At 39.1% G+C, this 72,089-nt stretch overlaps 2 protein-coding genes across 6 annotated transcripts; one reads left to right on the plus strand and one right to left on the minus strand.

Moving 5' to 3' along the window:
- Window positions 1-27,374: 27,374 nt before the first annotated feature.
- Window positions 27,375-34,882, plus strand: LECT2 (leukocyte cell derived chemotaxin 2). 2 transcript variants are annotated; one of them, XM_087430300.1, is made up of 4 exons: window positions 27,375-27,420; window positions 28,914-29,010; window positions 30,483-30,628; window positions 34,716-34,882. In XM_087430300.1, the coding sequence occupies exons 1-4, from the start codon at window positions 27,375-27,377 to the stop codon at window positions 34,880-34,882; spliced, it is 456 nt and encodes a 151-aa protein (XP_087286426.1). The 2 variants fall into 2 exon arrangements, with proteins under 2 accessions (XP_087286426.1, XP_014651326.1); XM_014795840.2 differs by having other exon boundaries at window positions 30,486-30,628.
- A 5,290-nt stretch (window positions 34,883-40,172) lies between these two features.
- Window positions 40,173-51,704, minus strand: LOC101390619 (Putative F-box/LRR-repeat protein 21). 4 transcript variants are annotated; one of them, XM_087429768.1, is made up of 8 exons: window positions 51,602-51,704; window positions 51,235-51,289; window positions 49,345-49,451; window positions 47,970-48,065; window positions 45,445-45,811; window positions 44,866-44,988; window positions 41,706-41,877; window positions 40,173-41,349 (listed from the first exon to the last, which is right to left on the minus strand). In XM_087429768.1, the coding sequence occupies exons 5-8, from the start codon at window positions 45,808-45,810 to the stop codon at window positions 40,706-40,708; spliced, it is 1,305 nt and encodes a 434-aa protein (XP_087285894.1). In that variant the 5' UTR covers window position 45,811; window positions 47,970-48,065; window positions 49,345-49,451; window positions 51,235-51,289; window positions 51,602-51,704; the 3' UTR covers window positions 40,173-40,705. The 4 variants fall into 4 exon arrangements, with proteins under 4 accessions (XP_087285894.1, XP_087285890.1, XP_087285891.1 ...); XM_087429764.1 differs by having other exon boundaries at window positions 51,235-51,689; XM_087429765.1 differs by having other exon boundaries at window positions 47,970-48,069; window positions 51,235-51,689.
- Window positions 51,705-72,089: the final 20,385 nt, after the last annotated feature.

Here is a 72,089-nt window from a genome sequence, read left to right on the forward strand (position 1 = left end):
GCTGGGCACCCACGAAGTCTCCCCATGCCATTCGGTGGGCTGGGCTCTTGCAGAGACCTCACCATAGCCTGAAGGAGAGCTTCTGGGATCAGCCACCCCACCTTGCTCTGAATTCACATGCCCCAACCACCAGCCTGAGTATAGTCTGATCTCTAAGGGAGCCCGGTCCTGAAAAGGGGTCATGGGGTTTCCCACCAATGAAAGGCATCCTGGTCTGGATTAAGTGCCAGAGGGCCACTGCCCAGGTCACGCTGCCCTGTGTGGCCTCTGGGTAGCCAGCCACGACTCCTTCCTGCTGTCACTCAGGACACTGCCTGAAGGAGGAGGCTCAGCAAGGGCAGCAGCTGGAATGCAGGAGAAAACAGCAGGGCTCCAGACCTGGAGGGAGCCAGATAAAAGGCAACATTTCCTCTTTGGTAGGAGAGATCATACCTGAGCATTAGCAACCCTCTCTGTGAAGAGGCAGAGGCCAAGTTCTGAGGTAGGAAAAGAGAGTGTGCCCCAGGGTTGGTGCTGTGTGAAAAGCGGAGAGGAGAGGTGTGGGAGCTGGTGAGCAAGGAGGCAGGAGGAAGCAGGAAGAGGCAGGAAGCTCAGCTGTGGCCTGAGCAGCAGCAGAGACTGAAAGGGGAAGAGAGGGCGCTAGGGAGGATAAGGCAGGGAGAAGAGCTCTGCAGTTTCTTGGGGACACAGCCTGTTTATACAAGTGGGTGCCGGGTGGCCCCTCCCCCTGACCAAACCCCAAATGCTCCTCTTTCCCCTTGAATTCCTGAACACGATCAACTGTACTACCTTCCTTTGGAGCCCAAGCCCCACATTTGTCAGCACTGCCCTGACCCAGCACCCCGTAACCCAGCAGTCGGGACTCCGCTCTCCTCTGCCATAGGTCAGGGCTTGCCCACCCCTCCCGGGGAGATTGCTGGAATCAGCCTCCTGCTGCCCGGCTTGCTCAACTGCATCAACAGGTGCTGGGTCATGGAGAAGGGAGCCAATGTGTGTTAGGTATTTATTATCCTAGATGTTTTAATTACAATTCTCATAACAACCCTGTAAGGAATGCAGCGTTATCTCCATTTTGCTGACCAAGAACCTGGGCTCAGAGGATTTAGTTAATTTGCCCAAATCCAAACAGCTGGTAAGGGGTCAGCCCCAATTCAAACCTCCTTCCATCTCCTCTCTGCTGCTCCCAAGTGGATTTAAATACAAAGTCATTCAACTCATCTCCCTGACTAAAATCCTTCAGCGACTCCCCATTGCTTACAGCAGTGTTTTTCAATACTTTTTGTAGTCATAGACTATTTTCTCCAAAAACTGTTTACCTGGAACACTAACCTACCCCACAGATGACAGAAGGGCTGACTTAGTGTGAGTGGTGGGTGAGGCCTGGCACTCTGCCTGCTTTCCTAGTTGACATCTCTACCTGAAGTCTCAACGTCATGTCAGTTTAAGACTGAACCCTTGGGGGCCAGTCCCATGGCGCAACAGTTAAGTGCGTGAGCTCCACTGCTGGCGGCCTGGGTTCAGATCCCAGTGCACCGATGCACCACTTGTCAGGCCATGCTGTGGCGGCGTCCCACATGAAGTGGAGGAAGATGGGCACGGATGTTAGCCCAGGGCCAGTCTTCCTCAGCAAAAAAAGAGGAGAATTCGCGTGGATGTTAGCTCAGGGCTGATCTTCCTCACAAAAGAAAAATAAGACTGCACCCTTGATCTGACCCCTGGCCTCTTCTTGAATTTTCTATCTTAATGAATGGTCAGACCATCCACTCAGGAACCTGAGAGCCACCCTTCTTACCATCTTCTCCCTCATCTTCCATAAGTAATACATGAGCAAGTCCATTTGATTTGCCTTCTACATCTCTCTTTAACTAGCCTCCTGATCTTCATTTGCATTGCCAAAACCCAAGCACCCAAGTCCAAGCTATTACAGTCTCTTACTTGGAACAGTGGCACAGCCTCCCCACTTCCACCCCTGCACCCCGACAAGTCTATTCCACACCTGCAGCCAGAGTGAGCTAACACAAAATTCCTAACCAAAGAGAGCCACTCTGACATGAGAACTTCCTGACATTTGAGCAGCATTGTCACTCCCCTCTGCCCTCGATCAAATATGGCTGTATGTTCCCTTCTTTTTATTTTATTAAAAATTTTCTTAAATAAACTTCAGATAAGACTATCAACCAAAAAGTAAGCTGAGAGTCAAAAGAATGGGGTGCTGGTTACCTGATTTGTTATGTGACCACTGAGTTTCCCCAGCCATAGAGCAGAGTGAATAGAATCTGCTCTTTCTCTCTGCCTGCAGCTGTGATGGAAATAACTTATGTAAAATATTCAGAACTAATTACAAGGAACATATACATCTAAAGCACTCTTATGTTTCGCTGACCTGAAACAATAAATGTGGATATATGGACATCTGGTTGACAATGTGATGTTCTAAGGTCGAATACAAATTCGATGATGTAATTAAATACCCATCTTCCCACTTTTACTTGTACTTTGAACAAGATCCCTCTCAGAATCTATCTATATTTATACATGGAGTTGGCCACATGGTCCTATAAATCATGTGAAAATTTGGAGCAGATGTTATTGGGTAGCTGGAATTCTGTTAGGACTGCATTTCAATGGAAAAACAACATAGAGCAGATTTCCTACATGCTTCACAGATAGAGTAATATAGCTACTTGAAAGGAACATTTACAGTCTAGATAGGCTGATTTTTAATCAACAAATGTGATTGCTAATTGTCTGGTCTTGGGTAGTCAGACAGTGGCGTGTGTAGGCATTTCCGGACGGGAGGGGAGTGGGCCAGTGGGAGAAGCCTTTACAGTATCTTCTCTGTCCGTGTGGTTCTGTGCTTTCTCCTCATGCTGGCTGATGGAGATCTCTCCCAGGGCCTCTTCACAGCAGCCTCCCATGGGCTTGCAGCTTCAGAAACTTTTGTTCAAGAGGGAAGTGGTAAATGTGAGCTAAACCCGAAACCCCACCAATTATAGAAAACAACTCTTTGGCCGTGTACATTTCAAAGATTTTTGAAATGCTGTTTTGCTGTGTTTACTCCTTTGAATCCGTTTCATCTGAAGTCTTTGTTTTGAACCTTGTTTGGAATAAATTTTCCAGACGTGATTTTCGAAGGAGGCAGAATGTCCTTCTGAAGACAAACGCCTGTGCTTCTTCAGAGATAAAGTAGGTGATGTTCTGCTTCATGTGGCCTCTAGCTCCCCTGCTTTTATTTCTCCCTTTCATGTTACTGAGTGGAGCATCACAGAGCCAAAATCAAGATTTTCTTCCTCTTCTCCTTTTTCTGTAACTTGGAAAATGAAGAAGTAAAGCTATAATGTTCAATGTGGGAGGTCTGGTGAATAAATGGATTGGAAAATGACTTAACCCAAACAATGACGAATTAGATTTTCTCACACAGAATAAGGCTGTTTAACTCGGCTCATCTCAAATTAGGTTAGGTGTTCAGAATAACTGAACACACTATCCTCAGTTGGGCAACTATCAGTGACTCCAGGGGAGAGTTGGAGTGGCTGAGCAGAAGAGGGACTGTACCAAGTACCCCCTGAGTGCATCCTGAGGTTTGAGGATGGGGGATGCTGAGCATGCGTCTTTCCCTGCACTGAGCACCGAGGCTCAGAAGGCCCCACCATTAGTGCGTTTCTGCAGGAAATCCCTAGGATTAGAAAGGCAGCCACAGACCCAGCACCTGGCTTGCGCCACCTCAGAGTAGCCTGGGTTCAGTCTGGCAGAGTGAATGATAGACAAAGAAGAATGACAAGAATGCCATAAATTTGAAAATCACTTTTCTGGTTGAGGTAATTACAAGGATCACCAAAAACAGAGTAGATGTTATTAATCTGTTTGGAGACACTTGTGTATGCCTGTTAAGATTCAGTGCCAAAGCTAGACCACGCTGCCCTTATCATTTTATTATTTCAAACATTTACTGAGTGCTGACTATGTACTAAGCACTATGTACCTACTATATACCAAGCTCGGTGATCACGCGACATCCCCACGAAGCAGATTGCACGTTGTTTTCATCAGCATGGTGTATTATTCGTAATATATTGCTAGATAAAAAAAGCAGTTTGAACCACAAAAAGACACAAATACTGTAAGAATGTACAACAAAATATTAGCTATGGCTCTTTGGGGAATTGGAAAAGGGGTAATTTTTATGTTTATACAGCATTTTAAAAATATATATACCACTACCCAGGATATGTCTAACTCAGGCCACCAGGAAAAAGTCCTCCCAACAATGAATCATCTACAATTAGCAAGGGCAGCATGTTATTTGTTGCCGTAACTACACAAAGCTTCACCGACTGGTCACTTACCACATTTGCCATTGCAAGCTGGCTGATCTAGATTTCTACTTAGGAAGCCCCCACACTTAGATCCTCTTAGATTTCTTCATAGCTTTGTAGTACATAGCTCCTAGGTGGACAAGTTTGGTTCAAGTCCCAGGGAATCCATATGTCAACACCTAATTTGCTTTGACATGTTTAATGTGTAAGAAAATGGAATCCACGTCAACTTCAAAGCCAACACGAAAACCAGACCCTCCGTTTTCCACCAGAAAACTGCATCACGCTATTGCATTTAATCTTTTTTCCTGGGTCAAGTTTAGACAGGAGGCATAAACTTTAGGTAATTCTGGATGCACCGAGGTATGCAGAGAGACCTGCTGCTGGAACACTGAGGACTTGAACGAGCAGCACTGGGGATGCACCACCAGTGAGTGATGGCCAAGGAATTAACTCTTTATCAATACTGATTGCACTGAGTAAGCATTTTTGGATTTCATATAAATGTTTCTTTCTTATTTGCAGAATTTGCAAGAAAAACAACAACAATGAAATATTTGGCGAATTAGGGATGACCAAAGGTCATCGTACTGCAGGGAAAAGGTGTGTGGACTTGATCTAAATGAAATTTGATGTTGGTCTGAGTCATGGATACACCCCAAAGTCACATGACACTTCGATTATTATCCATAGCTTGAGAAACGCTGCCTCACTATTGCTATAAAGTTCAAGGCACAAAGTGTATGAATATTATTTTTGCTTTGCAGTCAACCAGTGGAAAATACCAGTTTTGAATTTGGACCTGCCAAAGTATACCTCTACGTTATGCTTTGATTATCTCAGCACAAATTTTCTTAATATGTTTGCTAAACAGAGTAACATTGCCATGGATACTTTCCACTGCTGTATAACTTCCCTTACACATTCTAGCACTTTCTCTCAAAGCTACCCCATACGATACCAATTGAACACATTAGCATACCATTTGTTCTCAGCACGGATGGGAAGTCCAGAGAAAAAGCTGCATAAAAATATGACAAAGAGGTGTGGTCCAGTGGTGTAGCAGTTAAGTTCGTGCATTCCGCTTTGGTGGCCCGGGGTTCGCAGGTTTGGATCCCAGGCATGGACCTACACACCGCTTATCAAGCCATGCTGTGGGATGTGTCCCACATATAAAGTAGAGGAAGATGGGCATGGATCTTAGCCCAGGGCCAATCTTCCTCAGCAAAAAGAGGAGGATTGGCAATAGATATTATCTCAGGTCTAATCTTCCTCACCAAGAAAAAGAAAAAATGACAAAGAGAGAGGAAACATAAAATAGAGGAGAATGACCCACAACCTGACTCAGACAATGTACTGGGGTGACTTTACCCTTTCCTGGCTTATATAACCTCCATGTTTAGGCTAGTCAAAATCACTCCCTGTGTGAAGGGACGGAATAGGGGAAGCAACACGTTTAACTGAGATAGCTGACAACAGGGGACAGAGACGGAGGAGAGGTGTGGCTCACAGAGAAGGTGGGAGATAGCTTTCTCTCCACACACAGATGTGGGAGCTGAGAGTCAGCAACCCCTTGTTACCCTAAGGTGCCACAGGCAGAGGACCTGTGCTCAGCCTTCAGCTTCTTCACACACCTGAGCTGTGTCAAATGGAAAGGCCTTCCCTGCAGGCATGTTGGAGGGTCTGTCTGGAAACTGACCATTCTGAATCACATGTTGGGCTAATCAGAAAGGCCATCAGGACTATTGATATCCACCCAGATACTTTCTGTTGGACTGTAACAAAGAGATTGTAAGTGAGCCCAGCACAATAAAGATAAGTGTTCCTATTATTTTGCTGCTTGTGTTCCCTCCTAAATGTCTCTGAAATCTGTCCACTTCTCTCCACCTCCACTGCCAGGGAAGGCCCAGCCACTAACACTGTGATGTCCTCCTCACTGCTCTGCCTCGGTCCTTGTTCACCATTATTCCATCGATTCTCCTCACTGCAGCCAGAGTCTTCTCAAAACACAAATATGATCATGGTTTTACTCTGCTTAAACACCTTCAGTGGTTTCCCGTTTTATCCTAAGACAGAATCCAAAGTCTCTCACGTGGTCTGTGAAGTCTACGTGGTGGGCTTCTCCACTCCTCCCCACCACCCTACCCGCAGTCTCCTCTCACACCACATTCTCCTTCTCTCCTCCTCCTTCAGGACACACCGGTTGTCTTCATGCAGGGCCATGGCATGTACTCTGCCCTGCCCCTGGAGTGCCCTCCTCTCCTCTCCCCTTTGGCATCACCCAGCACCAGCCCTGTCCCATCCCCTGCCCTTCTTGCAGATCTTGGCTCACACATTGCTTCCTCAGAGAAGGCTTCCCTGACCCAGGCCTCCTTGTTACTCACTGTAATAGAACCAGGTGCTTTTCCTTCATGGCACTTCCTAAAGTTTGGAATGAGACATGAAGCAAATAACCACACTGCTGGGGCTATGGCTCTTCCTCTGCAATATAAGCTCCATAAAGGCAGGGACTGCTTTTGATTCACCACTTTATCTTTAGCTCCAAGGACAGGGCCTGGCACCCAGTAGGTGCTTGATAAATATTTGTATTATCTCACCTTACGCCCACTAAGCGAGCCATACACCAGCTTCCCACCCCACAACCAGCAGTGATGAGCATGCCTTCTACCTTTGCTAGCCTTTTCTTTCTCCTTTTGCATTTCGCCTCCAAAGAGGTGACTTCATAAAAAACTAAGATAAATGTTTTCTTTTAGAGATGACTCTCTTTAATGATAAATTATGCTTAGAACATAGAATAGGAAGAAGTAACATGGTTTTATTTCTTTATCTCTATCTGCCATCTTGAAATGACAACAATTTCTGGCTGACCTTTAACTGTTCTGTAGGCAGGCTGAGACTACTTGATTGTACCAGCTCATAGGAAGTTCAAAATGGACCCAGGTCAGAATCCAGAACCGAGTCAGCTAAGCTCATTCTTCCAGTAAAGCCACCCAGAGCTGACTATCCTGTCTCCCTGGACAGCCAGAGGCATTCACACAGCTCCAAACCAAGTTCAAGCGAATGGGTCCTGCGGTGCTGCTCCTCAGGAATCCTCTTCTCAGGAGCTGTGCTGCTGGGACAGTGCAGAGCCTCCTAATAATGGTGAGCAACCCTAAGGCTTAAAGTCATACTTGGCCACAAAGAATATTATTGTAAACGGCCTTAATTAATATTAATGCACAAGGAGGAATCCCAGAGGATCTCAGCTTAGAACCTGCCTAGCAGACAAGCACATTAAAAGAACAAATATTTCTGTGCTAGAATTGGTTATAGTGAGCATAGTTGACTTCATAGACTCATTCACAGAGCATTTGGAGAAGTGGGAGTGAGTCAGGAACCCATCTTTCTATTAATTAATTTGGAAACTCAGAGACATGCAACGAACTGTCCAAGTCCTCAGAGGAAGTCAGTGGCAGAACCAAGCCAAAGAACTCACTCTGATCACAGCCAGTTCAGGGTCCTTTAGTTCAGTCCACAATTACAAAAGAGTTTTACAAGGTGTAGTCCAGGGGCTACCTGCATCAAAACCACTCCAGAGAGTTTGTGGGAAACACTGACTCAAAAACCTCTGGAGACACAACCATGTTCAACAACCTCACCAAGGATTCTGATGGGCACTAACATTTGAGAACCACAGAGCTGAACTTAAATTTCGGCCTCAAAAGCTCACATCTTTTCCAATTTTATTCTTCACACTGATTTTGTACCTTTTTAGGATAGGGAGAAAGAAAGATGAAGAATAAAGCCCATGATCTTCTTGAATCTCCCATTTGAAGTCACTGGTACTTGGGCTGAGTAAAGGGACTTCTACATTATGAGGACTTGGGAGAGAAGGAGTGTGTTGCTAAAACTAGAGGAATCATTTTGAATGAGGGAAGGGCGTTCCTCTCAGTGGCTTTTGGTAGAAGCGATCCAATCCATTGCTTAGACTTAGAGTCTGAACAGACTTTTTACAGCCTAGGGGATCAAGCAGTGGAATCCAGGGCCTGTCAACTGAAGGAAGGCAGAAGTGATTCCCCTTGCTCTGGGTGGAGACACTCAAGATCCACACCCCAGGAGTAGGGGAGACAGAAGGAGGTAGGCATTTGTAAGGACTATAGCTCATCTCCATCTTGAAAGTTCTTCTGAGCTCATCCTGGCTCGGTGGGATGCTTTGGGATCTGGCAAAAGCAAACATAATTCCTCTCTAGAATTATAACTTCACCTTAGTCCTGTAGTTATTTCTACAAAAAATCTTGTAAATATAATGTCCAACACAAGATTAAAAATAACCATAGCTACTCAAAGACAAGACAACATGAGAGAAAAAGAAGAAAAACAATAGAGAAAAGAAACAGACCCACAAGAGCTTCAGATGTTAGAGTTACTGTACAGACTTTAAAGTAACTATGCTATTTATATTCAAAAGCTCTTTGAATAAGGCAAGCTTGAGAATTTTTGTCGGAGAACTAACAGTTATAAAAAAGAATCAAATTAAAGTTTTGGAAACTAAAAATACAATAACTGAAATTAAGAACTCAATGGATGGGTTTAATAGTAGATCAGATATAACTGAAGAGAACAGTGGTAAGATAGGTTAGAATATTATACTTAAACTGTGATTTGTAGACCAGAAGCACTGACATAATCTGGGGGTGTTTGTTTTTTTTGCGAGGAAGATTAGCCCTGAGCTAACATCTGATGCCAATCCTCCTCTTTTTGCTGAGGAAGACTTGCCCTGGGCTAACATCCGTGCCCATCTCCTTCTACTTTATACGGCCGCCGCCACAGCATGGCTTGACAAGCGGTGCGTCAGTGCGCGCCTGGGATCTGAACCTGAGAACCCTGGGCCGCTGAGGTGGAGCACTGGCACTTAACCGCTACACCACCGGGCTGGCCCCCTGGGAGTGTTTTTTTTTTTAAATAGATTTTTTATTTTATAATAGTTTTAGATTTACAGAAACGTTGCCAAGATAGTACTCATATAACCCACACCCATTTCCCTGTTATTGACACCTTACATTAATATGGTATATTTGTCACGATTAATGAACCAATATTGATACATTATTATTAACTAAGTCCATGCTTTATTCATACTTCCTTAGTTTTTACTTAATGTCCTTTTTATGTCTGGGAGCTTTTAGAAATGCAGAATCTTAGGTCCTACTACAGACCTAGTGAATCAGAATCTATATTTTAATAAGCTCTCCAGGCGATGTTAAAGATATTAAAATTTGAGAAGTGTTGAAGAGAAAAAGGAAATTTCTCAGAATGAAGCATAGGGAGAAAAAAATAATGAAAAATATAGAAGAGAAAGTAAGAGGCAGAGTGAAGACAATGAGATGCATGTCTTATGTAAGCATAATTGCAGTCTCCAAAGGAGATTACAGAGAATGGCTCAGAAGCAGTATTTTAAGAGAGTGGCTGAGAGCCTTCTAAAATGGATAAAAGATATCAAGCTTCAAATTCTAGAAGCTCTAGGAACCCTAAACAGGAATAAAAGGAAATCCACATCTAGGTACATCACAGTAAGTCTGTTGAAAACCAAAGACAAAAACAAACGAGCAAAAACAGATTTCCTTCAAAGCAGTGACTATTGGACTCACAGCTGACTTCTACCCAGGAATGGAGCCAAAAGACACTGCAGTGAGATCTCCAGGGTGCTGGAAAACGTAACTGCCAACCTGGAATTCTATACCCACACAAAAAAATTCTTTAGAAATGGTGACATGAAGAAATGCAGACAAATAGAAAATGAGAATTTTTCTCCAGTAGGCTTGCACTAAAAGAAATATTAAAATGTATCTTTCAGGTAGAAGGAAAATGATTCCAGACAGAAGTTTGGAGATGCAGAAAGAAACAACAATGAAAATGGAAAATATGTGGGTATATATAAATGACTTTCAACTACATAAAATAATAATTATTATGGGTTTAAAAGATATAAAAATTAAAATACAAACACTAGCAGAGAGTTAAAGTATTAAATAAAATCATTACATTGTCCAGAAAGAAAGAGAAACACCAGTTAACATGGATTTTGATTAAGTCGAAATGTATGCTATAATCTCTAGAAAAAATATTAAAAGAATGATTGAAAATCCTATAAAACTCAAATTAATAGAGGTATGAATGTAAATATAAACAATTAGTTAAAAGGAAGGCAAGAATGGAGAAAAAAGGGAATACAGAACAGGCAAGAAAAATAGAAAGCACTGAGTAAGATGGTGGGTTTAAAGGAAATCAGTTTTTACATTGAATGAATAGGTCTAGCTAAGAAAGGGTCCGATTCCATTTGGGGATGTTTGACTGCTAACAGTTCTTAAGTCTCACCCCTCTGTCTTGCCTTCTGCCCCACATCTGGGAAAGCTGCTAAGAAAACCTGGGTGCTCCCTCCTTTTGCACCAGTGGGAGATTCAAACCACACAAGCCTCTTCCTGTGTGAGGGAATCATCACCCCAACCCAGCTCCCTAACCGCAGTCTCCTTTCCTTGCTCTCTCAAGCCATTTCCGGCCTGCTTGAAAGCCTGACCTGTTTTCCCAGACAGCTTCAATTACGGAAGTAATAAACCTTTTCATATTCTCTGGGTGTGTATGTGTGGTGTCATCAGCCTAGACATCCAACCAAATTTTAGGTAGGGGTCTATCCTGCTTCTTTAGGGTGGCCAAAACAGTTTACATGTTCTGATTAAAAAAAAACAAGATTATGAGGCCTGATTTAAAAATATAAGACCCAACTATATACTGTACTATTTACAGGAGATGTATCTCAAACATAGAGATACAAAAAGGTTGAAAGTAAAGGATTGAAAAAGACAACACGGAAATCACTAAATATATTTGGTTTTGCTCTATTGATGTCCAAAGATAAAGTAGGTTTTCAGGTAAAGTGCATTACCAGAGATAAACACTTTTTAAAAATAAATAGTTCAGTTCAGAGGATGATATAACTATTCTAAAACTGTATGCATGTAATAAGAGAGTCTCAAAATATTAATTCACAAACCAAGTTTCAAATGCTAGAGAAATAGAAATGTGTAATCACAATGGGAGACTGTTGCAAACCTATTTCAATAAGCGAAATAACAAGCAGACAAAAAGCCAGTAGAAATACAGAAAATGTAAACACCATGATTAGCAAACTGACAGAAGGCTGGACACATTTTCTACACTTCAAACTGCAAAAGATGCATTTTTTCTCAAGTGTTCATAGAATATTTACAAAATTTGACCAAGTGGTAGTTACATGCGCTTTCTTTTTTGATAAATCATTGTAATGTATATTTTTATTTTATTTGTATTACTGCTTTTGTACTATTTTTCCACACTAATCTGGAGGTTCTCTGTCTAGGATTATTAAGACCCTCCATAGTGTCAGACTGAGGCTTTTTCTATCTCATTGTTTCACTATACATATCTTCCATTTTTAAGGCCACCCTTGGTCCAAAACGGCTGCTGAAACTCCAGCCATTGGAACCACATTCTAAACACCAGAAGACGATAACAAGAGGAATTTCACAGCCTCCTTTTAAAAACATTTTCTAGAATTTGCAAGTACTCTTTATGCTTGTATCTCCTTGGGCAGAACTTAGTTACTTTCACATCTAGCTCCACAGAAGGCTGGGAATGGAGTCTTTATTTTGGTTGGCCATGTACCCAGCAAAAAAAGAGTTGAGGATTTCATTGGTACACAGGGAAAACTAAAATGATATCCAGATACTGAAATAAAAAGAGAGAAAGTAAATGATTCACATTTTGATCTTATCTTATTTAAGGGACATTTTCTCTAGCCCCAGCCTATTACCACCACCGCCAACAAAAAAGACAAACTTTGCTCCCTAGGGCCCTCTTTGCCTACCTTCCTTTCGTGTGGTATGAGGTGGGGATGGATGGGCCAGGGAGGAACAGGCAAGCAAGCAATTATTAAGTCAAGTCAGCTTTGCGTTCATACCCTAAACATAGTAGCTTTAATGAATAGGCTGCGGAGGTCTTGCTTTTCAACTTAAAAAGAGCGAATTGCATGGAAACTGAAGTCATTAATAAATACAGCCTCTATTTCACGTAGGATGTCCAAGTCTAAATCAAATGCAACTGTTGAAAGGCCAGATGTTATTCCCATTGCTACATGTCAGTGTTTTCCTGGAAGTGATCTCACCCTGATGGCAATGCCGTTGTCCAACTGCACGTACTATTTATATCTAGAACCCCGGCTTTCAGGTTTCAAACGCACCAAACTGCAAACAGCTATTGCTTTGAATGCTGAGCCTGTCACAGAGAATTCAAGCAGAATCCTCGCACTGTGATGTGTTAACTTTGACGGCTGTCAAAAAGGCAAGAACTTATGTAACTTGTAACTTATGCAACTTGTAAACATGTGGGTATACTGTTATGGGGCTCTAAAGCACGGTTCGGACCACACCTCCACATTGATGGACGTGTGCTGTCCTCTTCTATGAAGAAAAAAGTTAATCATCTCCTACAGATTAAAAAGTGTATAATCCCAAAGCTGAAAGGGACTTTGGTCAGAGCCATAAATGGAGTGCCAATCCTTAAAAGAGAAAAAAAAAAAAAAAGAGAGGGACACTCAGGAAGAAGGGTGATGATGCCTTTTATCTGAAGTGTTTTCTTGTTTTTGTTTTGATCATTTTAAATATGAGGGTAAAGAGAGGCATTATGAGAAAATAAACTGTTTTTGAAGAATAGCATAGATTTTTTTTTAGGATAATTATACCATTTGGGTTTTATGCATTCATTTCACAAAAACATTATTTGTATGATGAAGTGAAAACAATACAGTTATTAACACATCGATAGCTATATACACATTTAATATTTCATTCACATTATAAATGTGAAATAGAACATTTAGATGGTCCTTACATTGAATCTCAATACGAAGAAAACTAACCCTAAGACATAAAAACAACAGCTAATGTTTCTGGAGTGCTTCCTATGAGCCAGGTCCTCTGCTAAGTGGCTTGTATGCTTTATCTCCCTGAATAGGAGGTTCTATTATTATCCTGAGATTCGGCAGAGGAAAGGGAGGTGCGGGGAGGGTATACCACTTGCCCCAGCCCACATGGCTCTTGAGAAGTGGAGCTGGGACTTGAGCCCAGGGCACTGGCTGCACAGCCCTCCTCCCAAGCGCGGACTGCATGGCCTGGGATTAAATGAGACATAATGCATTATGGGAGTTTAGCCCAGTGCTTAGCACCTAATGAGCTGCCAACAGAGGCAAAATGAAGGGTGTTTACACAAAAACAGGCTAATGCAAGCGGCAGCTCACATACTTTCCGCATCACTGAAGGTGTCGGAGAGGACAGTTAGGTAATGAAACATAACAGGAACTGCGCGGTTGAGGGTCCCTTTTTGTTTCTACCTCGGCCTCACAATTCTCCCTGGGTTCCCGCCCGGCCTCACTCTCTGAGGGGCTGGGTGGCTTTGAACCAATCACTTCTCTCTGCACCTGACTTTCTTCTGTAAAACAAGAGGATTTGCCTAGAATGATTCCTAAGCTTTCCCTCTGCTCTGAACTTCTACAACTTAAGTCATCTCTGCGATTCTGCCTGTGAGAATCAGCCCAGGAGCCCAGGGAGGTGGATACCTGCCTTCAGTATGTAGAAAGAGAGTAACCGCCCTATGAAGAAAGACCACAACGCACTTAGTGAGGATGAGCATTTTCCACAAAGGATGAACTCTGTTTCAATGGCAACAGGCTGTGGTGGCAAAACCGCAAGCTCCCCGTGTGGTCATGACTCAAAACCGGAGGGCCAGGGAAGACCTTTGGAAGAGCTGATGGAACCGAATTCTGCCAACGGCTTTCATAATCCTGTGCCATTTCAGACCCAAATGCGTCAGTCAGGATGCGAAATGCACGCAGGCTGCTCTGGGGTGCAGGGGCAGAGGCAGAGGCTCTGAAGTCTGCTCAATGGCGCCCACTAGTGGAAGGCCACGATGCGGCCATGCAGACTTGCTGGTCGCAAGAGTTCCAAGAACTCTGCTCGGCCTCAAGTCCACTCACGCAGCTCGTGGACAGGGAAACTGACTGAGAAAGAGAAAGTGCCTTGTCCAAGGCTACCAGCTCGTTAGAGGAGAGTTGACCTGTTGGCAGCCATTTTGGTCCATACAGGGAAGTTATCTTCTGTACAATACACTAATTTTTCTCGGTCATAACCTAACATTTAACATTTATTTGTTGCTAGGTGCTGGTCATCTTATTAATAGAAAGTGCAAACTTGCTCTATGCTTAATCCAAGGAAATATAAAGTGTCTGGAGAGAGTCTTAGTTCTTTGGATTCTATCATAATTTAATAACTGTGCAAATAAATGCTTGGGATGCCTTCTCCCATGAATATTTTATTGGAATGAAATGGTTCATAGAGACAAATACTATTAGAAATAAGTATTATTTGACAGATATTTTGAATTTCTCAGGAATGACTAGGACAAATATTGCAAATTCTCAAATATCATAAATCTGACAAAATCCACCACATAGTCTCCAAACAAGTGGTGGTAGTAATGCCATTTACTGGATAATCAACCAGTGCTATTTTTATTGAGTATATTTGTGTTCAAATAGCATTTAACCATGTTAGGGAAATAAAAGCAGCATATGACTCAGTTCTTATCCCAAGAGAGGTTGCACATCTTCACAAGGCAATGAGATGTATACAACTGATACCATATATGACTACAATTCTGAAATAACTTATATGTCCAAGAAAAAAGTTCTGAGGGAGTTTTGAGAAGAGATGCTGACAAATCTAGAAACAGCCAGGAGAACTTCATGGAGCAGGTGGGACTTGACCTGAACCTCAAGGATGGGAAGGGCATTTGAGTAGAAGGAAAGGAAGAAAAATATTCAGGGAAAGCAAACTCACAAGGATGCATGGTGGTGGCTGATGCAGGAAGGAGCTCCATGGAGAGAAAAAGAGTCTTCAGAGTCGTCCTGCCATGGGCCATCTCATTATGACTTGAGCTTCTCAAACCTCTCCCACATCCTCAGCTGGCTTCTTTCTTGCCTCTCTGTCTAGCCTAGAACTCACAGCCAGCCCTTCCAATCAATCTTGTCAACCCTGGGCTTTAGCTACCTTGTAATCTCTGTCTGCTTGTCACATCCTCTGCTTCTACTCCTGGGCAGCCAGACACCGCTGGAGAGTCACAGAGCCTGGCTTCCTGGACCCCAGCTGCTTGGCAATCCTTTTCTTCATTTCCCATTTCTCAGCTATAGTGGCCAATCCGAACCGTGCTTAGTCTCAAGCTCATGGTCATTTCCTCACCACCTTCATATTTTCTACTTATCCTATCTCAGAAGGCTGATGCTATTCTACATGAGCTCCCCAACTTACCTTGTCCCCACTTTAAAATGTTTATTGTCACTTATTCTCCATCCATGTTCCAGACCACCCCTCACCTTCATATATCACCTCCTCAGGTAAGACTCTATATTAGGTCCCCTGACTCTCACATTTTCAGTCTCTTGCAGAAGAGAGCACTAATTGCTTTTGGGCATTCTGTGCTTTAGGTGAATGTGAGACATACAAGGGAAAATCTCTATCCTACATATTCAGGCCTGGAGCTCCTGTGGTTCTGAGAGGCCAGTGATAAGTAGTCAGCTCAGAGAGACCGTCCTTGGAGGCAGGACAATGGACATAGAAGAGAGCTTCCCGGGACTCAAGGCCAGACAGTCATCATTTAACTTGTCTGAGCTTCAGTTTTGGCACAAACGACAAGCAGGAACAAATGAGGTAGTAAACGCAACAACAAAAAGGCACTTTGTTCTCTTTAAAAGAAACACCCCAAGGAATGAGGTCCCCTGAATTGTTAAATGGAGGATTTATGTGTAGCCCTTCTAATTTTGGCAAAGCAACATTTGTGATTTTTTTTTTTTACAACAAGGTTTTGGGAAAAGAAAGGGACAAACTCTAACTTTTGATAATGAAAAGATGTTTCAAAATATTTGATAATGATCAATAAAAACACTAAGTCATTTAGTGGGTGATTTTTGTTTCAAAAACCATGGGCCAGAAATCCCTTTTTCAACTAACATTGCTCTTAAATGATAAGTTGAACAGCCTGTGCTATTTGCTATTGAAAATATGGGACCTCTGGCCAACCTGAAGGCATATTCCCCGTGGGGTTCTCCGTCTGCTCTAGCACACCACCCACTCTCTCTCTGCTCTGATAGCCTTTCTGTTCTACGTAGTTTGGCACTGGTAAAATACAAAGAGATGTGCAGAGTGCTCACAAAATGCAAAGCATGCTAATAAGATATGAGAATTAGGGATGTTTCCTGGCTCAGTCATTTTCATTATGTCTTATTTCTCCTCTAACTCCTCATCAAAAGTTTTAAATTAGACAGACCATAAGGCAGGTTTTCAGTGAGATGTAATTAGGTGTATAAAGCTTCCATAAATTAAACCAACAAAATGAAATTTCCTGAAGTCTCATCAAGGCTGCCACAGCCATAGGCTCCCAGAGCATGCCAAGCTTTGCTTCTATTCCAGTTCAACTCTTGAAGTCAAAACACATAGTCAAATTCTTATTCCTGAAACAAAGGTGCTAGGATGGTGTGATGGTTAATTTTACATATCAACTTGGCTAGGCCATGGTACCCAGATATTTGGTCAAACGTTTAAATGTCTCTGTGAAGATATATTTTAGATGAACATTTAAATCAGTAGACTTTGAGTAAAGCAAATTACTCTCCATAATGTGGGTGGGCCTCATTCAATCAGTTGAAGGTCTTAAGGGGAAAAAAGATGGCAGTCCTCCAAGGAGGAGGGAATTCTGCTTCCGGACTGCCTTTGGACTCCAAGCTCCAACAACAACTCTTCCCTGGGTCTTCATCCTGCCCACATGCCCTGCAGATTTTGGACTTGCCAGCTTCTACAATCGCATGAGCCAATTCCTTAAAATAATTCTCTCTCTTTAGAATATAGTATATAGAGGGTTATTTTGTGTATATATATTCTGTATATAGAAAATATATATATTGCTATTTTGTATACACACACACACATATACACACAACCTTTTGGTTCTGTTTCTCTGGAGAACCCTAATACATATGGATATTCTTTTGTTAAATTCAGAGAGAAAACATCTCCAGCAGAAAGAAATTATCTGAATTTGGAATTACAAAAGATATTTCCAGGCTAGGACTGTTATATTTTCCCTGAAAACTTCTATTTACCCTGTTGTCTGACTAAGGTTCAGTTTAGCTAGGGTGATTACTCTGAAGGTCACATTCTCTGTCTTTTATGTCCAACAGGTCCAATCAAGTTCCTTTTCTTGACAGCGTCTATTTAGCAATAACAGAAAAAATTGTTTTATATCTCTGATACACCTTCTTATAAAACAATTTAAAAGTAAACTTTGAAAACAGATAAAAATACAAATGTGTCTAGTCCTTGCACAAATGTATTTAAATATCCAATAATTATTTCCCTATCCTCTCTCATAGCATCCAACACAAATATTCCTGGAGCAGTTCCCGATCTCCCTAGAGTCAAATGAAATTCAAAAATTCCATCTTTATTGTTGGAAACAAGCAAACAGTGAGATTAGGCTTGAATTACAAGTCCCTCTGAAATGCTTCCTGGGCTCAGCCAGCTACAGGACAACCAACACTCCCTCCACCTGTTTCACTCCTCCTGGCCCACTCACTCTCATTCTCACATCCAAGGTTGACCCATCCCAGATTTTCAGTCTTTCCTGGCTTGCTCACCTCCCTACTCATCTTCATGTCTCACAGCAATTCAGTCCCTTGCACACACTGCCCACCAAATGTGTGATGGCTTGAGTTGTTGAACAGCAAAGTAGTATTATAACTTGGAAAGTCATTCATGTTGGCAGTTTCTTTTTTAGGACGTGTCAGTAGCTAGAGAGACATTGTAATCCCTGAATAGAAAAGCATCATTTATTCCACTGTGATAATTCATTTATCACTCAGTTTAAGATGTTCAGCTGGTCTGAGTCAATCAGAACAATGGTGCCAAGAATGTGTGTTGTAACCTCTGGCAATGCTCTGACCATGTCTGTGTGTGGTGCAATTTCAGAGTTCAAAGCTCATTGGGCCAGTCACATCTGTTTACCGTGGCTTGGGGTGATCTAAGTCTGTGTTTCACTAGGTGGCCCTGAGCTGTTTGCTTTCTGTTGGTCAAAGTACTAGCAGATGGTGAAACTGGGTGAGGAAATATGCCTACTGTTGGTCTGTAAGTATTTGATAGGGTGAGGGTTGTCTATTGACTGAGGCTTAGTGCACTCTGGAATCTTGATAATCAAATGGTCAGTCCTTAGACAAAATTCTCAGGCAGGATTTTGAAACCAAGAGATTCTCATTTGAAAAGAATGGATTTAAATAAAGTGTAGTTGTAGAGTCTTCTTGATTGCATATTTGTACCCAATGGGATAAAGAAAACCTTCACTGGGAAAAGTTCATGTCTAATTTAAATCTCACAGACTAGAGTGATCTTATTTCATTTCATGTAGATGACCACCAATGTCTTTTAGCTATAAAGGCATGCCAGAGACAGAGAATCAATCAGTTCACAAGAGTTCTTGAAAGCAACCTTAGGTAAAATATTAATCGTTGTAAGATGTGAGGGCAGATACCGTAATTTAATGAGTTGCAAGGAGTAGCCTCCTTTCTGATCCTTTGTCCTTAGCACACAGTAGGTAGAAAGAGAGAGAACATTTACATTCTACATAGGTACAAGCACTTCCCATGGGGTTATGCCTCTGATGGCCAGATATAGCCACACAACTTCATGTAAGGACTGAACAGAGAGTAGCCAATAGATGCTATCATTAGGAAAACCAGATGTTGCACGTACTAGACAAAGACTATAAATCAGCTACTTTAAATATGTTCAAAGAACTATAAGAAATCAGTTATAAAGAACTAAAGGAAAGTATGAGAATGATGTCTCACCAAATAGAGAATTTCAATAAAGAGATAGAAATTATATATATGTGTGTGTGTGTGTGTGTGTGTGTGAATTCATACATATATATATGAATTTTAGAGTTAGAAAACACAATAACTGAAATAAAAAATTCTCTAGAGGGGCTCAACATCAGATTTGAGCAGGCAGAGAAAAGAATCAGCAAACTTGAAGATACGTCAATTGAAACAAGGGCTCAGAGACCTGTGGGGCATCCTAAAGAATACCAATATATGCATAATGGGAGTCCCAGAAGGAAAGGAGAGAGAGAAAAAGGAGCAGAAAGAATATTTAAAGAAATAGTGGCTGAAAGATTCTCAAATTTGATGAAAAACATTAATCTACACAATCAAGAAGCTCAATAAAACCCAGGTAATATAAACTCAAAAACTCAAAGATTAGACACACCATAATCAAACTATCAAAAGATAAAGACAAAAACAGATTCTTGAAAGCAACAAGAGAAAAGGAATTCTTCACATACAAGGAGTTCTCGTGAAGTTAACAGTTGCTTTATCATCAGAAATCATGGAGGCCAGAGGCAGTGGGATGACATAGTACTGAAAGAAAAATACTGAAAGCACTGAAAGAAAAAACCTGCTAACCAAGAATTCTAGATATGGCAAAATTATTCTTCAAAAATGAAGAAGTTAAGACAATCTCAGATAATCAAAAACTGAGGGAATTGTTGCTAACAGATCTGCTCCACAAGAAATGCTAAGGAAGTCCTTCAGGCTGAAATGAAAGGACACTGCACAGTAACTTGAATCCATATAAAAAATAAAGAGCACCGGTAAAGGTAACTACGTGGGTAAATAAAGCAAGAATTATAAATCTGTGTGTTGATGGGCCCGCAACGTATAAAGGTGTAATTTGTATGACGAAGCACAAAAGAGGAAAGGAAGAATGGAGCTATACAGGGGCAAAGTTTTTGTGTACTACTGAAATTAAGTTGGTATTAATCTGAACCAGATTGTTATAAGTTAAGTTATAATCACCAAAGCAACCACTAAGTCAATAACTAAAAAAATATAGTAAAAGAAATGACAAGGAAATTAAAAAGTACACTAGAAAATATCTATTGAACACAAAAGAAGGCAGTAATAGAGAAATGAAAAAGCATATATGCAGATGACACGACCTTGTTATATAAAAAATTCTAAGGAATCCATCAAAAAATAAAAACTGTTAGAGCTAATAAACTAATTCAGCAAGATTGCAGGATACAAGATATATATATACAAAAAGCAGTTCTGTTTCTATACACCAGGAATGAACAATCTGAAAATTAAATTAAGAAAACAATTCCATTTATAATAGCATCAAAAAGAATAAAATACTTAGTAATACATTTAACAAATGAAGTGCAAGATTTGCACCTTAAAAACTACAACGCTTATTGAAAGAAAGTAAAGAGGACCTAAATAAATGAAAGACAGCCTATGTTCAAGGATTGGAAGAGTTAATATTGCTAAGATGGCAATACTCCCCAAATTGACCTATGGATTTAACTCAATCTCTACCAAAATTTCAGCTGCCTTTCAGTTTTTTCCAGAAACTGACAAACTGACTCTAAAATTCATATGGAAATGCAAGGGAACCAGAATAACCAAAACAATTTTGAAAAAGAAGAAAAAGTTTGAAGACTCAAACTTCCTGACTTCAAAATTTACTATAAAGCTACAGTAATCAAGTCTGTGTGATACTGGCATAGATTAGACATATAGATCAATGAAATAGAATTGAGAGTCCAAAATGGCCAATTGAATTTTGACAAGGCTGTCAAGAAAATCAAATGGGGGAAATAATAAGTCTTCTTACAAATGGTGCTGGGAAAACTGGATATCTACATACAAAAAAGCAAATTTGGACCCCCTACTTCACACCATATACTAAAATTAACTCAAAATAGATCAAAGACCTAAATGCAAGAGATAAAATTATACCACTCAGAATAAAACATAGGCACAAATCTTCATGACATTGGATTAGACGACAGTTTTTTAGATATGACACCTAAGCACAAGCAGCCAAAGTGAAGAAATTGATACCTTAAACGTCATTAAAATTAACAACTTCTGTGCTTCAAAGGACACTATCAAGAAAGTGAAAAGACAACCCACATAATGGAACAAAATATTTGCAAATCATATGTCTGACAAAGATCTAATATCCAGAATATATAAAGAACTCTTACAACTTAACAATAAAAAGATAAACAATCCAATTCAAAACTGGTCAAAGGATTTAAACTGACTTTTCTCCAAACAAGATATACAAATGGGCAATAAGCACATGAAAAGATGTTCAACCTCATTGGTTATCAGAGAAATTCAAATTAAAACCACAATGAGATATCACTTCACACCTACTAGGATAGCTATCATTAAAAAGACAGATAACAACAAGTGTTGGTGAGAATGTGGAGAAATTGGAACTTTCATACATTACTGCTGGGAATGTAAATTGATGTAGCCACTTTGGAAAACAGTTTAACAGTTCCTCAAAAAGTTAAACACAGAGTTACCACATGACCCAGCAATTCCACTGCTAGGTACATAGTCAAGAGAACTGAAAACACGTCTACACAAAAACTTGTGGATGAATGTTCATAGCAGCGTTATTCATAATAGCCCAAAATGGAGACAATCCAAATGTCCAACAACTAATGAATGGATAAACAAAATATAGTATGTTTATTCGAGTGACAATTATCTAGTCCTAAAAAGGGATAAAGTACTGATACATGTTACAACATGGATGAACTTTGAAAATATTATGCTCAGTGAAAGAAGTCAGAAAAGGCCATATATTGTATGATTCCTTTTATATGAAATGTCCAGAATAGGCAAATCCATAGAGAGAAAAAGTAGATTAATAATTGCCAGGAGTTGCGGATAGTAGGGAATGGGGAATGATTGCTAACATGTATGGTTTTTCATTTTGGGGTGAGGAAAGTGTTTTGGAATTAGATAGTAGTAATGACTGCATGATTTTGTGAATATACTAAAAATCATTGAATCAAATACTTTAAAAGGATGAATTTTATGGTATGTGAATTAAATCTCAATTAAAAAAAGATTTAATATGTTAGCAGATATAAAAAAACACACACATTTACTATATATAATTGTTATTATTCTTCCTCTTGCCCCATTCCCAATGCTAAAGAAAACCTGACACCATGTCACCATGTTTATCCTGTGGCTTCTTGTATTGCCTGGCCCACCTCCAGGTACTCCCAGTTGAAAAACATGGGCCTAGGGAGCCAGAAAGGGAATCAAGATGCCAGAGGTACATGGGCCCATTTGGTGTCACCTAAGGGAGAAACATTTTCTAGTCCATTTATCATGGGAAAGAAAGAGATTTCAGACTGGACCACACAGTTGGTTGGAAAAGCCCTTAAAATTCTTCATCTCTTTTTGCTTTCGTTCCACTTTCTTTTTTTTATTTTATTTTATTTATTCATTTATTTTTTCCCCCAAAGTCCCAGTAGATAGTTGTATGTCATAGCTGCACATCCTTCTAGTTGCTGTATGTGGGACGCGGCCTCAGCATGGCCGGAGAAGTGGTGCGTCCGTGTGCACCCGGGATCCGAACCCGGGCCACCAGCAGCGGAGCGCGTGCACTTAACCACTAAGCCATGGGGCCGGCCCTCATTCCACTTTCATCAAACAACTTTCCCAAGGGTTCTAACAGCAAGAAGGGAGCACATTCTCCCAGTACAGAGAAATCATCTCCATTGAAAATCACCTCGAGGCTGGCCCCATGGCGTAGCGGTTATGTGTGTGTGCTCTGCTGCTGGCGACCCTGGTTCGGATCCCAGCGAGCACCAATGCACCGCTTGTCAGGCCGTGCTGTGGCAGCGTCCCACATAAAGTGGAGGAAGATCCGCACGGATGTTAGCTCAGGGCCAGTCTTCCTCACAAAATAAGAAAAAGAAAAGAAAATCACCTCTATCTATCTGTCATCATCTACCTATCTCTGTATTCATTTATTTGGCTTCCAGTAATGAACTTGAATCACTCTCCCTGAGTCAGAGTCTGGGAATCTGAAAAAACTAAGGGCCAGACTCCAGGTTAAGGTAAAGTCACCTCAGTAAAGAATGATAGGAATATTTTACTCCATATGCTAACTTCAACACATTAATAGTTGGGAAAGATTCTGTGATCATGAGGACAGGCAAGACCATGAGGACATGTCTGAGTGTAGTTGGACAGACTATCATGCTTGATCTTAATGTCTGCCTTGGCCATAGCCAGGAAAGTAATGGTACAGTAGTCCCCCTTATCCACAGAGGATACGTTCCAAGACCCCCAGTAGATGCCTGAAACTGTAGATAGTACCGAACCCTATACATACTGCTTTTTCCTGTACATACATACCTATGATAAAGTTTAACTTATAAGTTAGGCACAGTAAGAGATTAACAACAATAACTAATAATAAAAATAGAACAATTATAACAATATACTATAATAAAAGTTGTGTGAATGTGGTCTCTCTCTCTCAAAATATCTTATTGAACTGTACTCACTCTTCTTCTTCTTGATGTGATGCTGTGAGATGATACAATGTCCATGTGATGAAGTGAAGTAAGGTGAATGACATAGGCATTGTGACATAGTGTTAGGCTACTATTGACCTTCTGACGATACCTCAGAAGGATCATTGAACCATGACAACATCTATGGTTGGATGTCAGGAGCAGATGATGTTGATGGTTAGGGATCTAACAAAAGGATGATTCACGTCCCAGGCGGGACAGAACAGGATGGCATGAGATTTCACCATGCTACTCAGAAGAGCCCACAATTTAAAACTTATGATTTCTAGAATTTTCCGTTTAATATTTTTAGCCCATGGTTGACCGGGGGTAACCAAAACCACAGAAAGCAAAACCTCGGAAGGGGGGGACTACTATATATGTACTGCATATTTGCCACTCTGACTTAGATAATGCTCCCTCAGGGGCTTCTAGACAGAAAACCTCCTGGCCATATGCCTCTAACCTTGAGGTATTGCATTAGACATGATACGAAATTTTGTATTGTTTGTCTACTTTTCATAAACGAAGCTTTTCACCTTCAGTAGTTTACAATTTAATCTAAAGTAAATCAAACCTAATGTTCCATTGTAAGCATCTGTCCCCTCCATTATTCTATCAATGAAAAAGAAATGGATTATTAGAAAATGCTTCTTTAGGTTCCTGTCTTCTAGGATAAGTCAACCATTCCATACATTAGAAAACTTAGAAACAATTCTCCATATTAAAATTATTTTTGTAATCAAATCCCACCCCCTTGCTTATTTCACCCCAAAAGCAGTGGTGACTATTGTCTCATACTTGTAAGCATGTCCATTCTCTCTGTCAGCACAGAGGATTTGGGGATGTGGGGAGGGGGAGGGGAGTTGGGGCAGGTAGAATGGATGATTTAAATGTTTACTTAGCATTTTCAAATCAGAGATGGAAAATACCAAGTGGGACCTCATCATTATGCTAAGGCTTCCACAAGCCAAATTGTGTGTATTTAATGCCTTCTTCACTCTAATCGTGACTAGGTAGACTTCAGTAGAGCAGTTCTGGATGTATGTCAGGTTTCTGAATTCATTTGGTTAATAAATCAGTAGCTTAACACAGCCTGCCCTTTCTAGGTATGTTCAGGGGGGAGGAGAGAGGGAGGGAGCCAGTGTGTTTAGTCAGGTCACCCAGGCCAACAACTCTTTGCAAAGCACATTGGCCTCACCCCTTTCACAAAGGCCTCCAAACTGCAGATCAAATCAAAGATCAAAGATACTGAAGAAATGATTTCCACACCCTCTCACCCATTATTCTCATAGCTAAGGAAAACCAAAAAAGGTTTCACATAAATTTTACCCAAATGGAAGCACTCGGACATACCCAACACTTTAACTCTTCTGTTATTTAGTGTTCCATTAAAATCCTTAGCCTTTTCTTGCATTTAACTTTTAGTGCTAGGCTCAGGTGAAGACAGTCCCTATTGAACAAAACAAGGATATTTTCCTGATGAGAGACTAGATAAAAATAAAAAGAGAACCACATACACCCAAAATGTTAGTGAGGAATTTTTTATACTTTTTGAAATTTTGGAGTAATTTTTGCAGTAAGAATGTATTACTTACATAATCAGAACAATAATTATAGCTACTTCTTAAAAATAAAGAAAGAAATTATTCAGCAAAAGACACAATTAGCCTTAAGAGAAGAAAACCAAGTATCTTCTTTGGCTAATCAGAGAGAAGTACACAATTCAGTGGTTTTTATCGGAATCAATTTGTTCATAAACTCCTGGAATACGGCCAGTCCTCTCACTTTGGTATTTCAACATGCGCTCACTACCTACTCCATAGGAAGCAGAAGACATAATGACAGAGAAGCAGGTGTAAGATAGGAGGAAACGACTGAGACTTGCAGTGGGGCGAACTCTTACACTATTTTATCTCAAGATTTTCTAGAGATGAGAATAATGTGCTGAAAGAGGCAAGTAACTTTTAGTTAGCCCCAATATAGGAAAAGTAGTTTTCGTCACCACTGCTCTCAAAGTTGAATTATAGCCAGTTTGAATTTCTCCTCCTCCTCCTGGCCCTCTTTATGTCTGGGGAAAGTGCTAAGAAAAATAAAATGGCCGAGGCATGAGGCATGGGGGAGAAATGAGAGGTCAGCTTATAATGCTGACAGTAGACTACGTCTTGCAAAAGTTAAATGCCCTTCTGTAATTGTAGCCCAACAAGTAACCGTACTTCCACATATATTTCTTTATGAGGAAGTACAGCACAGAAAGGAAAAAGATCTCATTAAAAGCTGTCTATTAACAGATCAGTGTTTCTAATCAAAAGATCTCTAACGTGTAGCTAACGTCTGAACATTCCTTACAATAACTGATTATATGCAAAGAATGATGACAGTGCCTTCTGGCCCTGGGATAAGGACAAATGTTCAGTTAGCTAGCTTATATTTGTTTTAATTTGCTTGATATTTCCTTAAAAACAATGGAGTGTAATTATTGTGTTCAATAAATCTGAGAGCTGGTGATTTTCTAATGTGAATTAAGGGGTATGCTAGGGTGGCTTCAGCTGGGGTGGCTTGGCTAGGGTGACTGCTCCATGTGACTGTCATTCTCTTCCTAGGGCCAGCAGGCTACTCTGGGAATGCTCTCCTGGCAGCAATGGCAGAAGACAAGAAAGCGAATGGAAATACACAGGGCCCTGTAGGGCTCAGCTCTGCTGACACACTGTCACTTCTGCCTGGTTTTATTGGTCAGAGCACGTCATATAGCTGAACCGCAGATGAAAGGTTGGGAAAGCGCCTCTGCCCCCGATGAGACATGGCAAGAGTATGGATGCAGGCAGGGTGGAAGAACTGGGGCCAAATCTCAGTCTCCTGCAGCCACTGATAAACTTCTTAAATGGAGATGTTTCCATAGAAAATTCATCTCAGATGAGGGGCTCATCTAAAACTAAGCATAAAAAGAAGGAGGTGCCGCTACATGTTTGAAATATACAGAAAAGAACAGAGAATAATATAACAAATACTCATGTATCTCACCAATAATTAACAAATCAATGTTTTTACATATTTGCTTCTGATATTTTTATTTTTTATAAAGTATTTTAGAGTTTAAGCACTCTGTATTCCCCTCAATTCTATTTCCCTCTCTCCTCAGAGGTAACTATTATCCTATAGCCTGTGCAAATTTTTGTATTTTTGCTATATGCAGCTATTCATGAAGCCACAGCCCCTGAGACAGTCACTCTTCACTTAGCCTTATCACTTTCTGTTAATATGTAGCCAGCATTTCCAATAAAATTAGCTTCCTCTTCAGATCAAAAGCCTTTGCATAAGTCCTACATGTGAACCAAATAGCTATCGATGGAATATTAGAATCTGACTTGCTCCATTCTCATATTTTTTGTCTCTCATACTAAATTAAAGAAATGAGAGACGCAGAATTCTAAGGCTAATTAGCTAGAAAATACTAATTCAAACTTGAACATTCTTCAAAAAGAGTGTGGGGGCAATTACAATTATCAGAGGAAGAAACGTCATAAGCAAAATAAAAGCCAAATGTTTTCCACAGGAGTCCTCCTTTTGGCTGTTTTGACTTCGAATGGTAAGTCAAAAATATAATTTTAGAATCTTGGCTAATTTTTAAAAACTGATTTCAAGGATAGCTTTAAAAGTCATTAATAGTTCAGTCACAACAGAAACTTATATATTTGATTATTAAAAATGGAATAGAAAGGATACATGGGGGAGTTTCTCAATGATTTCCACGTGAATGTTCTGGGTCTTTAATGAGGGAAACATACAAGTGGAATGGGAGGACTTTAAGTGAAGTCTTTCAAGCTTGGTCTAGGACTTAATTGGAACATAATTAGAAAATAAAGTTTGTGTAAGAATTTGATTTAGAAAATTCCTGATAAAGAGATTGGTGTGGATTAGGACAAGGGGAATGCTCCCTTAAGATTCACAGCAGGAGAGAAAAATGAAAAAATTAATTGTGTAGTATATGCCTCAATTCCCAAGGATAAACATTAGTTGCCAATGTGATGGTATTGTAGCTTGATCAAGGTATTGACTTGAAGCTTGGCTCCAAGGTATAAGACTTTTGAAATCCATCTTTTAAAATTATATTAAAGAATATGCTTAATGGCCATATACTGTAGCTTCTCGTCATAGCACATATATTAATGAATAGCAAATATCGTTAAATAAAATCAACAAATTATCAACCTCTTGTTTTTGCTTCTGTTTTTGTTAGTTTGTTTTGAAGTGAAAGGATGAGTTTGCTAATTGCATCTCTCTGTGAATGTTAACAATGCAAATCCAGGAAATTTAATCAAATTGAACATTTATCAAGTACTTACTATATATTAAAGAGTTGCACTTAAAACAAAGTTTGCACAAAATACACTGAAAGCGCCAGCCCCCTCCTGCATGTTTCACTGCTTCATAATTTTTGACATAATTATTTCTATTCCCTGCCCCACTTTCTCTTCTCACTCTACTCCAGGCTGCATTGGTTTGAAATGTTTTTATTTCTAAGAATCTCTCTCTTCCATGTTTGCAAATATGAAAGAGATTTATTTAGTGTTAAATAAACTTTGCTAGTTGAGAGTTTGTTTCTCCTTTAATTCGTACATTTTCTTGGTTTTGATTATCAGAACTAACAACAAAGGAACATTTCAAAGTTAATTTAGAATTTCTAGAATTATTTACTTGAGCCATGTTATTTAATTATTTTGTTTAACCTAAACATAGTGGTCCCCATGCCAATCCATGAGTAAAGAAAATTTGAAAAGCACAGTTTATACCATTTATTAGTGGATAATCTGAAACAAACTATGATGGAGGTTAATGCTTATAAGTAAACACATTTACAAATACTCTGTATGTCATAAAACAGACTTCTGTGGCCAGGGAAAAAGCCAATTTTATATCTGAATCAGGAGTTAAAGGAAGACCTCCGTATAAACTACAGAAAGTTAGGAAAAAACTATAGTGAAGACATAATTTTTGAATCCACTGGGAGACTTGTAAGGCAAATGGAGATTGGAAATACGTGAGGTCAGGAAATCTGCTTCTCATGTTTCCCCTTTTTAGCACTGGCTGGACCATGGGCTAATATATGTGCTGGCAAGTCTTCCAATGAGATCAGGACGTGTGACAGCCATGGCTGTGGCCAGTACACTCCTCAAAGGTACGAGGTTTCACAAATAACCATGAACTCCCCTGGCTCTTAACCTCTTTGCTTAGTGTCCTTGCCCTGCATTCCCCCAAGTGCTCACAATCTTCTCCCTCTGACAGCAGCAAAACTCAGAGATGAAACCAGTTACATTCCTACCTTTGGAGCGACTTCCAAGAACTCTGCTTCACATATGGGCTCTGAATTGGGAACAGAGCATTGAATAAGGAAACGAGAGAGAAGAGCAAACACAGTGTTTTCCCTCTTAGTATTTTCACACATTGATTTATCTCACCTGGTTTTTCCAAGGTGAAAATCAAACATTACTATCCAATTTTACAGAAGAGGAACTTGAACTGAGATAGCAAAGGGTTAAGGGACCCACCAAACACAGTTGGAAGTGGTGAAGGCTGGACTAGGATTCAGGCTTTTGGATCCTCTTCTCATCAAATGGTGTTACTGACTCAGCCTCTGGGAGCTGAATACCAGCGCCTGACCCTAAGCAGACAATTTCTCCCACGCAATGAAAGATACACTTGTGAATTTTCAATGATGCACAGTACCAGCTAGGGAGTACCACTCTGACAAAATAGCCACATGTCCAACTGCATTATTATCTCCATGCTAATTATAGTGGAACTCTCACAGAGATACTACTTACAAAGCAACCTCAAATACCCGGAACAGGGCTAAGAGACGGAAAATATGGAAAAATGGCCTCTGAGTTGCCGAAATTAAGACTCAATTAGTTCATATCCTAAAGTTTATGCACTTGACACATACAATGACTTATTGGCTCTTCACTTGGAACCTGTTCAGTGTTGCTTTACACATAATTCTAACACTCCTGGTGAATCTGATTTTTCAGGTAGCATATTAGAAGGGAGAAGAGGCTGGTAAGAGCTGGCATAGTGACAACAGTGAGAACTGTTAGCAACAACCTCAAGAAATCTCAAAATCTGGGATCATTTTGTGTTCATGCTCCATGCACTTTAAGAAACCCAGGAGGTATCACTCACTGTATTAAAACACCATATACAGAAAATGATGTTTATAATGACTTCTGGATCACTGAGAGAAAAATAAGACTAGAATAACATAGGATTCTTTTATGATAGGTTCCCATAAAAAGACACCTCTTTTCTAAGCGGTCTTGAAGGGGTCAAGATACAGATATTTACTTATGTGGATTGCCTCATTTCCCCAAAGTGCCATATAATAATAATACCTAATATTTTTTTAAAGGCTTCCTATGTATCAGATACTATCTTAAATGCTTTAATCTTTACAACATAGTTATTACTGCCTGCAGAGAGGGAGGTTAAAATTGGGCTAAACAGAGTGAGAAAACCCAGGACATCTCTGCATGTTCTGGCAGCTTCAATTTTTGATACCCTTGTCTGGGAACAGTGGGCTAACACCACGTTCCTGGGCAATAAAGTTCCAAGGGGAGTTCCTCAGTCTGTTCATTCTTATTTACATCCTAGAAGTCCCAGGCCTCACCAGGGTGTGGATGTCTTGTGCTCTGATGGATCTACTGTATATGCCCCTTTCACTGGAATGATTGTGGGCCAGGCGAAATCGCATAAAGACAAAAATGCCATCAATAATGGTGTTCGGATATCTGGAAGCGGTAAGAGATGGTGTATATACCTGAACACATACTGGAGATATTTGGTGCTTATTTATTTATTGCATGTTCCATACATAGAAGTTTAAGATTTTCTTCAAAATGATAAGACCTAGAACATAAAGGGCCTTGGGTACCAAACTAAAACAGTTTGCATTTATCAAAGATTCATTTTTCAATGATGTTCCGCCACTTTCCCTGAAATCATCTTCTTTATGCACACACTCCACCTAACTCTATAGCTGACTGAACGGCTTTCTTCCTGTGGCCAATGTGGTTTTGCTTAACATAATCTATAAATAAAATCACTTTCAGCAATATTAACTATAATGAATAGTTACTTTCATTTGCCAAAATCCCACAATTCAGAAATGTTGGCATTTCTGTAAGAGTTGACTGTGAAATATTTTCAAAGCTCTCTATGTTCTAGGTTAAGCTGAGTCTCCTGGGACTCCAGGTACTGGGCTTGTTGCTGGTTTTTTTAATTCTATTGAAGTATAATATACACACAGAAAAGTACACAAAGTATAAGTGTACAGCTCCACGAATTTTCACGAAATGAATACACCTATGTAACCAGCACCCAGATCAAGAAAAAGAACATTGGTAGCATCCCAGAGACCCCTTGTGCTACCTTTTAGTCATTATTCCCAGTGAGAGTAATCACTATTCCACCATATATTAGTTTTGCCTGTTTTTGAAAATGATATAAATAGAATTAAACAGCATGCAGTATTTTGTGGAGCTTCTTTCACTCCACACCATGTTTGTGAGATTCACCCACGTTTTTGCATGTAATTTTAGTTCCTTCATTCTTATTGATGTACAGTGCTCCATCATACGCCTATATCTTCATCTACCTAATCATTCTTCTCTAGACGGACATTTGGGTAGTACCCAGTTTTAGGTGATTATGAAAATGCTATGAACTTTCTTGCACATTCCTTTTAATGAACATAAATATGTATTCCTGTTGGGAGTGGGTCCAGAGGACACTCCCCTCACTGAGGCTGTGATAAACCTTTGTGAGGAAGGCTACATCCTTGAGGAGCTATATGATGGCTATCCTCCGTAGACATGAAATGACAAGAGAAACTGCTGCTATTGAATGGGGTCTACTTGGAAGCCAAGGTCAGGGTTGGCATGGTGATCTAACAGGCAGAAGAGCTGAAGCAGTCATCAGATTCATCACAAGCACAGAGATCTGTAGCATTGTCTAGTTAATCATAGTGACCCTAGAACTGAATAGATAGGCAGCTTACTAAAGCCTTATTTGATTTGTATAAATGGAAATGCTCTACGTCTGATGAACAAAATTCTGACTTCAATCATCACAATAATGGGTCACAAAACCCGCCCCCTGCCAACCAATTCTCAGACTTGAGCCAGTTCACAGTCCTATAGCTCCTTGAGTGAAAGGGAGGCTGAGTCCTTTTGAGGAACAACTCCGTCACACAGCCAAAAATTTATACTGTAAACCTTACTTTTACCTATCCCCAAAGGGATGACACTAATTCCTGGAGCCCCAAAGGCCAATGTGGTCCACCAGTCAGACTAGGGGCTTCCAGGGTCAGGTGATCAATGCAGTTTTTCACTAGAGTCCATCTTACAGTGAGCCCAGTGTGTCCACAAATCCACCCTGTGGTAACTTCCCCATTCCAGAATGCCTGATTGGAATCAACATATTTAGCAACTGGCAGAATGCTGCAGACGTGGAATTGCTGGGTAACTTGGTCTATGTGTATCTTCAGTTTTAGTAGATACTTCCACACAGTTTCCCAAAGTAGGAGTACCAACTTATACTCCTACCAGGAGTATATGAAAGTTCCACTTGCTCCATACACAATACTTGGTGTTGTCTACCTTTTTCATTTCAGTCATTCTGATGAGTATGTAGTGGTATCTCATTTGGCTTCAATTTGCATTTCCCTGATGGCTAATGAAACTGAGCACCCTTTCATATTTATTGATAACATGCATATTGTCTTTCGCAAAGCGCCTATTCAAGTATTTTGCCCTTTTTTGCTTGTCTTTTCCTTATTGGTATGTAGGAGCTTTTCGTATATTTTGCATACGAGTCCTTTTTCAGATAGATGTATTGTAAATATCTTCTCTCACTTTATGGGTTGCCTTTTCACTTTCTTAATATTGTCTTTTAATAAACAAAAGTTCTTATTTTTAATGGAATCCAAATATTTTCCCTCATTGTTAACACATTTTTTTACCTGTTTAAGACACACTGGCCCACCCAGAAGTCAAAAAGATATTCTCCCTATGTTTTCATCTACAAGCTTTATTACTTCACCTTTCATGTGTAGATTTATAATCCATCTGGAATTGGTTTTGTGTAAGGAATGAGATAGAGATCAAGATTTTTTTCCCCATACTGATATCTAATTGACTCAGTACCATTAACTTGACTAGACCATTCTTTCCCTACTGCACTGCAGTATCTTCTGTCATAAAGCAGGGTCTGAATATATGTGGGTCTGTTTCTGGTCTTTCTACTGTGTTTCATTGGTCAGTTTGTCAATCTTCCACAAATAACACACTTTTAATTACTATAAATTTAAAGTACATCTTGATAATTGATAGTATAAATCTTCCAACTTTTTGTTCTTTCAGATTGCCTTGGCAATTCTTGGTCATTTACATTTCCAAATAAATTATAGAATCAGTTTGTCAATTTATATCAAAAATCCTGCCGGGACTTTGATTGAGTCTGCATTGATTATATAGATCAAATTGAGAACTGATATCTTAAAAGTAATGAGTCCTCCAATCAATAACCATATTATATCTTCCATTTATTTAGGTCTTCTTGCATTGTTATATTAGTAGTTGTTGTATTAATTTTCAGGATAGAGGTCTTGCACATATTCTGTTTAATATAAGTACATAAGACATCTTTATTGATTTTGTTTAGATCTTCTATAGCAGTACTAACAGAAATATAATAAAAGCTACATATGTAATTTTAAAGTTTCTAGTAATCACATTAAGAAAGCAAAAAGAAACAGGTAAAATTAATTTTAATAATATATTTTATTTAACCCAATATCTCAAAAATATCATTTCAAAATGCAATTAATATAAAAATTACTAATATTTTACTTTTCTGGGTACTGTCTTCAAAATCCAGTGTCTATCTTATACTTAAAGCACATCTAATTCAGACTAGCTACATTTCAAGTGCTGACTGGCCACATGTGGCAGGTGGCTACCATGTTGGACAGCACAGTAAGCCTTACTTATGTTTTCTGTCCACTTGACTCATTTTCATTGACCTAAGTGTGCTAAAATCTTTATTACTAGTGGGTTCCTCTCTATTTCCCCTTGTATCTCCTGTAGTCTCTGCTTTGTATAGATGGTTTCTCTGTTATTTGTCTTGTTTCAACGCTCTTTGGCCTAATTCCACTCTCTGCTAACAGGATCATAACTCTTGCTTTCCTTTTTGCTTCCATTTGCTTGGAATATCTTTGTCCAGGCCTTAATTTTTAGCCTTTTTCAATTACTGTGTTTTCTTGTACATAGCATAGAGTTGGGTTTTGCTTTTCAAGACAATAGGAAAACCTTTTTAATATAAGAGTTACCATTTATAGATATAACTTACATATTTGGTCCCAACATTGTCATATTATTTTGTTATCATTATGGTATTATATTAACTCTCCATTTCTCTATTTGGTAGGTCTTCTGTTTTTTAAAAAATTTTCTTTCGGTATTTAGGTAGATTTGTACCCTTGTGCCAGTTATTTCCATTTTTCTTTGTCTTTAAAGTCTAATAGTTTTATTAGAATATGTCTTGGAGTTGACATTGTTCTGGGTCAGTTTTCTCAGTTACCTAGTGTTTTTCTGCTATTCTTCAATGCGTTTATTAAATTTTAATTTGAATCCATTCTTCCTTGGGCATCTTGTAATTTTAGTCTTCTTTCTGATGATTTTGCTGTTTTCTTCTATTCCCTCATTGACTTCAATCAACTCTCCTTTCTTTTTGTCTTTTTTCCCATTTCTATTCTTATTTTTTTAAATTTCTGATTCAAGGCTACTAAAACCCAGATAATGAATACTTTTACTTCTTTTCTTCCAGGTTTCTGTATTAAAATGCTCCACATTAAGCCAATTAAGTATAAAGGTTCTATCAAGAAGGGAGAAAAACTGGGAACAGTACTGCCCTTGCAGAAAGTTTATCCTGGCATACAATCCCACGTACATATTGAAAACTGTGACTCGAGCGATCCTACTGTGTACTTATAAATGGAAGACAAAGGACGAGATCTTCTAAACAGAAAGCCATCTTCTTAAAACCTCGATGCATACCCTGTTTTCAAGAAATTTGTGTTCAAATAGAAACATGATGAATTCAAGAAAGAAAATAGCATTTTGATTTCAACTCATTGCCGCTTTGATGTTTTTGAGTGTCAACTAATTTCTCAGGACTCTCTGATCTTTCTGTAACCTATGGGATCTGGAGTGTTTTTTTTTTTTAAAGATTTATCAGTCCTGAATACTTAGGATAAATAAACATACGAATTCAAGCTGGTCCAGACTGCACTGTTGACACTTTTAAAACTAGCTTTCTGCTTGAAAATAAGAAAAAGCCTAAAGCTGTTTTTATGGTACAACAATAGAGTGTTGTACCATGCTAGACACACTACACATTTAATAAATATTACTTGAAAAAACTGGAGGCTTCTTTTGAGTTAAGGTAGTGAAGAATTTCAGCAATATCCTTAGGTTTGTCAAATTAGTTGGAGGGTGAGCTGCTTGCATGAACAAGACAGAATTTGCTGGTCTTTACATCCACACATTCCTAGACTCTACACAAGTGGTAGATCTTTTAGGTAATGAACGATGGCAATTGGAGAAAATACGTAATATTTTGGGTTTCAGTAAGATTGCATTATAGGGAGCACTAGAAAGAGAAGAGGTCTATCCTGTCCTGAAGTTATCTCATGGAACCAAGCCAGTCAGCCTCATCTAACCACACACGTACCATAGCCACTTGTTTCTACACATCACTCCATATCTATATTATTCTTTCCTGGTTATGTTGACAATAGGTACTAAGGGGAAATAAGACCGGGCAAATGTTCAAAGGACCAGAAATAATTATGGCTCCCTAGGTTTTAGTCAGTCAGTAAGAAATGAATAAGTTGACTTCATCATTCTAGAAACTTTCTTCATGAATTTTTGCTTAAATCCTTTGGAATGTAGAAAACTTAAGCAGAACGATTCCATTCCTAGTGTAGATATGTTGGAGGAAAACATAATTAATTGAACTTCATTACTGAAGAGAAGTGGCTGCATTTGTATACAGGGACATGTGTATAAGAATGTTCATGACATCACTATTAGTCATAGCAAAACCTGGAACAACTCAAATGCCCATCACAGTGAGATGAACAAATAAATTGTGGTTTAGTTACAGAATGGAATATTATACAGCAATCACAACAAATGAACCTCAGCTAAACATAACAAAATGGATGAATCATAGCAATATAATTTTGAGGAAAAAAAAAAGTCCGCAAGATTGCATATAGCATGATACTCTTTTTATAAAGTCAAAACAATGAAAACAATTTTTAGGAACACATATATATATGATAAAATATATAAAAAGGAAATGAAGCAAATAATGAACACCAGTTATTTCAGGACTAGATAGGGAAGGACCACACAGAAAAATTTAAGTTACTATCAGTGCTGGGATGTGATTTCATGAGTACTTATTATTATGAATAATATATTAAAGAGGCAACAGGACTTGAAGGTGAGTGGCCAGGAAGAAGAAAGAGTTAATTATGACTCTCAGATAGTTAAGAGTCTATACAACACAATTAGTAATTTCTCATATCCAGTTAGATACTATTCTCTACTGTGTCGTAATCTTATACAAGGCTAGCAAATTAAGAATTTAACTTTTGGTTAAAGAAAGGAAACCTATAACACTGTCTGGTTTGATCATCTACCTTATTCATCTCCTTAGTGTCAAATAACTTTAGTTTGTTTCCAGAAATTACATTTGTTTTCAAAGGACAAAGGCTGTGCTCCCAGTGAGAACACAAAAAAGGAAACAGCACACAGACCTTAAAGGTAATTTATAAGGCACTCTAAAATGTGTGAACAATGAAATATCTGCTTAGCCTTCTAAATAATCTACTGTCTGAAAGGATTGTTTTAAAAACCAGATTCATTACCTGGAGTGGAGAGCTTCCCCAAAGTAGAGCAAGAACGCTGCCTTCTGCCTAGCATTCCACGAGCACTCTCATATCTATTGAATGGAAATGCTAACTTTAGACTAAATGACATCTTTTTTAGCATACAGCGCCCTCTGGTGCCTTAGAGGTTTTTTTTTTTCTGTGAGGAAGATCAGCCCTGAGCTAACATCCATGCCAATCCTCCTCTTTTTGCTGAGGAAGACCGGCCCTGAGCTAACACCTATTGCCAATCCTCCTCCTTTTTTCCTTCTTATCCCTAAAGCCCCAGTAGATAGTTACATGGTGTAGTCGCACATCCTGCTAGTTGCTGTATGTGGGACGCTGCCTCAGCATGGCTGGACAAGCGGTGCGTCAGTGCACACCCAGGATCGAACCGGGGCCGCCAGTAGCGGGGCGTGCGCACTCAACCGCCAAGCCAAGCAGCCGGTCCCCTGTTTTTAAATTTTTTTGTGTGTGAGGAAGATCAGCCCTGAGCTAACATCCATGCCAATCCTCCTCTTTTTGCTGAGGAAGACTGGCCCTGAGCTAACATCCGTGCTGATCTTCCTCCACTTTATATGGGAGACTGCCACAGCATGGCCTGACATGCAGCGCGTCAGTGCGCGCCCAGGATCCGAACCCGCGCCGCCAGCAGCAGAGCGCACGCACTTAACCGCTATGCCACGGAGGCCCCCTGTTTTATTTTTAATTTCCTTTTCTTTTAGGTTTGAGTGTCAAAACATTTAGCTTAAAGTACTATAAAGGTTCAAATGACAGAGAAGTAATAGTACTGAGTAACTTATTTTTCCTTAGTGAAAGTGATTATAATATACACTCAAAAAATTGTGGTGTCAGGTATTAAGTTCAATGACTATAAATTAATAATGTGAACCAAATCAATTTTTATTTAGAAAAGATATTTTGAGTTTTCAGCAGGAAAGTAATTTAATGGAAGAACAGGATAAGGGGCTAATTTAAGAGGCCAGGCCTAAAGAGGGAAGAATTCTTACATCCTGTGACATTTCCCATATTTAGTGTTACATTAACAGCAATACCTATAACTGTAAAATCTACCCATCTCCCCAGTATTTAGTACCATACAAATGAGGCCAGCAAGGCTTATAAGGAAGGAAAAACAAAAATCTGAGAATCCTATTTTTGTGTCTCTTCGGTACAACCTACAATAAAGCCTTTTCTCCCATTCTCTCCGTTTACATTTTGCCCACAAAATTATCTTAACTTTTCCAGAACTCTCTAACACATACAAGGAAATATTTTTAACATGAACAAGTTTGCTGACAGAATTAAAATATTTTTCAAAGCCTAAAGCTTGAAATTCATCTAATATCAAACTCATTCATTTATCTAGAATCCTCTAATTTTGCAACTTTCCATCGACTTCCAAAGTAAATGGAGACATTTTCATTAGATGAAACATCAAAAACACTCTATATTGGGGCTGGCCCTGTGGCCTAGTGGCTAAGTTCAGCATGCTCCGCTTCGGCGGCCCGGGATTGGTTACCGGGCCCGGACCTACACCACTCTGTGGCGGCCATGCTGTGACCCACATACAAGAAGAGGAAGATTGGCACAGATGTTAGCTCAGGGCGAATCTTCCTCAGCAAAAAAAAAAAAAACCTCTGTATTTCCTCATCTTGTTTTTGGCTGTTATAAAAATGTTTGCTCTTCAATTTATCAACCCAGTTAAGTCAGATCAATCAGGGTCATTTAATTGAGCTGAACGATTTTACTCTGTTTTTTACTCTAAGAGTCATTACAGTGCTTCACTAGGTTCGACTACTGGGCCACTATTTAGAGCAGCAACTTCTCATTCGATGTAAAAGAGACCACTGATACTCATTACCACTCTGTGCTAGTGGGCTACGGGGAGAAACTCCCCCTTGATCTCCCTTTTCTAGTCCCCCCGTTTTGCTACGTTATCCTTCTAGTGCAAACACCACTGGCATTCTATCACTTTACCATTCAGGTATATATACTTAAAGTAATTCCAGGTGAGACCGGAGGTTTCTCTCTTCAGCATTTCCACCATTACTCTAATCTCCCACCAGCCTGACTCCTCCATTTGAGTTATACCATTTCCTTTATGTTTGTTTGTCTTGTTATTCTAATCAGACTTTAAGTTCCCCATTATATGCTACTTCTGCACTCTCCTGAAATCTTAAGGTATAGTTGATATGATCTGCAATAGTAATAACTGTCTTTAAGAAACTGCTTTTATTTTTTAACCAGTAATATCAGCTCCTCTAGCATTTATTGTGTGTATTAATGTGCTTACACACTGTTCTGAGTTTCAAACACAAAGGTAAATGAGGTGAGATGCCCGTTCCTACAGAGCTCACAGTGACAAAATGTGACAATATGTGCACAAGTACAGTCTCTAAATGAAGGGATATAAAACGAGCATTTTTGTAAATCACCATTTATAAACCACAATGTATTCTAACTGCTTAATAGGTGAGAATATTTAAAAATTTTTTCCTGATTAAAAAATACTTAAAACTGGAAAATGAATGTATTTCTAATTTTTTTTTTTTTTAGTTTAATTGATTTCTTAGAAAGAAATTTAAGATGGGAGGAGGACTTAGGGGAACAAATTTGAAAAAGAAAGTACTTAAAATTTATTGAGTGCCTGCTATGTGCTAAATATTATGCTATACGCTGGGGATACAACAGTAAGTAAAACCCCACAGGGATCTTGCACTGGTGGAGCTGACAGTGCAATGGAATAAACAGATAATAATTATACAAGTAAATGGTAAATTACAATAGTGGCAAGCGCCACAAAGGGAAGTCACAGAGTGCTGGGAGTCGTGGAGGATTCCCTGAGGAAATGACACTAAAGGAAAGACCTGAGGGAGCAAAGAGAGTAATCCAAGCAGAAAGAAGAATATGCAGAAACACCCTGTGCCTAGAGGGTGCATGGCTGTCCTAAGGGATTGAAAGAGAACAGGAGCAGAAGGGCAAGGGGCAGCTTGTAGGAAGAAAATGAGGGCAAAGCAGCAGGGAGAAGCCAGACCTTGTAGGATCTTGCGGGTCATTTTAAGGATATATCTTCATCCTAAAGGCAATACATAACCATTAAAGAGTTTTAAAATTATAAGATCACTTTTGCAAAGGATCCGGCATAGTTTCAGATACACAGTAGTAGATGAGTAAATACTGATTCCCCCTCAAACACACTCTGCAAAAGTTAGTTTTTTATCTCAGTAGTGTATTTAATCAACAATCACAGTACCTTTATGAAATGAATTAGCATTATTTAATTTTAATCTAATGCCCATTTTCTCCTAAGTTAATACAATAAAGTAGAATTCAAAGCGCACTGGAAATTAGAAGTTGTTTATTGAATCATAATACGATCTTATATAGTGCTAAAAATGAAGTACGATGAAGCCAACCTCTATATATCTATACTTTGATTTTACTGGTTTTTAATACTAATATTTTGTAAAATATATTAATACTAAGATGAAACAAAAACAATTCAAACAATATAAAGTTGTAAATGACATAATTTAAGGGATCCAAAGCTCAATATTATTAATTTATTAAGCAAACTAAAATATGCCTTCAAGGAAGGCTGAGGAACTTTTCTAGAAACCACCTGTAGTCTTTAGCATATCAACTATCTAATCCACAATACAGTGTCTGTGCCTTATTTACAGAGATTTCTGGCTTTTCAAACTTCTCCTATTTTTTCAAATGTTTCTGCTGCAATCTGTTAAGACAGTTTGCAAACAATAAAATATTTTACCTAAAATATTTCAGCAATACATCTTAAAATTTATATTTGCATAGACAGAAAGAAGCTAATCTTATTGACTTAAAAAAATAGTTAAGAATCTTTGGTAGCCAATTACCAGAGAGGCATGACATCAGGAAACCACGTTCTTCCCAAGTATTTGGAGACTTCAGTGTGAACTTTATCTAGGCTATAATCATCATCTGGAATCAGAACTTCCTCCATCACAGAGAGCTGAGTTAGCTTTCTCCCACACAGTCTCACAAACTCAATGAACACACTGCAGCTAACTTCACATTCACTGAGGCCCAAGGCTGTTAAGTTTTTACAGTGTTCAGCAATACAAGTAAGTTCGTTATCAAGAGTCTGAAGACCATTAGCACATACCACTAACTCAATTAGTCGTGGGCAGTTAAGACCTACCCTTCCTAGAATTGCTTTGCTTACTGACTGACCAAAATAAAGGTGAGTAACAGGGGATTCTTCTTTGAAGAATGTCTCAAATTCCTCTTCATATAAAAAGAAGTACATAACAACATTAACTCCAGGGGAGTGTTTGATAAGTGCATCCCAACTTTGTTTTTTAATAGAATGAAATTTAATTTTTCCAGGATTTTCACTCACAACATCAATTCGAAGATGTTCAAGGTTAACATGAGTCTCACGTGAAAGGGCCAGGAGAAGTTCATCACTTAGAATGTAATAATTCAATGCCAGTTCTCTAAGGCCTTGACAATGATCAGCTACACAAAGGATTCCTGCGAGAAATGGGGAAAAATTCTTAAGAACAAAGAATCATACTGATACTAATATAACATTTTGTAAATTTAAATTTGATATTAGTTATTCATTATTTGCTAAAACAGCCATCTAACAATTTCTGAGGAAAGAGATGCCAAGATATATATAATTATATATACAATAAAAAATATATATATAACTAAAATACTCTTAGGAGAAGCAATTTAAACTATATCTACCTTGCAGATTAAGACATTTTTTGAAAAAAGATTAATGAATTATGTTTCATAAGCAGGTAGTTTTCAATAAAAAATTGCATTGTTACTATTACTACAATAAAAAACATCACATAAGCTTAAAACATATAACCTACCATCAGATGAGACATAAGGACAGCTACTCATTTTTAGGAGTCTTAGAGTATCACTATTATTGGCCACCAGAATCTTCAAAGAAGGATCATCCACCGGTGTGTCTTCAATTTTGATTGACGACAGTGATTTTGAGTTGACAAAAACAACTGTAAGTGCTGACACAAAATGAGACTTGCATGGCAATAAGAAAAAAATCATGAAAATATTATTTACAAACCTACAGCTTCAAATAACTCATTAAAACTATATCAACATAAGCTTACAACAACATAGTAAAAGTAGTCAACACATTACTGTTTTTCATAGTACCACTAGCCAGTAGAAGACATTTTTATAACAAAATATAGTTTCATACTTTTACAATTGATAAAAGGAATGGTGAGAAAGGAAAAAGTTTCAAAGATTTCATAAACGTCTTCTAATTATTTTCAATCTTAAGGATTTGGTTTTCAATATTAAAAGGATATAATTATATTTATTTCCTAGAATAGGGGTTGGCAAGTTATGGTCTGCCAGCCGAATCCAGTCCACACTCTGTTATTGTGTGGCTCATGACTTAAGAATGGTTTTTACATTTTTAAGTGGTTGAAAAAAATTTTTAAATAACAACATTTTGTGACACGTGAAAATTATATGCAACTCTTTCAGTGTCCATAATTAAAGTGTGACTGTAACACAGCCATGCCGCTCCATTTATGTATTGTCTATGTCTGCTTTCACACTGCAATGCTCGAGTTGAGTGGCACCGCAGCAACAGAATTGCGGCAGAACTGTATGACCCGCCAAGCCTAAAATATTTACCATCTGGACCTTTTCAACCTCTGCCCTAGAAGAAAAAGAATTTCTATCTGTTTTATTCACTCGTATAATCCAGCACCTACAATAGTATCTGGCACATAGTAAAAGGTCAATAAATATTTATTGATGAATAAATGATGTCATATACTTCAGTGATATGCTTTTTGCTAGCAAATTATCTAAACTAAGATATGTTTTGAAAACTTTCTATGTTTTGACGATTGACAGACTAACGTTCATTTTTAGTTTGACCTCAAAATGGGTGAAATTTCACAAGTTTTCAGATCCAGTGTTTTTTGACAAAGATAGAAAGCCTAGAAACCAATACCATGCATGATCATTTTTCCTTTTTCAAAATCATTTTGGATTCTACCAAAGGTTCTACTGTCCTTATTAGAATGACCAAATTGGTTATAAATCTTAATTCATTTATAAAAAACTTGTTGGTTTATACTAATTCTAAACTGATTTACACAAATTTTTAAATGGTGGATAGCTAGAACTCTTTACTAAATTTTATGGTGCCAAAAATTATTAGAGAAATATAAATACATCATTCTTTTTCCTTAAGAAATACAAGGTTTATTTTCCCTTTAATCAACTCTCAATGGACTCTTTTAGTCCTGAAGGACACATTTAAGCATTAGAGTACATATTTCATTATAGTAACAATATATTCGTTTAGCACTTTTCATGCCTAGCAAAATGCTGTACTTTTACCTTATTTTTTCTCAGTTTACAAATGAAAAAACTGAGGCTCAGAGAGATCCACGACTTTGCCAGAAGCTACAGAGCTCATTTTACTGGGGAGGCAGAGCTTGAAATGAAGGCAGCTAATCGCTAGAGCTACTCTGGTGACTGCATCGGCCAACCTAGAAGTTGGCCCTGGAAGCTGACGTGCAACATTAGAGATAACCTAGAATCTAAGAATTTCAGGCTCATCTGATTCCATAGTTCATAAACAAGGAAATAACTATTTAGAGGTAGTACTCTACCTCTGTTTTCATCTGATTACTTATATTACTCTAATCCCTAAATGACCCATTTTTTCAGCATATCTCTTAAAAAGATAAATAGGCTAGCAGAAATGCTTGATGAAAGAGAGCCATGACCCAGTTTATGAGAAAGAAGATGCTACTATTTTTCTATCCTCTTCTATAGGAAGATTTCCATTAGCCAATTTTACCGACAACCATAATTTAGTGCTTATTGCACATCAGCCACTATTCTAATTCTGGGTTTATAATGGTAAATAAACAAGGAGTTTACGATTTGGTCTGGGAAGAAGAGAGTAAGCATGTTAAATAAATAAGGTAATTTCAAGTACTGATGAATGATATAAAGAAAATAAAATACTGTAATATAGTAGAGAGGAACTGGAGGAGTGGGTGTGTTTTGGCAAAAGAGGTCAAGGAAGGCCTCTCTGAGGAGAGGGCATTCAAGTTGAAGCATGAATGAAGAGAAGACAGTTATTAGTTTCTGTGGCAGAGACTGCTGGTTGCTTCCTAACAACCATTCATCTTTTCTTCTTTGGTTATCTAGTCTCAATTTTTAGCTGGGCACATTGCCACCCAGCTAAAAGACTCTCCTAGCCTCTCAGAAATCTGGTGTGGCCACAGAGCTAAGTTTTGGCTAATGAGACATATGCAGAAGCATTATGTGGTACTTAGGGCTAGTCTCCTTGAAAAGGAAACAGCATGCCCCTCTTCCCCCATTTCTTCCATCCAGCTGTCTAGAACAAGGATGTGATAGCTGGAGCTCAGAAAGCCATCTTGGACAGTGAAAATGAAAAAAACACCTTGGAGAGAATGGAGTGGCTGGAGGAGTCGGGGTTCCTAATAACTTCATACCAGTTATAAACTGTCTCACCCACGGATTTCTTTAGTGTAAGAGAAATAACCTTTAGTTACATTTTTTAAGCCATTGTTATTTCGAAATTTCTATTATATGGACTCAAATATGACCGTAACTAATATAGTTCATTTAATTAAACATTACATTGTTCCATCTCCAATGGAGAGACTATAGAATTACAGGAAAGATATCCACTATTGGCCCTACACACTCTATATTCAAAGAAACTAAGTAAACTGGCATTTGAAAACTGTAAATATAACATTCAAATTTTATATTAATGACATCTACTGTGGAAACAATTAAAATTACAAAATATATCTAAAGAATGAAACCTTGCATTAGGTATTTTAGCAAAAGTAAGTGCTAGTCAACAGAAAACTGCTTTAAATAATTCTTTGAATTCAAGTAGGATATGGTCTGTTTTTGGGAAAAGACTCTTTTTTGCCTAGTTTCATAATACTTAAGAATTTTAGCATATCTTACAAGAAAGCCCAGCATCTTTACCTTTGACACATTCATAAAACTTGGGTTGGCCGTTGAAATCAAGCCCAAAGTCTGGATAGAACAATTTACCAGCTGAGAAAGTATATCACAGGCAGCTTCTGCTGATTCAGTACTGCTATCAACCTACAAAAACAATTTTAAATCTTAATTTCCTGAAGGTAACTTATCAGAAAGTTACTGGCAACATAATTATTTAATAGAATTCAGTTGCAAAATTGTATTTATCCCTTTAAGCTATAAAATAAATTAGTATTTTTTCTTTATACAAAATGTCTCAGATAAAAAGTGAGAAATAGAGATGATGACAAATTAACTTTCTAAGCACTTCATACTTTCAAATATTTTACAATTACCTGAATTTTAATAATAGATCCAGATGAAGGAAACTGAAGTTTAAGTTATTTAATTATAGCTCAAGTTCTACATCTTACTCCATGAAAATAACTACAGAAAAACAGGAAATAGTTTAGGATAAAAATTCTGCAAAATACATTGGCTGCTTCAATATAAGGATCTAGATATACAAAAATGCTAACAAAACGTAAATCACTGTTTCTATTTAATGCTTATCTTTCTTACCTTAAAGCTGACATACTGGAGATGGGCAGCATGCTTTTTAATGATCTGCTGAATGAGATCAGGATGAGTGGACTTAAAATATGAAGTAGCTGACTGGTTCAGTTCAAATTCAAGCTTTCTCCAAAGGTCAGGAATATGAAAAACTTCATTCCACCTCCTACATACAGAAGATGCCTGGGCCCGATCTATTAAAGGAAGATACTGAAAAATGCGTAATACTACATGGTGAGGCAAACTCCCCCAGTCTAGAAGAACAGTGTACATATGAGTTTGGTTGAGAGAGGAGTAGAACCCAAGTTTTGGCTGTTTCACTGCTGGTGACGATTGGACAATTTTATTCACAATAGATAAACTGTTCCTCTTCATTCTGTAAACATTAAAAAATGTTAAGTGATAATTTTTTTCCACATTTCCACCATGTATTTGTGCTCTAATTGCATAGAATGACAACATTAGAAAGTGAAAAACAGTTTAAGACAATTTTAATAGTAATCCTCCCCTTTCGTGCTACATGCACCTTCGTGATAGGTACTGCTATGTGCTGGGAATACAGAGATAATTAAGAGGAAACCTGTTCTCAAAGAGCTATAGTCAAATGGTGACGTACCATGAAAAATGCCATCACTGAAATTGGAACAAACTGCAACGGAAGCATAAGGCAATGGCATGTAATTGAGTATGTATGTGTGAGGGGGTGGTTGAGGAGGCTTCCAAGAGGAAACGTCCAAGGAAGCAGTGTATGTCCCAGGTTTACTCCTGGTTAATTATTGTATTCTTACTATCTCCTACAGAGAAGGAAGCATCATACTGCAATTGTGCTAAGAACTTCTGAGGAGTCTGGGAGATGGTAAAATATAATTAAAAGCACAGGTCTGGATAAGTCCCAGCTCTGCCATTTACTAACCATGTCTTGTCTGAGCAAATTAATTTAAGCCTCAGTTTCCTCATCTGAAAAGCAGGAAGAACAGCAGTACCTATCTCATGAGGTTGCTGTGAGGATTAAAGTGTCTTAAGTGCCAACACATAGTAAGTACTCAATGAATGTGGCAGCTGTTGTTGTTATATTAAATTGTCCAACACATTTTTCTGAACAAATTTCACTACTTAAGTCGAAGCACAATTCTAACAAAAAGTGAAATGATATGTGACAATTTTCAGATGACACCCAGGATACAGGAGCTGTAGAGAAATTGGATAAGGAGGGATGGAGTCTGTGTAGGCAGCACACTTTACCCTCACCAGCCAACACAAAACAGCAAAGGAATGAGCATTCTTCCCCAACAAAGGAAATGACGAATCTCCAGGTATTAGCCTGAGACACAACTAAGTTCCAACAAATTTCAGGTCCAGACAACCCAAGTATACAGGGTTATCTTATGTATTTTACATAAGAATCCAAAGTATACAATTGTCTGAGAGGCAAATTCATGGTAAGAGTAGTTTTGAACTTGATTTAACTTTGGTTGACTATTTAACCCTCTGTTCACCCTTGAATGTTGGGAATGTATATATGGAAGATTCAGTTACATAACTGAAAGATACCTACAAATCTAATAAAATATTTATTTAATATGAAAATATCTTTGTCTTGTGAGTCACTCTGTCTGATGTGAAACATTTCTTAACCGCAGCATAGAGTGGATCCCAGAACCAGGACTGACATAAAATCACTGAACAAAATGAAAGGTCACCTTTGGGCTTGGAAACTGAAATGGAAAGCAAAAAAGTTGCAAAGCATCAGGGAAAAGAACTACCACACACATTTTAATCTGACTAAACCAGTTACATGCATAACTGAGAACTGGTCCAGCAATACAATGTCGAATATACGAAACTGCTGAAATGAGTAATTCAAGGCATACGCTATTTTGAAAGAGCTCATCTACTCTTGAATCCCAATGATGGCCCAGGGAAGGCAAAGGAATGGACATCGGCTTCTAAACTCTGATGTGGAGCACACTTATTGGCATTTCGCTTAGTTATTGTTTTATTTGATAGCCTATAGAATGTATAGTTAAAATTTCACTAAGGTATTACAAAAAAAGTTATCCCTAGTATAATCCCTCCCTAGAAAAGTAGTGAAGCCAAAAATAAAAAAAAGACTTCATCCAAATGCCAGGTTAGAAAACTGCCTTGCAGTTCTAAACAAAGGGATTGTGCTATATTAAATCTGACTGTGTGTAACATGGGTTGATTGTTAAAATTGTTTATTTAGTAAAATAATTAAATTGCCAACTCACTGGGAGAATAACCATAAATAACTAAAGGATATTAGGTACCATTAATTCTATTAACATTTTAATTTTCTTTTCCTTGTGTGCATTAATTTTCAGAGAATAAAACTCATCCACAAATCATAAATTTTATATAATTTTATAGCAATGAACATCAGTAAAATATATTTTAAAATGCAAGACAAATTGATCTTTATTAGCTTGAGAACCTTAACATAAAATTTCAGCCTAAACATATATGATCATTTTAAAAAATTGATCATTTCTTTTTCAAACTACCAACTTCCTTACCTAAAGAAAGCTTCCAAGTTCTAGTTCACTCTGAACCACCAAAATGAAGTAACTGCTACCATGGGGGACTCACCAACATCCACGTGATTTCACTTCCTAGCTAGGCAAAATACCACAAAAACACCACATTCATCAGAATGTATACGTAAAAATCCAATAATTTTTATGCTTAGGATATTTATATATTATTGTATATGTTGAAAGTTTTTGCTGGGAAATTATTGATTCCCAAACTATGTTTTTCTACTCAGAAGGAATCCTGTCTATAAAAAAAAACTAGCCTGGTTAGTGGAAATATTGCAACACTTGCCAGGAATTACACTTGAAGCTCTACTAAAATAGAGGGCTTTGTATCAATTAGTCAAAGGGCTCTGAAAATTCTCACTTTAATGAACCCATATGGAGAGACATTACAAAAAATTTAAGGTAGTCCATGATTACATTTATGTGTTTACAGGCTGTGTAAATCTTTCAGTTCCAGTTTTTAGCAGCATATAATGCCACTACAGTTATAATAATTAAATAAGCAGACATACAACTCTTATTGTTTATCGTTTCCATATGAATATAGTTTGTTTGACTAGTCTGCTGTTAACAGAACATATGCTTCTGTGGTTTCTAACTTTTTCACTTATGTTGATAGATATAATTGATTCACTCATAGTTTCTGTGAGGTTTGACCAATTTTAGCACAGCTACTTGTCAGAGTTAGTAGCAGTCTGTGGACATGAAAGGCAATAAGAACAGATCCACATGAGGATAATGTTCACTGCTCTGGCATCATGAATGAATGTCATAAAGTAAAAATAAATAAATAAATTTATTCTACTACTTTTGCAAGCCAAACTCAACTACATAGAGGAAGTGTAAGAGGCAACCTATTAATCCACTAAAAACTTCTCTTACATCTCTAGTGCCTACCACCTGCCAGCTCTCAACTTCTCTCTGAATCCTACTCCTAAAACAGAGCTTTGGAGGACAGACAAGGAGACTGTATTAGAGCAAAATATCTGTAATTTGATTTCCCCACTGCCATCTGTTGTTCTACTATTATTCAAACCACCTTTTCCAGAGAGTGGCAAGGTTAGCTCTCTCTCCTTTACATTTCACTCCAGAAATAGGCAGAAAAGAGCTATCAGGAGCACTTTTGGAGGAACACAACAAATAAGAGAAAGATAAGTCAAATGACTACTGTATTCCCCTAATCAGATGACGCACCACTTTTTACTGCAGAAACTTTTCCACTCAGTTATCAATATGGCTAATTCTGTGTTTGCAGGCCACTCTTGATGCTAATGAATACTGAAGTAATCTGGTAAGGGTATATAAACAGGGAATCACTACCTAAGACCCATAAAAGATGGTGGGCAAGTACCTATTGCAGATAAGTTCATAGGAGTCTTCAGGATCAGATGAATTACTTCCCTCGTTGCTGAAGGAACTTGACTGCTGTTTCAGAGTCACCTTCTGGAATTGTGAGGGCTGGTAGAAGACAAAACCAGAATACAGGGCTCCATCAAGTGATAAGCCACACTTTCATAAAGGGAGAATTAAGCAAGATTGACACTGATCTTTAACACAATTCTAGAGTACAAAACAGGTTTACTAGCATTTAGGAAAGAATGTAATGATGACTCCAAGTCCACTTAACGGCTTCACCAACCACCCTAACCCAATTTCCCTTTTTGATATGTTTACTAATTTATCAGGTGAATCAGGCGACCACGTGATTCGGATCCTCTAAAAGTATTCCAAGAAATCTCCCACAGTATTCTTGAGGGAAAGACAATCAAAGACAGATTAGACGAAAGACTGAACATCCCAAGACAACCTGGTGGCAGCAGTGGAAGCAACTATCTCCTGCACCATCACCAGCTTCTTTCAGACTGGTTAAAGGAAACAGCAAGTATTTTTAAAAGTTTCAACTTTTCAATTGTCACAACACTAGAAATATTGTGTAAACACTACAGATAACAGAATAAAGATTCAAAACCATCTAAAAGGCTAGACAAATTTGCTGGAAGCAGCGAGATGAAAATGAACAGAAATAATTAGTAAACGTCCTTTATTTAAGCTACTTTCTAAAGTGGCACACTGGGAAATCAGATTGCTGCCACCACAGGCAGATGGCCTCTGTTAAGGGGTCTGAAATCCCAGTCATTGGTGAAATGACCAGGGAGCTGTGGCCTGGGCAGGAGAGCTGAAGATTTGTTCCAAAATACAGCTTTAAAACACATAACTTTCTAATAAAAGTGAATTGTGCTAAGCGGCAATACCTCCTCCACTAAATATAACCCAAGCAGAGGACAAAACATAATTTTTTAGACATGTTGTCAAAAATATTTGGTTTTTTGTAGCCCACATAACCTCTAAATTCCCTTCTAAATCTAAAATCTATAATTTTTGAGAAATATGAAAGTCAAATTACAGCATCATCAAGGTTTCAACAAGACAGAAGACAAAAAGTATTTATGTCAAACAAATCCTTCCTAAAGCAGTGATTGCCAACTTCTCGGTATTCTCACATTTTATCATTGCTTTAGCAATTTTCTACACTCTCTCAAAAGTCTCTCTGTGGTATTAAGATATATTTATTTTAAAAAAACACTTAATTTTAGAATAGGTATGTTTGCTTTTAAATGACTCATGAAAACTGAAGTTTTCGAAATATTTGTGGATTCAAAACACCTTCTGAGATACAAGGAGAGGGTGACATAGAACTTGAATTGGGCATTAAAATCCCTGAACGGGGGCGCAGTTCAGACAGCTGTTTTCCTCTCCTTGGCCTCCTCACCTCTCCTCCCTGACTCTGGAAGAGAAAAGTCAGCCCTCCACAGGGCAGCCTTCCGAAAAGGGAAAGAGTCCCGTCTTTGTGTTAGGTACACTAAGAGATCTATCGATTAACACAAAGGATTCATTTTCTACAAAGAAAGCACTTTGCAACATTTTTCGGAGAGAAAATAATCATAAATTTATTCAACTTCATATTTCGGGAGAAGTTCTGGGCGCACGTGCCAAAGACAAAACCAGTACACCCTAAAGAGTCCAGACGCTTCCAACCCACAGGAGAGGTGCGAGTCCACCTTCTCTCGGACATTTCCTTTGGCCAGTCTACGCTCTCTTACACTATCCTCCCGTCAACGGAGACCCTTCAAGCAGTCGTGCAGAGCCACTGCACCGTCTCAGCAACTCCACGGTTGCAAAACGTCCCCGAATGGCCGGTGGAGAGAGGGGTTAAGATGAGTGCGATCCTGTCAAAGCTTACCCTCCAAGACGAAGAAAATGACCGAATTCAGGGAGCCTGCGTCCCGCGCTGGGCCCTGCGGAAAAGCCAACAGGGCAAGACACGAACGACGCGAGGCTGTGACACCAGACAGGCGGCCCGACCTGGGGCAAATCCAAGGCGAGGGTGGGCGCGCTCCTCACGGGTCCCCCACTCCGCCTCGGGCTGCCGGCTGAGGATGCCAGGTCACGCCTCCTCGTTTCCGGAGAGAGCGCCTTGACCGCGGGCGCCTCCCCGCCCCCAAGTCACCACCCGCCGGAGGCAGGACGGGCTCCGGCCCGCCGCTCCCTGGAAGCTAGCTGAGGCGCGCTCCGCGAAGACCACCGCGACCCCCAGAAGGCACTGCTACCTTTAAACATACACCCGCGTTGTTTCTGCGCGTGCCCCGGCGTTCGCACGCCGGGCTGCGACAGCGGGACCTGCGCTCTGGCGCCGGTCCTACAGGAGGCTGCACTCGGCCGGGGGCGAAGACCCCTTATCCCGTGGGCGTCCCTCAGGCCCGCCCCGGCCGGCCCCGCCCCGGCCCCAAGCCGCCACACATGCGCACAGCTCCACCGCGCGCGGCAGGCCTGAGCGCACCGGCTCACGTCCGCTCCGGGGTCCTGTGGCGCCCCGCTGGGTGCTGAGTGAGAGGTGTTGGTCTTCAAGTAAATCACTGTGACCACCTGCTCCTTCAAACAGACGGCTAACCTCACCAAATGGCAGTGAGTTAACTCAACAGTTGCAGTTGCTAGAACTTTAACCTCCCAGAAAGTACACCCCTTTATTAATATACAAATACTTAAAAGGAAACTTTTGAAATATCAAAAGTGATAACAGCTCACTGTTAAATATGTACATATCACCTCCCTGTCTTGTGCCACATCTCATTCCCTGGGATAACCACTGCAGTAGTTCGTCGTGTAAAGTACCAGAACTTCAGTACATACGCAAAAAAGTATACGGTGAAAGAGAGGATTTTTATTACTTTTTCATATTTGTTAGTTTTTTAAAATCTGAGATAAAACTATATCTAATGTTCTAGAACTTCCTCTTTTGCTTACTACATCATGGACGTAGTTCCATATGGACACACACGGATTCCCCTCGTGTATGTTTGTCTTTACAAAGAGCTTTATTGAGGTATAAGTGACAAAATAAAAATAAACTGCACATAAAGTGTACAATTGGATAAGTTTTGACACACTTGAAACCATCACTGCAATCAAGGTAATGAACATATGCATATCTCCCAAAAGTTTCCTTATGCCCGTCTGTAATCCCTCCTTCAACTTCTCCCCCGTCTGCTTTCTGACACTGTAGATTAGTTTGCATTTTCTTGAATTTTATATAAATTGAATCATAGAGTATGTACTCTTCTTTGGCTGTTTGTACTCAGCATAATTGTTTTGAGATTCATCCGTGTTGTTGCATGTATCATAGTTCATTTCTTTTTGTTGCCAAGTAGTATTCCATTGAATGGATAGGAATAGTCAGTTTGTTTATACATTCACCTGATGATGGACATTGGGTTGTTTCTAGTTTTTAGCTATTACTAATAAAGCTGCTATGAACATTACTATCTACATCTTTGTATGGGGCATATGCTTTCATTTCTCTTGCGTAAATACCTTGGAATGGGATAACTGCATTCTATAATAGGTGTTTGTTTAATTTCTAAAAAAGACTGCCAGTGTGTTTTCCAAAGAGGCTATTTTACATTTCCTCCAGCAGTGTATTAGAGCTCCATTTCCTCCACCTCCTCACCCACAGTTTTTAATCTAATAGGTGTCTAGGGGTATCATATTTCAGTTTTAATTTCCCTAATGAATAATGATGATGAGCATTTTTTCATATGCTTATTTACCATCTGTACATCTTTTTTGGTGAAGTGTCTATTAAAATCTTTTGCCAAATTTTAACTGGGTTGTTTGTTTTCTCGTTCTTGAGTTTGGAGAATTCTTTATATTTTCTGGATACAAATCGTCTATCAGATATACAACATAACTTTTTTTTCCCAGTGTGTGTCTTGACTTTATACCCTCCTTTTGAAGAGCAGAAATTTTCATTTTGATGAAGTTCAGTTTATCAATTTGTTCTTTTATGGATCATAATGTCAAATCTAAGATGTCTGCCTAAGCCAAGTTCACAAAGATTTTCTCCTATATTTTCTTCTATATGGTTTATAATTTTAGATTTTACATTTAGGTGTATGATTCATTTGAGTTAACTTTTGTGTATGGTGCAAGATATGAATCAAAGTTCACTTTTTTGTATGTGTATATTCAATTATTCCATTACTAGCTGTTGAAGAGACTGTTATTTTTCTCCGCTGAATTGACTTTTAAGTTTTGTGGAAAATCAGATGTCCATGTATGTGTGGGTCTATTTTCAGACTCTATTCTGTTTGATTAATACATTTGACCATCTTTACGCCAATATCACGCTGTCTTGATTTCTGTAACTTTATAATAATTATTAAAATCAGTTTTAGCCCTCCAAACTTGTTGTTTTTCAAAGTTGTTTTGGCTATTCTATATTCTTTGCATTTCCGTATTAATTTTATAATCATCTTATCAATATCTACAAAACATCTTGCTGGGATTTGCTAGAGATGGCCTTGAATCTAGAAATCAATTTGGGGAGAATTGACTTAAAAATATTGAGTCTTCAAACTTATGAACACAATATATCTCTCCATTTGTTTGGGTCTTCTTTAATATCTCTCAGCAATATTTGTCATTTTCATATAGGTCTTGCCTACATTTTGTCAGAGATATTCTCTAAGTATTTCATGGTTTTTTAATGCTATTATAAATAGTATCACCTTTTAAATTTTAACTTCTAATTGTTTGTTGCCAGTAGACAGAAATACAATTAATTTTTGTATATTAATCTTGTATCTTGCAACCTTGCTAAAAATCACTTTTTAGTTTTAAGAGCTTCCATTGGAACCTAGTACATACCATTGGATTTTCTACATAGACAATCATGTTGTCTCTCAATAAAGACAGTTTTACTTCTTCTTTTCCAGTTTAAATACTTTTTATTTCTTTGCCTTGACTGATTGCACTGTACCTACAGTACAATGTTGAGTAATACTGATGAAAGCAAACACCCTTTGCTTGTTCCTGATCTCAGGGAGAAAGCATTCATTCTTTAACCAGCAGGTATGTTGTTACCTACAGGCTTTTCATAGATGTCCTTCATCAGGTTGAGGAAGCTCCCTTCTATTCCAACTTTGCTGAGGCTTTTTTTTTTTTTTTTGGTGAGGAAGATCAGCCCTGAGCTAACATCCATGCCAATACTCCTCTTTTTTTGCTGAGGAAGACTGGCCCTGGTCTGTGCCCATCTTCCTCCACTTTATATGGGATGCCACCACAGCATGGCTGATAAGCGGTGTATTGGTGTGTGCCCAGGATCTCAACCCGCCAGCAGCAGAGCGCACGCACTTAACTGCTACGCCATGAGGCTGGCCACCCTTTTTTTTTTTAATGAGTAGGGGATGTTATATTTTGTCAAATGCTTTTTCTATATCTATTGAGATGGTCTTATTGTTTTCTTTTTTAGTTTGTTAAATGGTGAATTACACTGATTGCTTTTCAAACGTTAAACCAACTTTGCATTCCTGGGATAAACCTGACTTGGTCATAATTTATTATCTTTTTACCTATTGTTAAATTCAATTTGCTAAAATTTTGTTTAGAATTTCTCCATCTATGTGCATGGGAGATATTGGTTTGTAGCTTTCTTTTCCTATAATATCCTTGTTGGATTTTGATATCAAAATAGGCCTGGCCTCATAGAACAAGTTAAGAAGTATTTCCTCCTCTTCCGTATTCTGGAAGAGCTTGTGTACAAATGGATTATCTATTCATTAAATATTTGGTAGAATTCACCAATGAAACCATCTGGGCCTGGAGTTTATTTTGTGGGAAGGTTTTTATCTACAAATTCAATTACTTTAGTAGGTATAGGAGTACTCAGACTATGTATTTCCTCTTGAATGAGCTTTGGAAGCTTGTGTCTTTCAAGAAATCTGTCCATTTCATCTAAGTTGTTAAATTGCTTGGCATAATATTGTTCATAATACTCTCTTATTATCCTTTTAATATCTGTATTGATATCACCTCTCTCATTCCTGATATTGGTAATTTGTGTCTACACATTTTTTTACTAGTTCAGTCTGGCTAAAGGATTATCAGTTTAATTGATCTTCTCCAAGAATCAACTTTTGGTCTAATTGAGTTTCTGAATTGTTTTTTCTGTTTTATATTTCATTGATTTCTGCTCTGATCTTTATTTCCTTTCTTTTGTTTACTTTGGGTTTAATTTGATATTCTTTTTCTAGTTCCTTTAGGTGGAAGCAGAGTTCATTGATTTGAGACCCTTCTTATATTCTAAAATAGGCATTTAGTGCTATAAATACCCCTCTAAGTACTGCTTTATTGGCGTATCACCAATACCTAAATTCAGAGAGTCCACTAAACTCAGCCTGAGTTCTCCTTTCCTGTATAGCAGTCTAGAAACTCTCTCAAGGCAATAAAATGGGGGAATTCCTAGAGCTTCTGATGTTTTGTGTCTTGAAAGCTGTTGTTTCTTTTATTTTGTCCCTTTGTTTGTTTGTTTCCACAGAAGGTAAATCCAGTCCCCGTTTCTCTGCCTTGGTTGGAATGAGATGTCTCCTTCTCATACTTTGTGATGGCTGAACGAGAAGTTCCCCTTATATGGAAACATCACAAGTCTTGTAACTATGGTCTTGTTGCTGGACATTTAGTTTTTACTATTTTGAAGTTTGCTGTGAAGATTACATATCTTGGTACAATTCTGTGAATATTACTGAACATTATTCCTATAAATGGAATTAGCAGTTCAAATAGTTTAGATTTTGATAGATATGACCATATTTGAAATAATTTTGGTCAGATAATTGTGATATACTTCATTTCAAACTAAGAAGCACAGAATTATGCCAATAATAATTTTTTAAAAGAGCATCTCTGTATAGTCCTTTTGCAGGAATTGTCATTGTCATGCTTTGAGCAAATAGTGATTCTGGTTGTTTGAATCGGGATAGTATAGGTTATGCTGCAGTAACAAACAACTACAAATCATGGTGATTTAACACAACAAAGGTTTATTTCTCAGTCATGCTACATTTTTCTCATAATTTAGCTGGGAGCTCTGGTCCCTGTTGTCTTCGTTCTGGGACCAAGGGTGATGGAGCAGTTACTATCTAGAAAGTTGTCAGTCTGTAGAGGGAAAGAGGGAAAGAGACAGTGGGATGCCTACATTGCATCTTATGCTTCGAACCACATGTCAATTCCATTTTCATTTCATTGGCCAAAACTAGTCCAAATGGCCACACCCAACTTAAAGTGGGTGATAAAATGCAATCCTACCACATGCCTGGAAGGAAAAACCTGGAATGTTTGGGAACAGCCATAATGACTGTCACATTAGTAAAATTGTGCAACCAAATTTGACCAAAAATATTTTCAAGCATAAAAAGATGTCTCACTTTTTGGGGTTATAAGTTTGAGGAGGGACAGTCCTCAAGACTGCAGTCACTTCTGACACCAACAACAGATCAGGGATCCTCAAGACCACCCTGCTTCTGACACCAATTGTAAGTTTGGTGGTCCCCAAGACCATCCTCAGATTGATAATTCACTAGAAGGACTCACAGAACTCACTGAAAGCTATTATACTTGTGGTTATGATTTATTACAATGAAAGGATACAGATTAAAATCAGCCAAGGGAAGAGATGCATGGGACAGAGTCCAGGAGAGTTCCATATATGAGCTACCAGTTGTCATCTCCCAGTGGCGTCATAGGACTAAATTCTCCTGGCAACAATGTGTATGACAGTATGCATGGAGCATTGCCAACCACAGAAACTCACCCGAGCTTTGGTATCCAGAATTTTTATTGGGGCCTGGTCACATAGACATGGTTGACTGCCTTCATGGCTGACCTTTAGTTTCCAGCCCCTCCAGAGGTCGAGATGATACCACACATCCCAAAGCCCTCACCATAAATCACATTGTTACACTATCTGGTGTGGCCCAAAGCCCCAGGTAAACAAAGACACTCATCAGGCAGAACATTCCAAGGACTTAGAGCCTGTATCTCAGGAGCTGAGGGCAAAGACCAGACTTCTTTTTGGGTAAGGATAATTCTTTACTACACAGGGGTTAAATCATATTTGATTCAACATCATTTCAGAAATTGTCTATGTATCCTACTGGAAAAAAAATACATTTGAATTGTATCAGTAATATTTGCTACCTAATTAAAAAATTCTTTATTTTTACCAGTGTGATAGGAAAAAACAATGCCATATTTGCCTTAATATATAAACTGTCTACTTCTCAAAGACTAATTCAGGTATATTTCCCACTTTTTTCTTCTTGCACATTGCCAAACACATTCCCTACACAAAAAGACACTCTAAGATTTGCTTTTGTTGTGGTTTGTTCCAACTGACCCCTACAATGAATTTAATTATTCTCTGAAGATCTATTCTGCCTTCCTCTTAAGAATTTGTTTTTGTTTTTGTTTTTGTTTTGTGAGGAAGATCAGCCCTGAGCTAACATCCATGCCAATCCTCCTCTTTTTGCTAAGGAAGACCAGCCCTGAGCTAACACCTATTGCCAATCCTCCTCCTTTTTTTTTTTCCCCTTTTCCTCCCCAAAGCCCCAGTAGATAGTTGTATGTCACAGTTGCACATCCTTCTAGTTGCTGTATGTGGGACTCCGCGTCAGCATGGCCAGACAAGCAGTGCCTCGGTGCGCGCCCGGGATCCGAACCCCAGGCCACCAGTAGTAGAGCGTGCACACTTAACCGCTAAGCCATGGGGCTGGCCCCCAAGAATTTGGTTTTTAATATTTAAAAAGATATATAATCTATTTTCTAAATAGGTTAAGATTTTTTGCCTACTCAAAAATCTCTTAAGACTTTTGAGATTCAGCTTTCACTTCATATTCCTTTAGATTAAGCTTTCCCCAAAGGAAATTAGTGAAGGGACTATTTAACTTTACTAAAAAATTAAGGCTATTCATTTAAATTCAGAAATGCCAGCTAGTGTGTCTCTAAAAGTGGAAGAACTTGCTGCTGTTTGCACTGTATTCAAACACAGTATGAAGCCCCCATAAACACGAGAAATTATGAAATAAGCATTTCTAAATGGGTCAGGATTAGTCATCACTGGCAACACTCATTCACAGCCATTACCCCGTTTTGAAGAGTGAATAAAATCAAGAGGATTGCGTGGAGCTCAAGATTTCATTAATGCCGTGTTCTAGCTGGTGTAAAGTAGACTTGTCTTGTACCATCTCATGGATCTGAACTTATCATTTCTTAAAACCGGGGAAAAAAATGATTTTTAACTTGTTGCTTTTCTCTAATGCTTTTCTAGTCAAGCCTTTACAATGTAAAGTCTTTAAAATAAAACCTAACACTGAATTATATTTTCCAGCTTTGCAGATTACCTGGTTTGAAAAGGTATAACTCAAGTAGAAAATTCTGCAAATACACTTTGTTTTAAAAAGAAACAAATGAATTTATTGCCATGTTTAACTAAACATTTCAGAGAAACACATTGTTAATCTGGAAATAATTTTCTGCAGTCATTTTATTAATGAAAGGCAAAACCTGTGTTATTATTTTAATTGTTAACACAAATCTGGGATCATTGAGAGAAACAGGGTCAGTCATTCCAAATCATCCAATAAAAGTAGGTTAGTAGGTCATGTTTTACTGTTCTGGTGATCTGCCATTTTTAAGGGCATTTCAAAAAGGAGTCACTAGCAAAAATGAAAATTTCTTAGTTATTGAACAAAAGGAAATTTTTAACACTGAAATAGTTTCCTTATAAAGAACAGTAAACTCTTTCATGGTACTAAATTTAATCCTTGTTTATGGCAAATTTTCCTATGTTAATTCAAAATCTTTGAAAAATGACATGTCTTAAGATTGAAAATTAAGTACACAGCAGTTTAATTTGACTTACTGGTTTTAGGAAGAAAATGCTCCAAAGTGGGTTTTTTTGAATGATTATTATTCATTAACATAAGGAATATACTGTATTGTCAGTCAATTACATTGAGATCATAGAGTAGAACAATTGTGAGAGGAAAAAGAAAAAAATGCTATAATAAATAATGGAAGTCATATTTAAAAGGTCACAGCATAGCAGTCGACTGCCAACAAACACACCAACCAAGCACCCAAACACAAATAGGGCAGCTCTTTGTTAACAAGTTATTAAGGAGACACTGAAAAAACAGGCTCACAAACATGCACAAGGTTCGCCAATCAACGACGATGGTATACAGGCCAAGACAGAGAACAGTGCAAAAAGAACAAACTTGGGCCACACGGTCATCTGTGCAACACAGTTGGGTGCTCACAACAATAATGGTCACTACTGCTCACATCGCACTGAACACACATACACCTACTGTGAGGCTCCTAGATAGTGGTGTTAATTAAAGTTATTACAACAGTAGAAATTAAAACAGAGCACAGCATGTCTGATTTTTACATCTCCCTGTATGGACTCCCTGTGTTGAGTAAAATTATAAAGCTCAATATTTATAGGGAGAGTTACATCTCCAAATCTTTCGTATAAGTATTCTTATTTGACCCTTACAAAAATGGAGTGCAGTATGCAAAACACATACAAATGCTTCATAAAAGTGAAACCACTTTCCTGACCACATGCATATCCCGCACTCAGCATGGTGTGGGCTCTAACATGGGCCTTGAGGACCACCAGTCTTTTGAGAATGTACAAAGCTCCGGGTTTAGGGGGAACGATTTTCTTCCAGAAGGAGGGAGCAGATCTCATGTGTGAGAGTTGGAGCTATTTTCTTCCCACAAGGATGATTTGCAGCATATGTATTCCATTTGGGTTGAATCATAGTAAAACAGTGTATTTTATATCCCCAAATCCTTGTGGAGCATTTTTGCCCTTATATTTGATAAAAGAGGTTTTCTCTTCAGAGAAAATTTTGTTACTCATTTTCCTTTATCAACATCGATCACACCTTCTTACCTTTAGGGAACTTTTCAAACCTTTGAAAGGAAATCACGACACCATCCACTATTGAATGAAGTGTGTTTCATTAAGAGCAAATTGCTGTTGAGTCATATCCTGAAAGTGGGTCATTACTTTTAGCAGGATAATTATACAGGTGCTTCGGAAGAGAACCCAGTCAAACTCTTATTAGATTGATGTATTTCCTTTTGGAACAGTTTCCATTTTCAATCCTGAAAAATTCACTAATATTAAACTTGTAGAATGACGTACATAGATTGCCTTTAACAAGTGGTGTTGATGTGCAACTACTTCATTGACTCCTGAGTCTAATTTAGTTGCATTCCTTTGAATTAACTACCTACAAAATTTTGCTAAAAACATTCATTAATAAATCACAGCATTTCTTATATAACATTCATAGCATCCCTAGCATTTTTCCTAATTGCTCTCAGTATAGAGTTAGAACGTTATCCAACAGTAAAACGTAATGGATTTGAGCAAAAGGTCCTTTTCACAGACTCAGATTCCCCTATATTCTGGAAGTTGTATAAAACCTATCAAATAGCCTAAATTTAATTTAGATTTTTTTGCTATTATTCCATAGAAATATGTTGAGAATTGTAATGACTATACTCCTGAATTATGCAGAAAAATATCCCCAAATAGTCTTAAAATCAAACGCTTCAAATTTTACACTTTGGTGTGCAGCCTCTTGTAAAGTAGGAAAAATAACAGGAAGACATCTCCAGTTAGATTTCTTTGACCAGATGACATCATATTATCCTATTCTTTTAGCTTTGGTTTGTCCAACTCCCAGCCCAAATCACATTTTTCTAGACATAGGACAATAGCATAAAATGATTTTTTGAGTACACTATTTCATTATGTCCTATTCCATGGCAAAGACTATGAATGCAGTCTCTAGTTTTTCCCCGGTTGCTCTGGCCACTCCTCTCCCTGGCTGGCTCCCCCTCATCTCCTCAACCTCTTGGCATTAGAATGCCCACGGCTCAGTTCTAGGAGCATTTCTCCTCTCTACGCTGATTCTCTTCATGATGTCATCCTTTCTCGTGGCTTTAAGCTCAACCTATATGTTATTGACTCCCAAATCTTTATCTCCAGTTCTGACCTCTCTCTTGAACTCCAGACTATTATATCCAATTCTCTATTTGACTTTCCTTGGATTTCCAGTAGTCATCTCAAACATATGTCCAAAGGGACTTCCAGATCCTCTCCTTCAAAACCTGCTTCTCTTGCTGTTTTCTTATCTCAGTAAATAGCAATATCATGTTTTCAGTTGCTCAGGCCCAAAACTTTGAAATTATCTTTGATTCCTTGGTTTTCTTTCTCATTCTACACATGATTTGTTAGCAAATTCTCACAGCTCTACCTTCAAAACACGTCCAGAATCTGAATACTTCTCACTACCCCAACTACCACCATCCTGGTCCAAGAGACCATCATCTCTCACCTGGAGTGTGCAGTAGCCCCCTAATTGGCCTCCCTGCCTCCACTCTACTTCTTACTTCTACAATATAATCTTTTCTTTTGGTGAGGAAGATTGGCCCTGAGCTAACATCAGTTGCCAATCTTCCTCTTTTTGCTTGAGGAAGATGGTCCCTGAGCTAATATCTGTGCCAGTCTTCCTCTAGTTTGTATATGGGATGCCGCCACAGCATGACCTGATGAGTGGTGTGTAGGTCCACGCCTGGGATCCAAACCCACAAACCCCAGGCCACCGAGGCAGAGCCCACGAACTTAACCACTATGCCACCGGGCCAGCCCCTAGAATATAACCTAAATGCACTAGCCAGAGTAGTCCTGTTACAATGTCAGCTCATGTCAGTCTTCTGCTTGAAACCCACCAGTGGTGTCCTGCACTCAGAGTAAAAGCTAATCCTTATAAGGATGTATAAAACCTCCCTTAACTCTGTTTCCCCCACCCCATCTCTTCGACTTCCTCTTCTACTACGTCCTGCCTTCCTCCCTTACTCTGCTCCAGTCACAAGGGCCTCCTCCTCCTCAAACCCTCTGGGTACTCTCTTGCCTTGGGGCCTTTGTACTCACTCTTCCCTCTACCTAGAATGCTCTTTCCTAGATATCCACAAGACTCACTCCTTCTTCTCCTTCAGAGATTTACTCAAGTGCCATCTGCTTTATTTTCTCCTTAGCACTAACCACTAGATAATATACTATATGTTTTGCTTATCGATTGCTCCCACTAGAATGTAAGCTCCAGGTAGGCAGGGATTTTTGTCTGTTTTGTTCACTGCTGCATCCTCACTACTTAGACTAGTGCTTGGCACACAGTGGGCACTCAATGCATAATTGTAGAGGGGATGAGTAAATGAATGTCTTGTTATCTTACAAAATTGTTCCAGCAGACAGAAGGTGGGTGGGTGGATAGATAGATAGGTAGAGGGTGGATAGATAGATAGATAGATAGATAGATAGATAGATAGACAGATAGACAGACAGGGCAAGCCTGTAGATAGGTTGGTATAACCTGTCACTAGCACTCCCCATGCCCTTTCCAGGAAAAGCAGCACAGGTACCAATACAGAATTACAGATAGAAATCTCCCATTTCAGCCTAAGGACAGCATATAATCATTATACATTTTATATTTCTCAGAAATTAACTATTAAATAATAGCTTTCATTTGAACATCTTAAAATGTGTTACAAAAAAAGAGTACCATAATCACATGTACTCATACATCATTATTATACGTCAGGTAGCAGTGGAAGGCTTAATGGATTCAAGATCTCACTGGCTTTTGACACTTTTGTATTGGAACAGAAAATGTAAGATGAGCCCAAGTAGCAGTTTGACATTTACAATATGTTATTTAAGCCTTAGAAAGTCTATTATTGTCTAGCTTATTAGCATAAGAAAAAAGTGAAATGACTTGTAGACTATCAACAGAGTGCCATGGTGACCTTGGGCCAGTCAGTTACCTCAGATAACTTCATTTGGTTCTTCCTGTCTACGCCAGCATATCATGGGTGAACAGATTAGTCAGGGAAGGCTCTGAGAAAGAAGTGGGGCTCACTCTTGGCGGTTAACCGAAAGTGTTTCCCTGAGGTCAAAGTGTGAGTGACACGTGTGCTCTTTGTTGACCACACTTACAATGAAAAGACAAGTGTTCGTTATGAGACTGAGCCCCTACAAAGTTGTCAAATGTTTAGAGTGTGGCTTTGGTGTCCTGGTCTCCTAATGGCATGCCCTTTAGCACCTTAAATCCCCTCTTCAGATGCCCAGAACCCTCACTCTTCTTCCTTTCAAAACTAGCACACAGGAAAGTCTCTGATCACAGCTTAGAGAAGCTGCCTCTGCCAAAGTTGTTATATGTCCTTTTGGAGAGATCAAAGCCAGAAACAAAATGAATTAAGGGCCAGTAGTGGAGTTTCAGGAATCAACAAGCCAGATCCAGACTCTGTGTTTTAGGGGGCAGGACTTTGACTGCCAATGCCCTGGAGATAAAATCGAGTAGGACAGACATTCATAACCCCTGCACCCCAAGCTCACAAATGCTCTACTTATTAAAATAAACTCTACCCCATGGGTCTTCAGCCTGAAAGAAACTCCAACAGGCCTTAAAGCATACATTCACAGACTCTGGAGGACCTTGGAAATCATTTAGTCTAACTCTCTCATTTTATAAGTGAGGAAATTGAGGTTCCAAAAAGTTAACCGGTGGCCTATGAGCTCCTCAGTACACATTCCATATCTCGCTTCTGTGTGTGCCTGGAAATGACTAGACTGCATTTCTTGCAAAAGATCCTGTAATTTAACATAGTCATTCTGCACGTCTTCGTAGTCTGAAGCAGTGATATTTGACCGAGCTTGTCAACCAGGATGCTCTGAAAATGCCCGTGTCCTAGGAATACAAATCACATAAACTAATAAGGAAGTTTTCAAGCTGGGCCTAGGAGGAACTAACTCTCCTCTGCCTCTAAACTAGAGTGTCCCCATGACCACAGGCACCAGGTGGTAAATCAGTATTATCTGCTTGACCAAAGAAAAAGCATGGTAGTGTGGAGAGGACACTGGATGGGAGAAGGTAGCTGTGAGTTTTAGCCTAGACTTTGTCACAATCTAGTCATTTCACTTTGGGCAAGTACTTCATCTCTTTGCGAAGTGGAAACCCTCCTAGTAAGTCTACTACACTGTGTTTTATATACTCTATCTTGTGAATTATTCAACACTTTCTGGATGAAAGTACAGGTATTTTTCCATACCATACTGCATCATGGCAAAATCCATTCATTCATTTAAGCAAAAGATGGAGAATCATTTGTTAAGAATTCTATGATATGAGAAGAGAGCTTAGACTAATTGATTTGTGTCTAGGTAAGTCCAAATAAAAGAGTCAATCACATCAGGATCAAAGGTAGAAACCATGTACTTGATTCTATCTTTTTTGCCCCATGGAACAATCTCTTATGTTCTAGGCATAGCAATAGGGTCTTTCATAAATGTGTTCACATGTAGTTACCTCACTCTGGGCTTCATGCATAGTTGGAACTCAATAGGTATTTGAAGGAAGGAAGGAAGACAAGAAGGGAGAGCTAGAGGGAAGGAGAATAAAGGTAGAGTGGGTTTCAAATAAAAATTGTACTTTTTACTGTTCAACAGAGCTTATATTTAATAACTATTATGTTACAGTGATCTCACATTATGTCCATGAAACCTAGTCTGCTATGCAGCTACTGATTTTCCTAAATTGAATAAAAGAAACTGTGAGAAGAGAAACCTGAAGTTGGAGCCTCAGACTACAAACCATCTTAGTAGGACTAAAGATTAGGTCCAAATGAGGTAACAAGATGATGACACTTGATAAATGCCTTAATTACAGTAGTTCTGTGAACTGGTTACAACAGTGCTCAGTCATGATCAGTAGTATTCATTTACAAGGGCTGTGTGTTAGAGTAAATGATGTGAAAGTGGGCGGTTCCTGGATTTGCTAGCACAATGAATAATGTTTTAGAAAACTTGAACGCTTGATGATGAATTGATGTTAAGATTATCCTATTTGAATTATTGTTTGGTATGTGTTATATCATTCTTTGTGATCAGAATTTTTAAACCACAAACAGGATGTAGACAAATGGTGAAAAAAAATGTTTCAGAGTCAGAAAGTAAGATGGTCATCAAAAGACTGTTTTGCGTGTCTTTGTAAAAGTACTCGACCACTTCAAAACTTGCAGTCTTCCAGTTGTAAATTCCATAATAAAAGGCAACACCCCACACCATTCCTTAGTACCATAATCACACAAGTCAAGGGCATCTTTTACCATGCTACCTTTAGTTAAAATTTAGACGTTATAAAAAGGAATGGGGGAGATATTTCACTATCACTCGCATCGAATTAGCAAAATGAGTCCTCTATGTGAATTATTTATTAAAATAAAATTTTCTTTAGGTAAGAAATCTTTGGCCTAACTCATATGGTAATCTAGAAGACCTGGTTTCTGTTACCTGGTTTCTGTTACATGGGTTTTATTGATGTTTCCATCAGCAGTTTTATACTCCAAGCAAAGTACATTATAGTAACTATTTTTGAACTTTTGAAATATTTGTAAAACTTGACTTAAGTATGAATTTTATTAAGATTCACTGATGGCACTGCATCAACTTGTGATGTCATTTATTATGGAAACATTTGTAACGTTGGTGTTCACTGTCCAGTAAATTGTTCGTTGGTTTCTTGTGTTTATTCTTCCATCTGTATGTCTCTAGGGCCATGTCACTATCTCTCAGAAAAATTCTAAAGTCTTGGCTTTGCTGGTCAGCAATTTACAGTCTTTTTATGAAACACCTATAATAGCCCCACATGCAATTTTCACCATTGATTCTTTAGTTCAATTGTTCATTCAACAAATACGTGCCATCCACTGTTCAAGACCGAAAATAGAGGTGTTTCCTGTTGCCTGCTTTGGGGACTTTTATTCTTGTGTGAGAGAGAAGGGATAAGGAACAAATAAACAAATAAATGAAAAAGATGATTTTAGAGGTTGATAAATGTCATCAAGAAAACAAAACAGGTAATATGATAGAGGGTGTGGGAGGAGGGCAATATGAATAAGTTCATTTAGGAAAATCTGAGGAGGTGACAGTTGAGCCCAAACCTGGAAGACAAGAAGGAGCCAGCCTGCATTTTCCAGTCTGAGAGAACAGCAGGAGCACAAAGAATGGACTGGGCATCGAGGAGAGGAGAAGAGAAAAAGTGACTGTGAGAGAGCATGATAAGGCTGAAGAAGGAAGCAGGGGGTCCACGCACACAGGGCCCCGGGGGCCACAGTGGGAAGCTGAAACTTTGTTCTAAGGGTTTGGGGAAGATATTGAGGGTCTTCAAGCAGGGCAGTGATATCTGATTCACGTTTTAAAAAGATCACTCTGCTGCTGGTGGATAATGGATCATAGGGAGAAGCATCGGAGGGAGGAGGGCTGCTGTTTGTGCTTTTGCGGGTTGGATCCTACGCAAAGGGGCCAGGCAGAGCAGGTGAGTGGGCATTGAAATCCAGCCTTTTTGCCACTCACCAAGCCCTGTGTCCAGCATGGGGCTACATTCACCTGTAGAAAGGGATACCTTTTTCTTACAGACAGTACACGATATGGGCAGGAAGCAGCCTCAGGAGTGAGAACAGAGGGGAGAATATTGCAATAATCTTTGCAAGGATAATATTCATGGTGGAGAAAGAGAGAAGTGGGTTTATGATATGTCTGGAGGTAGAGCTGGCAAGACTTACTGATGGATTAGATGGTGAGGGGTGAGGGGAAAGAAGAAGTCAACGGCGAGCCTTAAACCCATGGGGTGTGGTGCTGTCGCTGACTGACGTAGGGAAAATGGGCAGTGGACCAGGATGTTTTTAGGAGGGAGGTCAAGAATTCAGTTTGGGCTAGGTTTAGTATAAGATACATGTTAGATGTCAAATAATCAGATTTATGAGTTGAGGAAATCTGTGATTCCATTAAATATAACTCAGAAGTGCAAAGGAATCAGAGCCTCTTCTCAGATCTTCCTCATGATTCCTGACCCACTGGGGGATGGCGGCAGGTGAAGGGAGGGAACTAGAGTTAGTCCAGTCTGGTATTCTTCATCCAAGGGAAGAATTAAACCAGTTCCATCTCTCAGATTCCCACCCCATCATTCTTCTCTCCCCTGAGATGGTGGGAGCCCATGGTACCCTCCTACCAGTGCCTAGAAGGAGTCTTTGTACCTTTTGGTGTACCTTTCTGCCTCCTCTGGTCACTACAGCAATGTGCCTTATTCACAGAGCCACGGGCACTGCTTGCTCTGCTGGCGTTCACTGCTGAAGCTGGCAGCCAGTGTGGCTTGGTGAGAGTTCAGTGAAGGCTCTGGGACACCCTGGCTGACTCAACCTCATGTCAGCTGGCCCTGTGCACCTCTCTGGGTGTCTGCCATATTCTCCACCCAGCTCCTGGCCCAAAGTCCCACCTTGGCCCTGCAGATGTTGACTAGCTCTCTACCCAGCCATGGTCCAAGGACACTTTGGGAACACATGAGAATTCCTGAGTTCCATCCTCACCACATGGGGACTCGGGAGATCTTTAGAGAGCTACCATCCAGTGCTGTCTCTGCCTGACCTTGCCGTACCACTGATTGTACTCTGATATGTTCATCCACCATCTGCTTCCCACCGCCAAGGTTGGCAAAGGGCCAGCTGGGTGATGCTCTCCATTCAGAGCATCCAAAGTAAATTGGGCAAAAACTCTCAACATTACCTTCAAAATCTATAACACACCTCCCACTGCCTGGGCAGAAGTTCAGAGAGGGAAGATCAGTACCTGTATGTCTCCCTCTGCCTCTTCTGCCCCACCTTCTTTCCCCCATAATCCCTTAATACCAGAAGAGGTGGGCTTCCAACTTTTGTTCTTCTTGGTCCATTCTTCTCCTGCCCTGGGGCAGCAAGCATCACAGCCCAGCCAACAGAGTCGAGGCAATCTTTTCTTTATATATTGAATCCGAATATATTGAAGGATAGAAAAATTCTTTCTAGTCTCACTGCTACACCTTGATGGCCAAAAGGGTGTGGGAAATGGTGATATAATTATTCATAGGGGAAACAAAATCTGGATATATTTAAAAATATTACACTTGTAACATGAATTTGTAGCTCAGCGAAGCTGTCGGTGCTAGAGATATAATTGAGAGTCATCAGCATGTGGATGGGGTAAAGCCAGGATGGAATGAGAATGTCTATGTCATGACAGAGAAGAGTGGAGAGCCCAGAACTAAGTACTGGGACGGTCCAGTGGGAATGGGGGAAGGAGCCTGCAAAGAACACTGAAAGGGAATGTACGAGATAGGAAGAAAGTTAAGAGCATGTGGTGTCACTGGGGCCACGAGAAGAGCAAGTTTCCAGAGGAAAGGAGTGTTCAACTCAATCAAATGTTCCTTGGAGGTCAAGCCTGTAAAAGGATCCTGCCCACACTCTGATCCTGACCCTGACCTTGACCCAGACCCTCAGTTCTTCCTTAGAAGCATAATGACGATGAATTGGAATGAATAAAACAATACTTTATCTAAAAGATCCATTAGTAACAAAACTTCATAAAATCAATACCCTATTCAGCGAATGCTGCACTCTGAGCCAAACTGAAACCCCGCCAGGATGATTGGCCATGGGAGATCCCCCACTGTTACTGAGAACTTTAGAGACACTCTGCAGGATCATCCAGTCTGCCTCTTACGAAGCATCATGAGGAGCAGGGTGACTGTTCCTTTCTTTACTTTGCTTATCTTTTTCTGAAATCAACTTAGAAAACATTAGTCTTTCACTCTTTCAGGCAGACTCCAAAGCACACAGTTTTGTGGATGAGGCCCCCACTGTGTCCTATGCTTGGTGTCCCAGGTGTTCTGGAGACCGTAGAAATGTAACCAGAGGTGGAGCTTCCTTTTCCACCTAAAGGAGCCATGAAATAAACCCTTGGAATGTGCATGATGCCTGTGTCCTGCTGCCTTTCCCCACCATTGCTTTAATTTCATGTGCCTAGCACCCCTCCCAGACCTTTGCTAGCAATTGTGACTGTGGCAATAGTAGGAATTTTATTCATCTCCTGTATTCCATTTTACCTATTTAATCAAATTGATACTATCTAGACTATGGAAAGAATAATCCAAAAACAGTGCTTGAGTCTGAATTATCTGTTTACTTTAATGGTCAACCTGGGAGGCAGAATGAGATAATACAAAGAGCATGGGTTGAATTCTGACTCTGCCTCTCACTAACTGAGGGACCTTGGAGGTCTAAGTAATCTGGTGGGTTGCAGGTGGGGTGGGATGAGAAATCTGCCCTCTGAATTGTGCTGATCTTCTAGGACCTGTCATTAGTCATGGAAGAAGAGCAGGGGTGCCATGACTGTGGAGAGAAAGACTGGGGTCAGGACTCAAGGAGAGAGTTGTTATGATGCATTCCATCCAAGAGAGCAGGATAGGGAGGTGGAAACTGAGACAGAGGCCAATAGATTGTATTTGGGGTCAACTAGACAGAGTTAGCAGATCTGAGGGAGTGCGTAACAAGTGGATCCTACTACCATCCCCAAAGTGCTGATTCACAGAGCCTTGTCCCCTTCAAGATGGTGACTGCAACTGGATAAGTCAGGCAATCCTGGGAATGTGAGGGAGCTGCTTAGGGAACCAAGATGCTCAGACATTGGAACGTTATCTCACTTCTCTATACCTCAACTTCCTCATCCAAAACTTTCAGGGAGTAATGACTTCCTCATAGAATTGGGATGAGGTTTAAAATGAGATAATGTATAGAAAATATCTACCTCAAGAGCTGGATCATAGAAAAGGTTAAAATAATTATTACTGAGCAACAACTGACTGAAAATTTTCACCTGAAGTTCTTTCCATAATTTCAACCTCAGCATATTAAAAATCAAGTTCATGGTATCCAGGACTAAGATTGTGTTTTAAGCCTACTTGTTTTATGCACATTTTTTCCCAACATCCCACAAAAAGAAATACCAGATGAAAAATTATGTGTCCCAGTTAGAGACTGGAATAGGGTCTTATCTTTACTTGTGGCAAGCCAGCTTCTAAGATGGCCCCCAACGATCCCCATCTGGTATTCATGTTCTTGCATAATCCTTTCCCCTTGAGTGTGAGCTGGACCTAGTTATAGGATGTCATATCTATGACTAGGTTATAAAAGACTGTGACTTTTTTTTGTTAGCAGATGCTCTCTATTGGGTTCTCAGTTTGCACGCATTGATGAAGCCAACTGCTATATTGGAGAGACCCATGTGACAAAGAACTGACGGTAGCCTCCAGCCAGGGAGGAGCCAAGGTCCTCAGTCCAACAGGACCATGAGGCACTGTCCTGCCAAAACCATGTGGGCTTGGAAGCTGATCCTTCCCCAAATGAACCTTCAGATAAGACTACACACCTTTGTTCACACTTCGACTGCAGCCTTGTAGGATACCTTGAAGCAGATGACCAAGCTAAGTTTTCTGACAGACAGAAACTGTGAGATAATAAATATGTGTTGTTTTAAGCTGCTAAGCTTTGGAGTAATTTGTTACCCAGCAATAAATAACTAATAAACCAACCTTGTCATTTTACAAGGTTTAAGTCTGGAATGGCTAGGGTAGGAGCAGAGAAGGGGAGGGCTGTTCAGAGAGGAAATTCACCTGGAGTAACTGAAGAAATCTCCATTGTATCCCCTCCAGGGAGCTAGAGATAGAGTAGGTTACAAGAAAAGGAGTGAGCAGAGACAAGTTCAACTTTTTTGAAGTCTTCCCCCTAAAGTATGTAGAGTGGGTTCTAGAGACTGAAGGGAGTGGAGTCCAGTAATCTTGCTTATAATCTGCATCCTTGAGGCTGCAGAGGGCAGTGCCTGTCCTCTGGGTACAGAAAGACTCTGTGAGGTCAGCGATGGCTAAGATGTCACCTAGAGAGAAGCTCTATGCCAGCTGATGTCCAGCTTCCAAGAGAAGAAGGATACTTTGCTCTTGAGAGAAATTCTATCCAAGTAGCTCTCAGCGTGCTTACAGCACCATCCCTGTGCTGAACAAACTATTAGATCTCTAAGCTGCTAAAAAAAAGAAGGTATACATCTAAATTTGTCTTCAATTTTTGTTAAGGACTGGAAGAAATTACACTGGCTCACACAATCTCTGTTGGGACCCATCTCAGCTACCAATCCTGATTATCTTTCTGAACAACTATTCATATGCATCAACAGAGCAAAAAATTACCAGATATATAAAAATACTTAGCAGTTTAAATGTGGCATTCAGAGAAAATAACCCTGAGTGAAAAAGCACTTAATAAAAAGCTTCTCCCTCCCTTGTTTCCTGTGTACATATTTTTTATAGTTCTTATTTTTACACTGCATCAATAAAGAGCATGCTGTTACAGAAAGGAAGCAATATTTAATAATTCTTGAAGATAAAAAATATAATTGCACAACTAAAAAAAATAATAGAACCCCAGCAGCAATGAGCACAGCTAGCCTCCATCTTGCTTTCTAATGCCGTTCTCCAATAAAAGAAATTAGCACTCTGGAGAAATGGGTGATTCTAGGACTGTGGCAGGAAATAGACAAGATGAGCTGGGAGCATCTTGTAGTGCCAGAAAGTAATACAGTGCTCAAAAAACAAAAACAAAAAAAGCCACAATGATAGGGTCAAAGGGGACACAGCAGACAATTGAAACAACACCCAAATGGCCAAAGCTGGAACAATTTGAGCAACAAAATAAACAAAGCAGTATTGGATTGTAACCCAAAGTGTAAAATAAACATCTGTGAGTCCGTGTTGATATAAATAA

The sequence above is a fragment of the Ceratotherium simum genome, chromosome 4, assembly GCF_057802395.1.
Source record: "Ceratotherium simum simum isolate JZ-2026a chromosome 4, ASM5780239v1, whole genome shotgun sequence".
NCBI classification, from domain to species: domain Eukaryota; kingdom Metazoa; phylum Chordata; class Mammalia; order Perissodactyla; family Rhinocerotidae; genus Ceratotherium; species Ceratotherium simum.

What these genes read in the sequence shown, in the direction of transcription:
- LECT2 (XM_087430300.1), top strand. Translation starts at nt 27,375, where the DNA reads ATGTTTTCCACAGGAGTCCTCCTTTTGGCTGTTTTGACTTCGAATG. An exon ending in GGCTGTTTTGACTTCGAATG is followed by an intron (nt 27,421 to 28,913) that starts GTAAGTCAAAAA and finishes TCCCCTTTTTAG; the next exon opens with CACTGGCTGGACCATGGGCT. An exon ending in GGCCAGTACACTCCTCAAAG is followed by an intron (nt 29,011 to 30,482) that starts GTACGAGGTTTC and finishes TTTACATCCTAG; the next exon opens with AAGTCCCAGGCCTCACCAGG.
- LOC101390619 (XM_087429768.1), bottom strand. Translation starts at nt 45,810, where the DNA reads ATGAAGAGGAACAGTTTATCTATTGTGAATAAAATTGTCCAATCGTCA. An exon ending in GTTTTATGAATGTGTCAAAG is followed by an intron (nt 41,878 to 44,865) that starts GTAAAGATGCTG and finishes TTGCCATGCAAG; the next exon opens with TCTCATTTTGTGTCAGCACT. An exon ending in TCCTTATGTCTCATCTGATG is followed by an intron (nt 41,350 to 41,705) that starts GTAGGTTATATG and finishes CATTTCTCGCAG; the next exon opens with GAATCCTTTGTGTAGCTGAT.